The sequence below is a fragment of the Lathyrus oleraceus genome, chromosome 2, assembly GCF_024323335.1.
Source record: "Lathyrus oleraceus cultivar Zhongwan6 chromosome 2, CAAS_Psat_ZW6_1.0, whole genome shotgun sequence".
NCBI lineage: Eukaryota > Viridiplantae > Streptophyta > Magnoliopsida > Fabales > Fabaceae > Lathyrus > Lathyrus oleraceus.
This window is the reverse complement of record NC_066580.1, coordinates 420,817,723-420,889,811: the sequence shown is the minus strand read 5'-3', so window position 1 is coordinate 420,889,811 and position 72,089 is coordinate 420,817,723. Positions and strand designations below refer to the sequence as shown.

Below are 72,089 nucleotides of genomic sequence, written 5' to 3'. Positions count from 1 at the left end.
GAAACACCTTACCTTTAACAACCGAAACCTATTTAGATAATCATCTATTGGCTCACTAAAGTTACACTTACTAGCCAATTCCTTCAAACTGATCTTAGATTGTCCCATATAAAACTGTTCACAAAATAATCTTTCTAAACGAGTCTAATCATGGATGGAGTTCGCTGTGAGTGTGGTGAACCAAGTGAAAGCATTTTTCATGAGGTAACTAGGGAAATATCTCATCCTTAAGTTCTCGTTGTTAGCAATGTCCCCAGCCTCATTTAAATACATGGTTATATGCTCGATAGTAGATTCGCTGGTATCACTAGAGAATTTTGTGAATTTTGGGACTTTCCATCCCCTGGGAAGTTCAGTTTGCAACACATATCCAGACAAAGGAGATGTATAGTTTGGCCTGCGCAGGCCTATGTTTACCCCATTTTGTGCCATAATTCTTTCGACCATGGCTGCCAAACTGTTATCCTCTACAACTTCGTCCTGTCGAACCTGATGAATGATTTCGTCATCGTTTTGGTTTCGATTGACCATCACTACTCTTGGTGCTTCTCTCTCCTTAGGTATTTGTTGTTCGACCCTACGGGGTTCGCCCTATTGGTCCTGGTCGACTTTAACACCATTGGGTACAAACTGTTGGGCCTGAATTATTGTTGGGTATTCTTCTAAGATCAACCCCTGGCTCTCTACCATCCATTCTCGACTAGGTTGTCGAACTAGCGCCTGAGGGGCGCCAAAGAAATCTGCAATTCGCGTCATCTGTGTTGCCAATTGCTTATTAGCCTAAGCATTTTGTTTATTAGTTTGGGTATTATTTTGGATTAGAGGATTGAATATCATCCACATATGTTGGGCAAGCATATGAACCATATCATGGTTGCTTTCGTCCATTTGTTGCCTTAATACTGCCTGTAACGGTAAATTCATGACCATCAAGCTATGGATAAGCTTAACGTCAATAAAACTAGAGTCGCCACCACGCTTTTATTATTTCCAAAGGAAAAAGGAAAAGTACGAACAAAACCCAAAGATAAGAAGTTTTCAAATCAAAACTAATAAAATGCCAGAGATTATAGGTAAGGGGGTTGGTTACATAGAGGGAAGGTGTTAACACCCAAAGTGTCATAGGTACTCATAGGGAACCCTTTTTTATGTGCGTATGTGTTTTTGGTATAAAATATGTTTGATAAAAATGGAGTGTGGGGATGGGAAAAGAATTCATTGATTATATTTTTGTGTTTGACAAGATCTTCGGTCTTGTGCCTACGTATCAACATAAAAACGAGGGATCAAAACCTCGTAATTCGTGGTAAAAATTTCAAATGAGTTGGTTAATTGCTTTTAACAAAAGTTTAACAAGAAAAGGCACAAAAGGGCCAAAATTTGAATGGGGTTTGTCATACCCTAAATTTTACCCTGACTTTTTTATCTGCATCAGCATAGCATAAATCAATCCATTTTGTCATGTATTTCATTAGTTAAAAGCATTCATCAGGATTTAGATGAAAAGGCAGAAGTTCTGGCATTTTATCTGATCTTGAAGACATTCATTCAGTCATTTGTTGATTAAAAAGTCAAAAGATTTGATTTCTCAATCTCATTGCATCATTCATTCTGTTGCATCTCATTTTAGAGTTTCAGAGGGTGATTGTCAAGAGTATTATCATCATCTGAATCTTTGTAGAATTTTAATTGTGATTGAGAATTAGAAGTAAATGGTCCAAGAGTGATTCATTTACATATGATTGTCTACTCACAATTATTCAGTCAGTAATTCAGTGCATTCACAAGACGTTTGCATTTTTATATTTGTCACAACATGCATTTTGTTCTGCATAATGTTTAAAATATCAATCAAATATTTTTTTACGGATCTACAGACATACCGGTTTTAATCATTTCCCAAATATAAGTCAAATTAGCGGGTGAAAAATTTCAAAGTTGAGTTCGCAGACGTCAATTTTGATAATCTACGTTCTGCGTAGTTTAACATAGTGTGCTCATTTTAATTTTTCGACTACTTTTTCAGTCGCATGTTTTCCTACCTGATACCGGTCATTTTTTATTTTAAAATTTGTATATTTTCGAGAAGTTTATTTCGCGCTAATAATTTTGGTACAGTCAATTTTTTTTTGAGCATTTTTGCGCCCGATTTTATTTATTTATTATCCGATTAATTTTGTTTTTTTTTACCAAAATGATCTTTGGAATAAATTAAATTTTCTGTGATTTTATTTTGTGTTGTTGTTTTTGTTTTTAATTATCAAATTTTTAGTTTTTAAGTTCGTTTGAAATTAAGAGAGAAAGTCTAGAAAAATGTATATCTTTTCCTTCATTCATAAAAAGCCACGTGCCAAAACCTTGGGCTGAAGAAAAATGTTTTCTTTCTACAAACCATTAGATCCAAACACAGTCTTTTAGAATTAATATCTTCTCCTTCCCCACAAATCGATTGCCACGTGGTGCATATTGAAAGGAGAGTAGAGGGTCACGTTAACTTTTCTTCTTTTTTCTTTTTTAAACTTCCTCTCTTACTTTTGATCAAATCGCTATAAGCTTTTATGAGAAAAAAAAGCAAAGAAAATACATCACCAAAAACTCTACTTTCCCTCTTCACCTTAACTAACACCTTTATTCCTTCACATAAACAACCGTGACACACTCCATCTTCCTCTTCTCTTTTGCTCCGCCACGCCGCCATCATCATCATCATATCCTTTTCCGCCTTCTCAACCACCCACATGTAACCTCTCCATTCTTTAACCCACAGTTCCACCCACCTTCTTCTCATTTCCGTCGCGATTTCTTCCATTAACACCATCTTTACCTCATAACAACTTCATTAACCTCCCTCTCCAACCACTGTGATGCTGCAAACGGAAATAAAGGCACGGACCGCACCACCACCGTGATTTCCTTCACTCATCTTTAAGAACCACCATCCTTAATCACTTAAACTCACCTCAAAAATACCTCACAACATCGATGTCACCACCGTAAGTTCCCATATAACTCTTAGTTCACATTTCGATTTCTCAATAACTTCCTTGAGATATTTCACCATCTCATTAAGCATGGTGGTGATGTCGGTGCTAAAGACGACATGAAACAAATAGCTTTATGGTGGAAAGTTCCGGGTTCAGTTACGGCTGCTGATGTGCTCTTAAAGAATGATGCTCGTTTCAAAGCTTTACTAGGAAGTTCATGCTATTGATAACCGCAAAAAATCCTTCCTTTCTTGTTCACATGTTGAGTGATTAGTATTGTGTTTCAAACTTGATTTGTTAAAAAAATAGGCGAATTTGGTACTATTGCTCAAAATACTTTCAGTTTGTTAAATAGGTTTGGCCGCATAGGTATCCCATTCAGTTCATCTCCCGCGCACACAATAGCAATAATGCAGCAATGACATCAAGCAACAGTAACATCGGCATCGACAATGTTAACATTGAGGTTTCGATCTCGTAGCATAGCTTAAGTTATCTGTTGTTGTTGTGATTTAATTGCAGGGGCTTTGTGGATAAAATTTCAGTGCATAACTTTGTTTGGATTTGGATTAGAGGCCGTTCGGATTTGGTCTTGCATTTTGAGAATGTTGTGGGTACGCTAATTGGATGAATGTTCTAACATTGTGTTGCTACTAGGATTTGATCATATTTGAGTCGTAGTTTCGGTTACGGTACTGTTTATTTTTTACGTTTTATAATTCTTAATGTTGTGCATTCTGTGATGGTTTAGATTTTGTGATTAAATTTCAAAAATCTAAATTTGGTGAGAATGAATATCTTGTTGTTGAAAAGATAGAAACATTTTTGTTTTAATTTCATTGTATGCATTTTATCTAAAGAAGGAAGTTTTTTATTGTTGCTGCAACAGGATGTTCACGAGGAAGGTGAACAAAGTTTATTTTTCTTTTACTACTTCATGCTTGACACATGTCACATGATAATTGGTTGGATGTTCCATTTTTTTAATATAAAAATACGAAATTATTTTTTATCCCAAAAAAAATCGTTTTTTTTTTAAATACAAAAAACCGATTTTTTCCAAATATATATAAATCATTTTTTTGAAAAATACCAAAATTCGATTTTATTTTTGAAAAAGTTACTTTTTACGAATATAAAAAAAAAATTTAAATAAAAAAAAATGATTTTTAAATGATTTTTTATCAAAATACAAAAATATGTATTTTTTCTCGAAATAAAACTGAATTTTTTTCATTAAAATACAAAAAAGTAAATGTTTTCTGAAAAAAATAAGTGATTTTTTCCAAAAGTAAAAAAATCAAAATTTTCAAAAACAAAAAAATGAATATTAAAAAAAATTATTTTTCATAAAAAAAGAAATTCTTTTTTTCTAAGAAAAAAAGATGGATGGATGGATATCCATCCACTAAAAATATGAGAATGGATGGATTTGATGAATTTTATTCTTAATGGATGGATTGGATTGAATATTTTTTAGAAACTTTTAGTGGATTGTTAATGGATTATTCGATTGTTTTGTTCCATCCATTAACGATTCAATCCATATCCATCCAATCCATCCATTTTGCCACCCTTAAGCTTCATTCTGATAGCACTCATTTTAATTCTAATATAATTCCTTCTGAAAGGATCTTACCAATCCTGCCTCCATCTTAACCACTAGTTTATGAACTTATCCCACTTCCACCACCTCAATAAACCTTTATCAATCCTATCACAAAAACTCCTTTAGTTTCTAAAATTTTGACAGAACAACAACAACAAATAGCACCACCATAATCTCCTCCACAGTTACAAAATTCATCCATTTCACCACCAAATATTACTGCTCCCCAACCAACAAATCCAAATATAACAACTCCTAGAACATCTCCCTCAAGAGTTTTTGACGGACACGTTTCTGATGGAACTCCTAAAGGTATGTTCAATTTTGAACCAGAACCCACTTCCCCTGAATCACCTCCTATTATTTTACCATCACATCCTTTTGTATATGGTCCTGACTTTGATGAGTCCAGAATCAACCTTACAGTCAGATACCCAAAACAACTAATAAAATCCTCCCCTAACTTTGGTAAGGTTCTGAGGAAATTTGAATCGGAATCTAAAAGTCGTTTCCATGAAGCAATGATTGTCAGTCGTTCTTCAGGGAATCCTGCTGTGAGTGATTCAACATGGGAAGCTTACAAAAGATGGATGAACTCCAAGATTTCTAAGTTGAAGTATCCTGGGTATGCTCTTGCTGAAAGTAAATTCCGTTATGGGTTCGTTCCCTTAATGGAACTCTGGAAGCTAAGAAATTCGCACCTTTGCCTTCCTGCTCCTAAAATCAGCGAAATAACTCCTGAGGCCATGGAAGAAGAAGTTGCTCTAGAAACAAAGATTGTTCAGCATATTGAGTCTGCTCCAGAAGATGTTGTTGCTTATGAACATCAAGATTGATCTATGGAAGAAGTTTCTACTCAGATTGTTGTCTCAGAAGCTTCTGCCTCTCAGCCTATCCCCGTTTCACTTCTGAAGACAATCGAGGAAATCAAGACTGACAATGCAAAGGTCAATGCGCGTCTGGAGAAGCAAGATCTCATGTTTCAGTTGATATTTTCAAGGCTTCCTCCTCCTCTTCCACCTCCTCCTCAGAACCCTTAGTTTTTCTTTTCAGTTTCTTGAAAATTTATTTTGCTTCTTATTAGTTGTACTTTGCACTGCTTTTTGGCAAGTTTCAATGAAAAATGTTTTGTTTCTCTTAATTTATTTTTGTCTTATGTCTTTTTGATTGATGACAAAGGGGGAGAAAACATAATTTTCTTGTTGGTTCTAAGTGTTGGTAGCAATTTTGGTAAAACAAAGAGTGGTCACAAGATGTTGTTTGTGATGTCTTAACATAAGATATCTATGTACCTGCTGGAGTTTAAAAGCATAATTATGCAGGATTGTTTCAGAATGACATACACCATGTTATGGCATCTGATATTATGTACCTGCTGGAGTTTAAAAACATAATTATGCATGATTGTTTCAGGATGTCATACATAATGTCATGGCATCTGATATGTTTGTACCTGCTGGAAATTATAAATGGAATTATGGAATTATGCAGGATTGTTCCAGGATGTCAGACTCGATGTCATGACATCCTGTACACAGAACATTCAGGGAGAATGTTGTGTGTTTTGTGATTGCGCATTTAATGGCAATCTATGTATGATTGAAGATCTTATTTGCAGGCGCATTCAATCATTGATTACAACCTGATTTACTTATTTTCCAAGGAGATCTAACCAGCTGTCATGAGAAGATTTAATTGGAAAAGAGTTTAGGGTTTTCAAGATGTCCAAGCCCAGCTGAAAGCTTCTATAAAAAGGGACTTGGAAAACCTGATTCAACACACAACCAATACTGAGCGAAATATTGAGAGAATATAAGGGTTTGTGTCTTGTTTAGTCGTGAGACTTGTAAGCCATTCAATTCATCCATAGATGATTGAATTGGTCTGATTTGTGGGTTGTAATTTGTCACTCTAAGATTTTAAGCAAGAGTGTGTGTCAACTTGATCAAAGTTGTTAAGCAAGATCAAGTGTATGTCTACTTGATCAAAGCTGTTAAGCAAGATCAAGTGTGTGTCTACTTGATTGAAGATCAAGTGTGTGTAATTGAAAAGTGTTTTCTTTTCACAAGGGATTGTTGTTTAAAATCACAGGTGTGATTGAAGGGAGGTGAGTGGGTTCTCATATCTAAGAGTGCTTAGGTAGAAATTGCACGGGTAGAGATTATGTGAGAAAGACTGTAACTTGTTGAAGTGTACGGAGAGTCTTTGAACTGATTCTATTTTAGTGAATTTCCTTCCTAGCTTGGTAGCCCCCAGATGTAGGTGAGTTTGACCGAACTAGGTTAACAATTGCTTGTGTCTCTTGCATTACTATTCTTTATCTTTATCCTGTTTGCATTACACATATATTAGTGTCGTGACATTACCTTCGACATCTCATATCTGATACCAAAATTTCAATTGGTATCAGAGCAGGCATCCTACTCTGGTTCTGGGTGAGATCTAGGGACAACACTTTCTGGTACTATGGAGAGAGATGGAGGATCTGTTCACAGGCCACCAATTTTGGATGGATCTAACTATGACTATTGGAAACCTCGAATGGTAGCTTTCCTAAAATCTCTTGATAATAAGGCTTGGAAGGTTGTGTTAACAGGCTGGGAACATCCAGTAGTTACTAAGGAAGGAGAAGCCACTACTGATAAGAAGCCTAAAGAACAATGGTCCAAGGAGGAGGATGACCTAGCCCTTGGAAATTCTAAAGCATTGAATGCCATCTTCAATGGAGTAGACAAGAACATCTTCAGATTGGTAAACAACTGTGAAGTGGCTAAAAAGGCTTGGGACATTCTCAAAACCACTCATGAAGGAACCTCTAGAGTGAAAATGTCTAGACTACAGCTGCTCACCACCAAGTTTGAAAACTTAAGGATGAAAGAAGATGAAAATATTCATGAATTTCACATGAGTATCCTTGAAATTAGCAATGCCTCTGGAGCTTTGGGAGAGAAGATGTCAGATGAAAAGTTAGTAAGAAAAATACTCAGGTCACTCCCTAAGAGATTTGATATGAAAGTGACAGGCATAGAAGAATATCAAGACATCTCAAAATGAGAGTTGATGAGCTAATTGGATCCCTCCAAACATTTGAGATGGGAATATGTGATGGATCTGAAAAGAAAGCCAAAAGCATAGCCTTCATGTCAAACACTGAAGGGGAAGATGAGGAAGGTGATCAAGATATTGATGAAGATCTGACAAATGAGGTAGCAATGCTGGGAAGACATTTCAACAAACTTATGAAAAAGATAGATGTAAGATCTAAGGCCAATGTCAAGAACATCGCATCCGACATCAGTAAATCCAACAGTTTTGGAAGAAGAACAAGGGCTGAAGAAAAGCCCAAAGAAGGAAAAGAAGTTCAGTGCTATGAATGTGATGGGTATGGTCATATTAAAACTGAATGTGGGACCTACCTCAAGAAACAAAAGAGGAGTCTTGCTGCCTCTTGGTCTGGTGGAAGTGGAGCAGAAGAAACTGTAAATCATGTAACTGCATTGACAGGAAGATGGGGTTCTGATGAAGAGTCAAGTGATGATGAAGTAACCTTTGAAGAGCTGGCCACTATCTACAAAGAGTTGTGTCACAAAAGTGTAGAAGTGTGCAGACAAGTTAAAAACCAGAAGAAAGTGATAGCTCAGCTGGAAAATGAAAAGGGAGAATATGTGGAAACCATCTCCAAGTTGAAGACTGAAGTTGTTCTCTTGAATTCCAAACTAGATGAGATGACCAAGTATGTAAGAATGCTTAACAATGGATCTGACATCTTAGACAAGATTCTCCAGACTGGTCAAATAACAGGAGACAAATTTGGCATTGGGTTCAATGAATCTAAGGTTGAGTGCAGTTACACTGGTTGCAAACCAAAATCCAAACCTAAGTGCAGCCATATTAAAAGCAAACCTAAGATGTCACATCATATGTCACAACATCAAAAGGGAAGACAACAGAAAGGGAAACATCAAAGATGGAGATGCCATTACTGTGGAAAATTTGGCCACCTGAAGCCCTTCTGCTATAAGCTATATGGTTATCCTTGCCCTGTTCATCATCAGACTCAATACCAATCAAGACCCAAACATCACAGGCCTGTCAACAAGAAGCAATGGGTTCCTAAGATAAATGTTACAAGTCTAATAGCTCACACTTCCTTCAGAGTTTCAGCCAAAGAAGATTGGTATTTTGACAGTGATTGTTCCAGACACATGACTGGAAACAAAAACCTACTAACTGACCTTCATCCCCATGCCACAAGTTATGTTACCTTTGGTGATGGAGTAAAGGGTGAAATCAAGAGAATTGGTAAGTTGGATTGCCCTGGAGTTCCTGACCTTGAAAATGTCCTACTTGTTAAGGGATTAACTGTTAATCTAATAAGCATCAGTCAACTGTGTGATCAAGGTCTGAATGTAAACTTCACTAGAACTGAATGTCTGATTACTAACAAGGAAAATGAAGTGATCATGAAAGGAGTTAGGTCTAAAGACAACTGCTACATGTGGAGTTCTCAAGAAAGTGGTTACTCTTTAATGTGTACCTTGGCCAAAGAGGAAGAAGTGAAGATATGGCATCAAAGATTGGGCCATCTGCATCTTAAAGGAATGAAGAGGATCATATCTATTGAAGCTGTTAGAGGAATTCCCAACTTAAAGATTGATGAAGGAAAAATCTGTGGAGAATGTCAGATTGGAAAACAGACAAGGATGTCACACCAGAAGCTCAGACATGACACCACTACCAAAGTTTTGGAACTCCTCCATATGGACTTGATGGGACCCATGCAAGTAGAAAGCCTTGGCGGGAAGAAGTATGCATATGTGGTGGTGGATGATTTCTCCAGATACACCTGGATTAATTTCATAAGAGAAAAATCTGATGTTTTTGAAGTCTTCAAGGAGCTTTGTCTAAAACTACAAAGAGAAAAGGAAAGTCCTGTTATCAAAATAAGAAGTGATCATGAGAAGGAATTTGAGAACAACAAATTTGCTGAGTTTTGTTCTTCAGAAGGAATTCATCATGAGTTCTCATCTCCCATTACTCCCCAGCAAAATGGTGTGGTGGAAAGAAAAAACAGAACTCTTCAAGAATCAGCTAGAGCCATGATTCATGCTAAGAAATTGCCATACCATTTTTGGGCTGAAGCCATGAACACAACCTGCTATGTTTACAACAAAGTGACATTGAAGAAAGGGACTCCTACAACCCTATATGAAGTCTGGAAGGGAAGAAGACCTACAGTCAAATACTTCCATGTATTTGGTAGTAAATGATATATCTTAGCTGATCGTGAACAAAGAAGGAAGATGGATCCCAAAAGTGATGAGGGAATATTTCTGGGTTATTCAACAAACAGCAGAGCTTACAGAGTGTTTAATTCCAGAACTAATGTATTTATGGAATCTATTAATGTTGTGGTGGATGATCAACAGACTGATGTCACAGACGATGTCGAGACATCTCTGAATGATTCCCCAGCTGACTTCTCAGACAAAAATAAGGAAAGTGAACCTCTCCAAGCTGAACCTGAAGATGACAAAATCAACAAGGGACCCTCTATCAGAATTCAGAAGGATCATCCCAAAGATCTCATTATAGGAGATCCAAATAAAGGGGTCACTACTAGAGCAAGGGAAGTTATCTCACATGGCTGCTTTAGGTCAAAGATTGAACCCAGGAATGTCAAGGAAGCCTTGATTGATGAGTTCTGGATCAATGCCATGCAGGAGGAGTTAGGTCAATTCAAGAGGAATGAAGTATGGGAACTTGTCCCTAGACCTGAAGGAGTAAATGTCATAGGCACAAAATGGGTATATAAGAATAAATCTGATGAACAAGGGGTTGTTACTAAAAATAAAGCAAGATTAGTAGCACAAGGATATACTCAAGTTAAAGGAGTGGACTTTGATGAAACATTTGCTCTTGTAGCTCACCTTGAGTCCATTAGATTATTGCTTGGAGTGGCATGTATTCTGAAATTCAAACTGTTTCAAATGGATGTAAAAAGTGCCTTCTTGAATGGCTACTTAAATGAGGAAGTATATGTTGAACAATGTTGATTCTTAGTGTTGGCAGCAATTTTGGTCAAACAAAGAGTGTTCACAAGATGTCATGTGTGATGTCTTAACATGAGATATCTTATGTACCTGCTGGAGTTCAAGAACATGTGCATGCAGGATTGTTTCAGAATGCCACATACAAAGCCATGGCTTCTGATATTGGATGTACCTGCTGGAGCTTAAATGAAAGACATGTTCATGCAGGATTGTTTCAGATGACATACACAAGGTCATGACATTTGATATGGTTGTACCTGCTGAAAGTTATAAAAGGAATTATTGGATTATGCAGGATTTTTCCAGGATGTCAGACCCGATGTCATGACATCCTGTACAAAGAACATTCAGTGTGAATGTCTGGTGTTTTAAGATTGCACAATTAATGGCAATCTTTGTATGATTGAAGATCTGATTAGCTGGCGCATTCAATCATGGATTACAACCTGATTTACTTATTTTCCAAGGAGATCTAACCAATTGTTATAAAAAGATTTGATTGGAAAATAGATTTAGGGTTTTCAAGATGTCCAAGCCCAGCTGAATGTTTCTATAAAAAGGGACTTAGAAAACCTGTTTGAACACACAACCAATACTGAGCGAAATATAGAGAGAGAGCTAGGGTTTGTGTATGTTTAGTCGTAAGACTTGTAGGTCATTCAAGTCATCCATTGATGATTGAATTGGACTGATTTGTGGTTGTAATTTGTCACTCTAAAGCTATTAAGCAAGAGTGTGTGTCTTCTTGATCAAAGCTGTGAAGCAAGATCAAGAGTGTGTCTTCTTGATTGAAACTGTGAAGTAAAATCAAGAGTGTGTAATTGAAAAGTATTTTCTTTTCTCAAGGGATTGTTGTTTAAAATCACTGGTGTGTGATTGTAGGGAAGTGAGTGGATTCTCATATCTAAGAGTGCTTAGGTAGAAATTACACGGGTAGAGATTAGGTGATAAAGGTTGTAACTTGTTAAAGTGTACGGAGAGTCTTTGAACTAATTCTACTTTAGTGAATTTCCTTCCTGGCTTGGTAGCCCCCAGACGTAGGTGAGTTGCACCGAACTGGGTTAACAATTGCTTGTGTCATTTGCTTTACCATTATGTATCTTTATCCTTTGTGTGTTAACCGATATTAGTGTCGTGACATTACCTTCGACATCTTATATCCGATAGCAGAATTTTAATTGGTATCAGAGCAGACATCCTGCTCTAGTTCTGGGTGAGATCTAGGGATAATACTTTCTGGTATGATGGAGAAAGATGGAGGATTTGTTCATAGGCCACCAATTTTGGATGGTTCTAACTACGACTACTGGAAACCTCGAATGGTAGCTTTTCTAAAATCTCTTGATAACAAGGCTTGGAAGGTTGTATTGACAGGCTGGGTGCACACTGTAGTTTCTAAAGAAGGAGAAGCCACTGCTGAGAAAAAGCCTGAAGAACAATGGTCCAAGGAGGAGGATGACCTAGCCCTTGGAAATTATAAAGCATTGAATGCCATCTTCGATGGAGTGGACAAGAACATCTTCAGATTGGTAAACAATTGTGAAGTAGCTAAAGATGCTTGGGACATTCTCAAAACCACTTATGAAGGCACCTCTAGAGTGAAAATGTTTAGACTACAGCTGCTCACCACCAAGTTTGAAAACTTAAGGATGAAAGAAGATGAAAATATTCATGAATTTTACATGAGCATCCTTGAAATTGCAAATGCCTCTGGATCTTTGGGTCAGAAGATGTCAGATGAAAAGTTAGTAAGAAAAATACTCAGATCACTCCCCAAGAGATTTGCTATGAAAGTAACAGCCATAGAAGAATCTCAAGACATCTCAAATATGAGAGTTTATGAGCTAATTGGATCCCTCCAAACATTTGAGATGGGAATATGTGATGGAGCTGAAAAGAAGGCCAAGAGCATAGCATTTATGTCAAACACTGAAGAGGAAGATGAGGAAGGTGGTCAAGATATTGATGAAGATCTGGCAAATGAGATAGCTATGCTGGGAAGACATTTCAATAGACCGATGAAAAAGGTAGATGTGAGAGCAAAGGGCAATGTCAAGAACATCACATCTGACATCAGTAAATCCAACAGCTTTGGTAAGAAAACAAAGTCTGAAGAAAAGTCCAAAGAAGTTCAGTGCTATGAGTGTAATGGATATGGTCACATTAAAACTGAATGTGGGACCTACCTCAAGAAACAAAAGAGGAGTCATGTGGCCTCTTGGTCTGATGGAAGTGAAACTGAAGAAGCTACAAACCATGTGACTGCATTGACAGGAAGATGGGGGTCTGAGGAAGAGTCAATTGATGATGAAAGAACCTTTGAAGAGCTGACCACTACCTACAAAGAGTTGTGCCACAGAAGTGCAGGAGTGTGCAGACAAGTTGAAAGCCAGAAGAAAGTGATAGCTCAGCTGAAGAATGAAAAGGAAGAGTATGTGGAAACCATTTCAAAATTGGAGACAGAAGCTATATTCTTGAATTCCAAACTAGATGAGATGACTAAGTATGTAAGAATGCTTAACAATGGATTTGCCATCCTAGACAAGATTCTCCAGACTGGCCAAATAATAGGAAATAAATCTGGCATTGGATTCAAGGCTGAGTGCAGTTACACTAGTTACAAACCAAAATCCAAACCTAAGTGCAGCCATGCTAAAAGAAAACCTGCGATGTCACATCAGATGTCACAACAGCAGAAAGGAAAACATCAAAGATGGAAATGCCAATACTGTGGAAAATTTGGCCACCTGAAGCCCTTCTGCTATAAGCTATATGGTTATCCTGGTCCTGTTCAGCCTCAACACCAATCAAGGTCCAAACATCACAAGACTGTCAACAAAAAGCAATGGGTTCCTAAGACAAAGGTCACAAGTCTAATAGCTCACACTTCCCTCAGAGTTTCAGCCAAAGAAGATTGGTATTTTGACAGTGGTGGCTCCAGACATATGATTGGGAACAAAAATCTGCTAACTGAACTTCACCCCCATGCCATGAGTTATGTCACCTTTGGTGATGGTGCAAAGGGTGAAATCAAGGGAATGGGTAGGCTAGATTGCCATGGAGTTCCTGACCTTGATGATGTTCTACTTGTTAAGGGATTAACTGCTAATCTTATAAGCATCAGTCAACTGTGTGATCAAGGTCTGAATGTAAACTTCACCAGAATTGAATGTCTCATTACTAATAAAGAAAATGAAGTAATCATGAAGGGAGTCAGGTCCAAAGACAACTGCTACATATGGAGCTCTCAAGAAACTGGATACTCTTCAATGTGTACCTTAGCCAAAGAAGAAGAAGTGAAGATATGGCATCAAAGATTGCGCCACTTGCACCTTAAAGGAATGAAGAGGATCATATCAGTTGAAGCTGTTAGAGGAATTCCCAACTTAAAGATTGATGAGGGAAAAATCTGTGGAGAATGTCAGATTGGAAAACAAACAAGGATGTCACACCAGAGGCTCAAACATGACACAACTACCAAAGTCTTGGAACTCCTTCATATGGACTTGATGGGACCCATGCAAGTTGAAAGCCTTGGTGGGAAGAAGTATGCATACGTGGTGGTGGATGATTTCTCCAGATACACCTGGATCAAGTTTATAAGAGAAAAATCTGATGTATTTGAAGTCTTTAAGGAGCTTTGTCTGAAACTTCAAAGGGAAAAAGAAAGTCCTGTTATCAAAATTAGAAGTGATCATGGGAAGGAGTTTGAGAACAACAAATTTGCTGAATTCTGCTCTTCAGAAGGAATACATCATGAGTTCTCATCTCCCATCACTCCCCAGCAAAATAATGTGGTGGAAAGAAAAAATAGGACTCTACAAGAATCAGCCAGAGCTATGATTCATGCTAAGAAATTGCCCTACCATTTCTGGGCTGAAGCCATGAACACATCCTGCTATGTTCACAACAGAGTGACATTAAAGAAAGGGACTCCCACAACCCTTTATGAAGTCTGGAAAGGAAGAAAACCTACAGTCAAATACTTTCATGTATTTGGTAGCAAATGCTATATCTTGGCTGATCGTGAGCAAAGAAGGAAGGTGGATCCCAAAAGGGATGAAGGAATATTTTTGGGCTATTCAACAAATAGCAGAGCCAGCAGGGTCTTCAATTCCAGAACTAATATGCTGATGGAATCCATTAATGTTGTGGTTGATAATCAACAGACTGATGTCACAAATGATGTCGAGACATCTCTGAATGATTCTCCAGCTGACTTCTCATACAAGAATAAGGAAGAAGAACCTTCTCAAGCTGAACCTGAAGATGACAAAATCAACAAGGGACCCTCTATTAGAATTCAGAAGGATCATCCCAAAGATCTTATCATAGGAGATCCAGATAAAGGAGTCACTACTAGATCAAGGGAAGTAATCTCACATGGTTGCTTTGTGTCAAAGATTGAACCCTGAAATATCAAGGAAGCCTTGACTGATGAGTTATGGATCAATGCCATGCAAGAAGAGTTAGGCCAATTCAAGAGGAATGAAGTATGGGAATTGGTTCCTAGACTTGATGGAGTAAATGCCATAGGTACAAAGTGGGTATATAAGAATAAATCTGATGAACAAGGGGTTGTTACTAAAAACAAAGCTAGATTAGTAGCTCAAGGATATACTCAAGTTGAAGGAGTTGACTTTGATGAAACTTTTGCTCTTGTAGCTCGCCTTGAGTCCATTAGATTACTGCTTGGAGTGGCATGTATTCTGAAATTCAAACTGTTTCAAATGGATGTAAAAAGTGCCTTTCTAAATGGCTACCTAAATGAAGAAGTATATGTTGAACAGGCTAAAGGATTCACAAATCCAAATCTTCCACAACATGTGTACAGATTGAAGAAAGCCCTCTATGGGTTGAAGTAAGCTCCCAGGGCTTGGTATGAGAGACTCATAGTGTTCCTCACTGACAATGGATACATGAAAGGAGGTATTGACAAAACTCTGTTTGTGAAGAATGAAGGAGGAAAGCTCATGGTGGCACAAATATATGTAGATGACATTGTATTTGGTGGAATCTCAAAACAGATGGTTGAACATTTTGTTAGACAAATGCAATCTGAGTTTGAGATGAGCCTTGTTGGAGAACTGACCTACTTTCTTGGGCTACAAGTCAAACAGATGGAAGACTCTATCTTTTTATGTCAAAGCAAGTATGCCAAGAACATTGTGAAGAAGTTTGGCGTGGAGAATGCAAGCCACAAAAGAACACCTGCCCCTACACATGTAAAAATCTCCAAAGATGAAAATGATGTTAGTGTATATCAAAGTCTATACAGAAGCATGATAGGCAGTCTGCTATATCTCACAGCAAGCAGACCTGACATTGCATTTGTTGTTAGTGTGTGTGCTAGATATCAAGCTGAACCAAAAGTCAGACACAAAAAACCAAGTGAAGAGAATACTGAAATATGTCAATGGCACTAGTGACTATGGGATGTTATATACTCATGGATCTGGATCTATGTTGACTGGATACTGTGATGCTGACTGGGCTGGGAGTGCCGATGATAGGAAGAGCACATCAGGAGGATGTTTCTTCTTAGGGAACAATCTGATTTCATGGTTCAGCAAGAAACAGAACTGTGTATCTCTATCCACTACTGAAGCTGAATACATAACAGCTGGAAGTAGTTGTTCTCAACTGGTCTGGATGAAACAAATATTGTCTGAATACAATGTCACACAAGACGTCATGACATTGTACTGTGATAACCTGAGTGCTATAAATATCTCCAAGAATCCTATTCAGCACAGCAGGATAAAGCACATTGATATCAGGTATCACTTCATCAGAGAACTTGTTGAAGAGAAGATCATAGCACTGGAGCATGTTCCTACAGAGAGGAAATTAGCTGACATATTCACAAAAGCTTTGGATGCCAATCAATTTGAATGTTTAAGAAGAAAATTGAGGATTTGTGTGTATAAGAATCTATAACAATCAAAGGAGTCTGTGGATAGCTCTCACAAAAAGAGTATGGAGTTTTGTGAGGTATGGTGTAGTGAAGGATGTGATGGGTGTGAAGATGCTATGAGAATTGATCACCTTTGGTCAATTTTGACTAAAAAGGGGGAGAAGTATGTGGAGCTGGGAGCTGGAGTTGTGAGGACATGTATGTGGCTGGCTGTGAGGACATGTATGTGGCTGGATAGAAGGACAGCTATTGAAGGAAGTGCACAAGTGTTAACACAGAATGTTGTTCTGTTTTACAGATGTCTAATATGATGTATAGGTGCTGATGTTGTAGCAGATGTCAGAATGACATTATGGCTGGTACAAGTACTGGAGTTACAATAGCTGTTATTTGATGAGTGCACAGATTTAGGGGGAGAAGGAGTACCCTTGTGCATTTGTGTGTCTTACTAGTTGCATCCATAACTAGTAACTCTGTTTTTGTTGCACATATTTAGGGGGAGGAGAAGTACCCTTGTACATGTGTGTATTACTAGTAGCTATATCTAGTAATTGTATTTGCTTCTGTTGTTGTTTAAACTACTGTTAAGTTGTTTAACTACTGATAGTTTACCTTGTGAGCAAAAAGGACAGATATATGTTTTAGCCAAAATTTGCCAAAGGGGGAGTTTGTTGATTCTTAGTGTTGGCAGCAATTTTGGTAAAACAAAGAGTGTTCACAAGATGTCATGTGTGATGTCTTAACATGAGATATCCTATGTACCTGCTGGAGTTCAAGAACATGTGTATGCAGGATTGTTTCAGAATGCCACATACAAAGCCATGGCTTCTGATATTGGATGTACCTGCTGAAGCTTAAATGAAAGACATGTTCATGCAGGATTGTTTCAGATGACATATACAAGGTTATGACATCTGATATGGTTGTACATGCTGAAAGTTATAAAAGGAATTATTGGATTATGCAGGATTTTTCCAGGATGTCAGACCCGATGTCATGACATCCTGTACAAAGAACATTCAGTATGAATGTCTGGTGTTTTATGATTGCATAATTAATGGCAATCTTTGTATGATTGAAGATCTGATTAGCTGGCGCATTCAATCATGGATTACAACCTGATTTACTTATTTTCCAAGGAGATCTAATCAGCTGTTATAAAAAGATTTGATTGGAAAATAGATTTAGGGTTTTCAAGATGTCCAAGCCCAGCTGAATGTTTCTATAAAAAAGGACTTAGAATACCTGTTTGAACACACAACCAATGCTGAGCGAAATATAGAGAGAGAGCTAGGGTTTGTGTCTGTTTAGTCGTAAGACTTGTAGGTCATTCAAGTCATCCATTGATGATTGAATTGGACTGATTTGTGGTTGTAATTTGTCACTCTAAAGCTGTTAAGCAAGAGTGTGTGTCTTCTTGATCAAAGTTGTGAAGCAAGATCAAGAGTGTTTCTTCTTGATTGAAATTGTGAAGTAAAATCAAGAGTGTGTAATTGAAAAGTATTTTCTTTTCTCAAGGGATTGTTGTTTAAAATCACTGGTGTGTGATTGTAGGGAAGTGAGTGGGTTCTCATATCTAAGAGTGCTTAGGTAGAAATTGCACGGGTAGAGATTAGGTGAGAAAGACTGTAACTTGTTGAAGTGTACAGAGAGTCTTTGAACTAATTCTATTTTAGTGAATTTCCTTCCTGGCTTGGTAGCCCCCAGACGTAGGTGAGTTGCACCGAACTGGGTTAACAATTGCTTGTGTCATTTGCTTTACCATTCTGTATCTTTATCCTTTGTGTGTTAACAGATATTAGTGTCGTGACATTACCTTCGACATCTTATATCTGATACCAGAATTTCAAACAGTCTAAAGGATTCACATATCCAAATCTTCTACAGCATGTATACAGATTGAAGAAAGCCCTCTATGGGTTGAAGCAAGCTCCCAGGGCTTGGTATGAGAGACTCACAGTGTTCCTCACTAATAATGGATACAGGAAAGGAGGTATTGACAAAACTCTATTTGTGAAGAATGAAGGAGGGAAGCTCATGGTGGCACAAATATATGTATATGACATTGTGTTTGGTGGGATGTCGAATCAGATGGTTGAACACTTTGTTAGACAAATGCAGTCTGAGTTTGAGATGAGCCTTGTTGGAGAACTGACCTACTTTCTTGGGCTACAAGTCAAGCAGATGGAAGACTCTATCTTTCTATCTCAAAGCAAGTATGCCAAGAACATTGTTAAGAAGTTTGGCATGGAGAATGCAAGCCATAAAAGGAAACCTGCTCCTACACATGTGAAAATCTCCAAAGATGAGAATGGTGTCAGTGTAGATCAAAGTCTATACAGAAGCATGATAGGTAGTCTGCTATATCTCACAACAAGCAGACATGACATTGCATTTGTTGTTGGTGTTTGTGCTAGATATCAAGTTGAACAAAAAGTCAGTCACATAAACCAAGTGAAGAGAATACTGAAATATGTCAATGGCACCAGTGACTATGGGATGTTATATACTCATGGATCTGGATCTATGCTGACTGGTTACTGTGATGCTGACTGGGTTGGAAGTGTTGATGATAGGAAGAGCACATCAGGAGGATGTTTCTTCTTGGGGAACAATCTGATATCATGGTTTAGCAAGAAACAGAACTGTGTATCTCTATCCACTGCTGAAGCTGAATACATAGCAGCTGGGAGTAGTTGTTCTCAACTGGTATGGATGAAACAAATGTTGTTTGAATACAATGTCACACAAGAAGTCATGACATTATACTATGACAACCTGAGTGCTATAAATATCTCCAAAAATCCTATTCAGCACAGCAGGACAAAGCACATTGATATTCGTCATCACTTCATTAGAGAACTTGTGGAAGAGAAGATCATAGCATTGGAGCATGTTACTACTGAAAAGCAATTAGCTAACATATTCACAAAAGCTTTGGATGCCAATCAATTTGAATGTTTAAGAGGGAAATTGGGGATTTGTATTCATGAGAATCTATAGCAATCAAAGGAGTTTGTGGTCAATATACCAGAGGATAGTTCTTACAAAAATAGCAAGGAGTTTTGCAATGTGGGTGTGAAAAGAAGATGTTACTTCCTCATACTGAGTAGTGAAGTTCCTCCTGAAATGAAGACAGTGTGCTATGATGAAGACTGGGTTGGGCTGACTGTTATGAAAGTTGGTCCCCCTGCTGTTTTGATGCTGAAGAATTTGTTTTTTCTGTTGAAATATATGTAATTTGTGGCAGTCCTTACTGATGCCTTTATGTAATATTTGGGCTCTTAATGAGTTCCATGGATTTCTCATTATCTCAGCTATCACAGCGGTGTATAATGACGGTGTGTATCTCCTAACATTTATGTTTTAACATTTTATATGTTATAACATCTGTTGTGACATTCTCTGCTAGGCTAATTGACATTTATTTTGTCTAATTGGTCACCTTTGGTCAATTTTGACTAAAAAAGGGGAGAAGTGTTGATGTGGAGCAGTTAGTTATGTGGAGCTAATGTGGAGATGTATGTGCTGGTGTAGTTGAACATATGAACAACTACTATTGAAGAAGATGTGTTAGTTGTAAGATAGAATGCTGCTCTGTTTACAGATGTCAAAGGAGATGTCTTATGTGGTGCTCAGGTGGGATGATGTGGTGCACAGGTGATGTTGAAGCAGATGTCAGAATGATATTCTGACTGTTACAGGTGTTGTGGTGACAGGTGCTGTTATTATTAAAGGAGATGTTTTTGTGATGCACATATTTAGGGGGAGAAGAAGTACCCTTGTGCATTTGTGTGTTTTACTAGTTGCCTTTATACTAGTAATTCTGTTTGTGTTGCACAGATTTAGGGGGAGAAGAAGTACCCTTGTACATGTGTGTATTACTAGTAGCTATAGCTAGTAATTGTGTTTGCTTCTGCTACTGCTTAAACTGCTGTTATGTTGTTTAACTGCTGATGTGTTTTTCCTTGTGAACAAAATGGACAAATATATGTTTTAGCCAAAATTTGCCAAAGGGGGAGTTTGTTGGTTCTAAGTGTTGGCAACAATTTTGGTAAAACAAAGAGTGTTCCCAAGATGTTGTTTGTGATGTCTTAACATAAGATATCTATGTACTTGCTGGAGTTTAAAAACATAATTATGCAGGATTGTTTCAGAATGACATACACCATGTCATGGCATCTGATATTATGTACCTGCTGGAGTTTAAAAACATAATTATGCAGGATTGTTTCAGGATGTCATACACAATGTCATGGCATCTGATATGTTTGTACTTGCTGGAAATTATAAATGGAATTATGGAATTATGCAGGATTGTTCCAGGATGTCAGACCCGATGTTATGATATCCTGTACACAGAACAAGGGAGAATGTTATGTGTTTTGTGATTGCGCATTTAATGGCAATCTATGTATGATTGAAGATCTGATTTGCAGGCACATTCAATCATTGATTACAACCTGATTTACTTATTTTCCAAGGAGATCTAACCAGCTGTCATGAGAAGATTTAATTGGAAAATAGTTTAGGATTTTCAAGATGTCCAAGCCCAGCTGAAAGCTTCTATAAAAAGGGACTTGGAAAACCTGATTCAACACACAACCAATACTGAGCGAAATATTGAGAGAATATAAGGGTTTGTGTCTTGTTTAGTCGTGAGACTTGTAGGCCATTCAATTCATCCATAGATGATTGAATTGGTCTGATTTGTGGGTTGTAATTTGTCACTCTAAGCTTTTAAGCAAGAGTGTGTGTCTACTTGATCAAAGTTTTTAAGCAAGATCAAATGTGTGTCTACTTGATCAAAGCTGTTAAGCAAGATCAAGTGTGTGCCTACTTGATTGAAGATCAAGTGTGTGTAATTGGAAAGTGTTTGCTTTTCACAAGGGATTGTTGTTTAAAATCACAGGTGTGATTGAAGGGAAGTGAGTGGGTTCTTATATCTAAGAGTGCTTAGGTAGAAATTGCACGGGTAGAGATTAGGTGAGAAAGACTGTAACTTGTTGAAGTGTATGTAGAGTCTTTGAACTGATTCTATTTTAGTGAATTTCCTTCCTGGCTTGGTAGCCCCCAGATGTAGGTGAGTTGGACCGAACTGGGTTAACAATTGCTTGTGTCTCTTGCATTACTATTCTTTATCTTTATCCTATTTGCATTACTCAGATATTAGTATCGTGACATTACCTTCGACATCTCATATCTGATACCAGAATTTCAGTTCTAAAGGGGAAGAATTAGAGTTTATTTTGATATCTAATTTCCTTAATTAAAAACCCAAACATTGATTAATGTTTCTGCTAACAACTACTTCAAAAAAGAGTTTGTTAAGTGTTTTGTAAGGTTATTTCTCAAGAATCAGAATGATTCTAAATATGTTCTTTATGAAAATCATGGATTTGGAATCCAGATAAGAGAGATTTTCTTTTATAGTCAAGGTTCCAATAAAAAACCCTGCTCCTTTAAAGAAGATAATAAATTCTAAAGTGAACTCACAAAGCTTTTGAAGTGAAGCCTATCAGAATGATGATGCTATCAACCAGTGCTCTAGACAAAATCAACTAACTTCTGAAGATAAACCAGATTCTAACAGAATATTCACTCTGGTATTTAAAAAAGGTTAATTAGGAAAGTGTTCTTTCATTATGATTTAATCTTTATAGGATTATACATCTCAGTGAGAGCTTTGTGATTCTGAAAGATGTATTCTTCTGTGATGACCCTGTACAAAACTATTCATCAAAACTAACATCAAGCCAGACGATTGATGTTATCAAGGTTCTGACTGAGGATTCTAAAGACTCTAAATCTTCTGAAGATACTGAAGATCTCAAGCCAAACTACTAACATTGTCAAGGTTCTAACCAAAGGTTATGAAGTTTCTGAATCCAGCTGTCTATTTCTTCATTTCATGCTTCATCAACTTTCATCAGAAGCCAATGAATTTGAAGATGAAATCAAAATAGGAACATGATCAAATAGTACATGGTACAAAACGAACAACCTTTCCACTACTTGATTTCGTGGGCAAGGACAATACTATACATAACAACTGTCACTGGTTTTATGGGAAAGGACAATATGTAATATCATTCCTTTCCCATCCAACATTGGACAACCGCTCAAATGAGCTTTCCCCATTTTTCCCTCCAGAGTTCCTATGCTTATTCTATATAAGTAGGACTTGGAGACTTGAAGAAAAACATCGGTTACACAAATATTTTGACAAGTTATTTTCTTTGTGAAAACCTATCATTCTTTTGTATACATTTTTTATTTAAGTGTTTGATATTCATTTGTATAAAATCTGTTTGTGTAGAAGCATCTTGCAACATATAAAATATTATTCAAACTATTTGTTTGATTCCTTAAGGAGGTTATCCTTGAGAAGACAAAGAAAGGTTATTCTTTGTGAGTCCTTAAGGAGACTAAGGTTTAGTTGGATCCTTGAGAAGACAAAGAAGGTTATTCTTTGTGTTTGTTGTAATCTATTGACTATAGTGGATTAAGTCCTTGTGTATAAGGCAAAATCACCTTGACGGGTGGACTAGATTAGCTTTGAGTTTCAAGCGATCCAGGATAAAAACACTTGTGTTTTTATCTCTTTGTTATTAACTTGTTAGTGGTGTTCTTGTTTTGGAAAAAAGCTTTTGCTTGTAAAACCCAATTCAAACCCCTTTTCTTTTGTTTTTCACACCTTCAAAGTTCTCCAACATTAGTTCTACATTTGACTTTCTATGTGCTTAGGGTGCAACGGGGGCTCCTTTTTGATAACCCGAAGGAACTACAGGTGCTGGGTTTGGAGCAAATAAAGCATTGTTGCTCTTGTAGAAAAAATTAGGATGGTTTCTCCAGCCATGATTATAGGTGTTTGAGTATGGGTTCCCTTTGGCATAGTTTACTTGGTCGACTGGAATACTAGCCAATAAATGACATTCAACGGTGTTATGCCTAGGTGTTCCACATAATTCGTAGTTGGGTGTCACAGCAGCTATGGTAGTTGATGGAGTTATGGTCAAACTTTCCATCTTTTGGGTAAGTGAATCCACTTTAGAATTGACACGACCTATGTCATTAACTTCATACATTCATCTCTTTAGTGGTGGTTTCTTTGTAGGTGTTTGCTCACCTCCCCATTGGAAGTAATTTTGTGCCATGTTTTCAGTGAGTTAATAGGCTTTTTCATAAGGTTTATCCATTAGAGCACCGCCAGCGGCATCGTCTAAATTCAGCTTAATGTTATGCAAGAGACCATTGTAGAAAGTATGGATAATCAGCCACTGCTAAAGTCCATGATGGGAACAAAGCCTAATCATATCCTTGTATCTCTTCCATGCTTAGAAAAGAGATTCATTGTCTTTCTACCTAAATCTGTTGATTTGGGCTCTTAGCATAGCAATTTTGCTAGGTGGGAAATATCGTGCTAAGAAGACTTTCTTCAACTCGTCCCACGTAATGATAAAGTTGGATGGTGGAGACTGGAGCCAAGCTCTCGCTCTATCTCTTAAATAAAAAGGAAAGAGACGTAGTCTTATGGCTTCGAGATTAACACCATTTTCTTTCACCGTGTCTGCATATTGTACAAACACTGATAAATGAAGGTTTGGATCGTCCATAGAGCTACCAGAAAATTGGTTTTGTTGTACGACTTATAACAACAGAGGTTTCAACTCGAAATTGTTTTGGTCGATGGCAGGGGCAGCAATGATGTTGTGTGGCTCTTCTTGCAATGGAGAAGCATAGTCCCGAAGATGACGGTTTGAATTTTCAGCCATAACCGGTTATGGAATTTTCGGGTCAGGGATGTTGTATTTCAACAAAAACTCTTTGATTCAGCGGCTTAGTATTTTAAAATGTTATACTTCGTCAATCGGTTGTTCCAACTCTTTGCCTTATGAGTAAGTGTTTGGCATACAACCGACGGATAAATGGTTACCTTAGTCTATACGGTGCAATGGCATAATCATACTATTGACTAAATTAGTCCCCGACAACAACGTCAAAAACTTGATCATGACTTATGAGTCTATCGAATTATCTAACTGCAAGTATACAATCTATCACATAGTTTTAAAAGATATCGAACCCACAAAGATTAATAATCAATCTAGTGTTATCAATTGATGAAATGTAAAACTAAAGTTATTTATTACTTAATTTAGACGTAATTAAAAACTAGAACTGGAATAGGATTTAGGAAAATATCAAGAAAGGGAGGTCGAAATATGGATTTCGTGCACCTCAGGGACTCTGTAATTCATTGGTGTTTGTTTTATGTTAAGCTACTTTCAGTAGGAAATACTCGTTTAAAAACTCTATCTCACACTCTCACATAATTGATTAAAGTTACACCCCTAACCATGATATTTTGCTCTCACTCGCCCATTTCAATTAATAAGCATTTTTTGAAAACTAAATAAGTTCTAATTGATGCCTAAAGTGCTCTCGCTGTATTTATGATCAATGCCCAATTTCCATTATCCGGTTCAACTCTCACACTCTCGCGCTATCGACTCGAACCTTAATTATTTTTCACTCTCGTGCAAAAACGTTTGAATTAGACTTGAAAGCTAAAGCCAGAAAAATAGTTTAAGAAAAGTTTACGCCAAATTCATTACTGAGTCCCGTAGGAACGACGATTCTCACATACCGGACTCAAAGACGTTTAGCTAGACATGGAATTAAACTTAAACAAACTAAACACGTTAATTGAAATTAAAGACAACATGGTAATCTAATTAAAGTGCGATAAACGGAAATATAAAGCAATAACATAAAAACCTGAAAAATTGAATTAAATTGCAAGAAACTTCAAATAACACAAATGGAAATAAATGACTTCAATTATGCTGGCAGGCTTGTGATCCAAGAGTACAAAAAAATTCAACTAAAGCTGCGATAATCGCTCGATGTGAGCAGTTATCACTTTGAATGTAATATCTGCCTAAAACTAAAAACAACAAAGCTTTCGGGCAATACTTTGATCCCCAAAACTCTTGAAAACAATGTCTTATATAGAGTCCTAATGCTGCAGAACCCTTTTAAAACGTGTAGAATTTCGTTGAGAGAATGTAGGAAGGTGGGAAAGAATGAGCCAAGTTGGTTTTTCCACTTTCTATTACTGTGCATGTATGGCGACCACCATTAGGCTCATGGAAAACGCCATGAACTTAAGTTGGAGGATAACGTGGCTGAGTGCATGGCGAACGCCATAAGGTGATGGCGAACGCCATGCACCAGAAACTTATTTTTTCTGCATTTTTCTCCCTTTTCTTGCTCCTTTTTTGGTTTCTACGCGTGGACACTCTATAACTGACAAGTACCTGAAATGCAAACAAAACACGACATAAAAGTAATAAAAAATGATAAACGACACTAAATAGCATGTGAATCGGGTCGAAATATACAAGATATTTTCGCGTTATCAGTTGGCTTTTTTAAAAGTTTGATATTAGACATAAACTTGATAATTTCATTTATAACAAAGTTCCTTATTCTAAGAGTAGTAATGATCTCATAAGGAAGAACATTTATTTCACACATTCCCAATATCAATTGTTCCATGTAGAAACCAAGTGCATCTGGAATCATTGTATGACTTGCATTTTCATTCCCCACCTTTTGCATTATGGTCACACCATATTTTCTTTGTGAGACATTAACACACCAGGTTAGACTTTACTTGTAGAACACAATGATGTAACATTTTGCTTAACATTTTAACATACACATCTTCAATTCTTGAGACTAACCCCTCATAAACTCACTTCCATATTGTTTATCCAGGATTCAACACTCAAATATTCCTTATCGTTTTTTGGATCAATGAAGCATGAATTAAAAATCATATTTATAAATCTTGTGGTGACTCTATCATTTAGATTTCCTATGATATTTTCAACAAGGTAATCTATCTGAGTTTTGGATGAAGTTCCCCCATTGGTTGAATAATTTTCAGCATTATTGTTGCCATAAGTAATATCAGACTCCCAGGTAGGACATTAGATACTTGATGATCTTATTCTTCAACTACTCTCTCTTCTTCATGTATGAAGATCTGTATAGGGATACAGTTAGTGTTCAGGTGCCACAGTTTGGTCTCACTAACCTTGGATGACAAGCAAGTTGAGGAAATATTTCTGGTTTGAGGTATCCATATGTAGTTGTTGTCCATAGATCTTGATCCTTTCATTAATACTTCTCGGTTCTTGCAAGTGACAACACATTCAACCTTGCCGAATTTCACATTTATACATTGGTCACATAGTTGACTGATGCTAATCAAGTTCACAGTCATACCTTATACCAAAAGAACATCCTTAAGACAAGGAAGACCAGGACTAATCATTTTGTGTATGCCCTTTGTTCTTCCCTTTGCCTCATCACCAAAAGTGACATAACTATTTGATTATGCTTTCAACTCCTTAAGATATGTATTTTCTCCAGTCATGTGTCTGGAACACCCACTATTAAAGTACCATTCTTATCTTCAGTAAAACTCTAATAGATGCGTGTGCTATGAAGCAATTGAAAGCTACTTTTGGTTTTCATTCCTTCTTTGCTTGAACCTTCTTGACATCCCTTCTCTTCAGTCTTAGTTGACTATAGGTCTGGGGATAACCATATAATCTATAGCAAAAAGCTCTTATGTGACCAATTTTTCCATAATGGTGACATCTCTTAGATGATCTCTTGTTGCACGTTATGAGAGTATACATGTTGAGAATGATGTTGAGACATGTGGTCCCTCCTCAACTATTCAGTCTTCTTTTTAGGAGGAACAAACTTCTTTGAGGGAGTTTTGATATTTTTGTTCACACCACTATAATAAACCCCAATAATCTTCTTCTCCCTAATTTCTAAGATCTCCTCTAACATATTAGTTCCATTGTTCAACATGCGTACATACTTTGTAATATTGTCCAGTTTGGATTTAACAATATGACATCCTCTTCCAGACTTGTGATGGTTGGGACAAGACTTTTTTCTTTTCTTTTTGAAGAACACCTATGGTTTCTTTCTGTTTTCCATTGTTGAACAAGCTTCCTCCCACTTGGTGTATAAGAGCCTAAGTCTTGCATCCAGTTCCTTTTCTCTCATGTCTTCATCACCAGAGTCCTATTTAGACTCATACTTTCTAGTGAATGCCATAACCATGTTGGCAGTTTCTCCTTCACTCTCATCATTAGACTCAGACCAAGTGATGGTCAATCCTTTTTTCTGTTTCTTTAGAAAATAGGGCATTCAGATTTAATATGACCAAAGCCTTCATATTCAAGACATTTCGGTCCTTTTTCTTGAGAATAGTCTTCCTTTTTGTTCTTGTGCTGGGGACAGATATCTGACCCTTTGCCTTGCACATTTATTCTCCAATATTTATACATTCTTATCAAGGAACTGTTGAACTTTATTCCAATATAAGCTATATCATCTGATAAGCTTTCTTCAGTATCATTATCACATTGATCTTTCTTTTCTTGGGTCTTGGCTACAAAAGCTACAACTTTATTCTTCTTTTTGATATTCCATTTATAGAAACTTCAAAGGTTTGAAGAGAGCCAATGAGTTCATCAACCTTCAAGGTGCTTAAGTCTTGAGCTTCTTTAATGGAAGTTACCTTCATGTCAAACTTCTGAGGCAGAGATCTGAAGATCTTTTTGACCAACTTTTCTTTTGACATCTTTTCTCCCAAAGCAAACGAATTGTTGGCTATATCATGCAGTCTAATGTTGAAGTTAGATGTGGATTCCTCTTCCATCATTCTCAACTTTTCAAACTCAGTTGTGAGGAGCTCCAACCTTGACATCCTAACCTTGGATGTGCCTTCATGAGTAGTCTTGAGAGTCTGCCAAGCTTCTTTAGCTTCAATACAAGTCCTAATTAGTCTGAACATGTTCTTGCCACAAAATTAAATATAGTATTCAAGGCTTTTTTCGTTTCCAAGAGCCCATTCATCTTTAGTTTTGGACCAATCAACTTCAGGCTTCAAGTTTGTTGAAAGTGATCACATGATGTTTTCAACCTTTAACAACAACCTTCAAGTTTTTCTATCAATGGATTTTAAAAAAAACAACCATCTTAGCTTTCCAATAATCATAATTTGTGCCATCCAAATAAGGTGATCTATTGACAGACCCTCCATCCTTAGTGTTGTCCATTTGAACAAAAAATATCTTCCCTGGAGCTCACCCAAATAGAATAGGGTGTCTGCTCTGATGCCAATTGAACTTCTATTCCCCATGGGATAGATGTTGGACCAGATGTTGAGACAATTTGTCCAGCTTTTAAAACCAGTTTAAGAACAGTTTGACAACAATAATAAACAATGCAGAAAGCTGTAAAACAACACAAGAGATTGGTAACTCAGTTTCGTGAAACCACACCTACGTCTGGGGTGCACTCTAACTAAGAAAGGAAATTCTCTGCTTTGAATTAGAATAATTAGTCTTATAAGAACCCTAAACCCTATGAAGTGATACGCCTCTCTCTAATCCTAGTGGCTTTCTATTTAGGCCCCCATAAATATGAGAACTCCTCTCACTTTCTCTCAATCACTAACCCCTAGTGATAAACTTCAATAACAACTCTATTAATTGTTGAATTTACAACTCAATTAAGACAAACCAACAACTATGCCAAGTTACTGAAACATAGAGTGGCGTACAACAGCAGGTTGTAACACCTCAAAATTTGCCCTCCTCTTTTGGGACTAGCATAACATATTACATATCATTTTTAGGTCATTAGGCATTGCATATTGCATATCATGTGGTTACATTGTGCAAGTCATCCTCACAAGTCTTGAGCAGAAGATGAAGAGGTTATGTGCAAGCTAGGGTTTTATTGACTGATCATTAGCCATCTGAGGATTGGGCTATAAATTAGGGTTTTTGATTTCTCAAGGGGATTGGTCTTGATCTTGGTTGAAGTGATACATCATCATCATCATGGTCTTGATATCATCCAGAAGATTCAAGAAGATTGATCATATACCTTGAGATTAGGGTTTTGACCACTGGTCAACCCTAATCAGTTGCATTGGGCCAATCAGGGTTTGTGCAGGAGATGGGGTCTTTGATGGATATAGGGATCATTTCATGTTTGTATTGAGCTTATGGAGGCTAGGGTTTCACCATTGAGCCATTTCATCAGAGAATTGGGGCTCAGATTGATCAGTGCATTGCCAAAGTCATCTATCAGTTGAAAAGTCAACTGTGGTCAACTGTGCTTGATTTTATGGATTTGGAGGTGGAAGAGAGTTGGATACACTTCATTCATGTTGAAACAAGTTTCATTTGACATTTTCAAGCTCAAGAATGAAGAAAATAAAGTCAGGACAAAAATTGCCAAAAATAGAAAGTGACTTGTAATGGAAGTTTCCAAAAATGGAAAGTTTTTCACCACAAAATTACATGTCCAAAAAAGCTTCAAAGAAGATTTGTTCAACATGAAAGTTGTAGATCTTGGTCTCACCTTTCCAAAAAGTCCAAGAACTTGAAATTCCCATGTATGGTTGACAAGTTATGGTCCATTCATTTTCCAAAAATGCCTATAATCAAAGTGGCATAACTTTCACATGGAATGTTCAAAATGGATGATCTTTTTATGAGCAAACTCCATTTCACATGTACTTTCATGGTGCATAATCAAAATTCATCAAAAATGGTCAATGCAAAAGGTCAATTTTCAAGTGCAACAATTAAAATCCAAGGGCAAAATGGTCCAATTGGAGAAATACATGGAATTTTGAAATGAGGATTTTTGCAACACTCTCCAAATGACATTTAGAAGTTGTTTGAGCTGTCATGAGCTGTCATGGTGTAATATTTGGCAAGGGCATTTTTGGACTTGCACTTAAAAATCACATTATGCTAATTACTTCCAAATTGCTAATTGAGATTAAGAAAGTGATTAAGGCATTGGTATAAATGATTATTCATAACAGAATGTTAAACACAATTGCACATTCCAAGAAATCTAACAAACTTTCCCTCCATTTTCTCCCACATTCTCTCAAGAACTTCATCAACATTTTTGATCCAAACTTCATCAATTCTCAACCAAATTGGATAATTCCTTTTGATTCGTGCTCCATGAACCAAGATCCACAACTGTTTTGATAAGCCATTTCCATACACATCAAGATTCGTGACTGTCCAAAGCTTATGCAACAATGGAGTTTCGAGATTTCTTCCAATTGAAGCAACATTGAGCTTGGTTGATCACTCCATTCACCTTCCTATACCTTGGCACGCGTCTGTTTTGGATAATTGGAGCAAAACACACACAAATCCATGGCTGCCATCTTCTACAAGGTGAAATTCGAATCTCACCATCGCTTGAGTTATTATGTGCTTTTTGTAGATCTTGGAACGTAGATTAACATGATATGTGTAGTTTTTGAATTGGTTAACTATGGAGAGAGTTATCGTGTTTGGAAGTTTTGTGACCATTTCTTTTTTTGATCGATCCGTGCTGTATGTTTAGAGTTAGGGAAAATAGATTGCATATTCGTAATGTGTGTGGAGAGACGGTGAGAACGGTGTTCCATTTGCCAATTTTTGTTGAGATTCGTTGTTCTTCAAATCTGGAAATTCTGGTGTTGTAGTTGCTCAAGAACGCTTCAAAAACGAGTGTAGATCTTCAATTCCATTGGACTGGTTTGAATAAGTGTTTACCGCCAAGCTTAGCCAATAGAAACGCGCCATTGCTTTAAAACAAAACTACATCGTTTTGGATTAGTTGTTTAATATTACAACATTGCCATTTTCGTATTTAATTAATTATTATCTTAATTTGCTTTTTCATTTTTATTTTCATTTGATGCCATGATCTTAGAAAATTCATAGAGGCTTCATTTTTCATCCAAATTTTGTGAGATTTTTTGCATTGTTTTCATGATGATGTGTAGAATTTGATTATGATTTTTGTGAAATTTTTGCATGTGTAGAAAATTAATTGGCTTAGGGATTGATTTAATGTGTTCATTTTGTACATGTTTTGCCAAATCTCTCATGAAATGATGATGCCTTCAAATAAATGAATGAATTTTTTTGTGCTTGTTCTGGATATCTTGATGGTGATTTTCATGTAGAGTTTGTGATTTTTGGATACTTGGTTGATTAGATATGAATTTTTGAATTAAGGTGTGACAATTTGTGTCACACCAAGCTAGGTCAACTTCATGATTTTATTTAAAATGCTTAGGGATGTTGATTTGAGCTGAAATTTTGTGTGGATGATCATTGATATGTCAAGATTACATGAGAATTTTTCTGGAATTGTTGATGGCATTTTCTAATTGATTGATAATTTTCTTCTCTGTTGGCTCATTTTGTGAGTTTGTGTGACACATGTTGGCATTTTGCTTGTGAAATTCTCATATTGTATTGGATGAAGATGAAATTTGGTATGAGCATTGTAGACACATTATAGGACATCATGGTTTTGATCCCATTCATTTCTTAATTGTTGTCACTGTTTTATGATTTTGGAAGTTAATGCTTGTTTGGATGCCTTGTTTTGGCTTGTATAAATGTGTCTGGACTTCTTGATTTTCATTGACCTACTTCATTTTGTCCAATTGAGCTGAAAATTGACATGCTATCCATTGAATATGTCCTGTTAATGTGTGAATTTTTGTGGAATTAATTGAATTGTTTTGATATGCTTTTGATTGAGATAGTTCTGTTTGGTCATTTGAAGTTGCAAATTGCATGATTGATGTTAAATTGTGCATGAAATGATAATGGTGATTGATATGAGCATGGGACCAATTGCATTTGCTTCTAATTTGTTTGAATGTGATTTTGGATAATTTTCACTTGCTGTTTAGGATTTTTTATCTCCTTGGGACCCTAGGCTTGGCCTAGTGGTCTTGTTTCTCACATTTGGTTTGGATTTTCAGGTTGAAATGCAAAAGGCTTAAGGGAAAAAGTGCAAGTTGTAAATTGAGATTGTTTGATGTTGTAAACTAACATTGGCTTTGTGTTGTAGGTTTGATGCTTGAGCTTGAGCTCATGGCTTGCACTTATGTGCATTAACTTGTGTTGTCTGTATAGATTGACTTTTGCTGTTTATTGTTGGTTTGTCTGAGTACTGATGATGCTTAATTGATTTCAGGTACATTTAGTCGCTTACAGTTCTTTAAGAACTTGCTTGCTGCTGCTTGGTTTTTTAACCAGTTGAGGTAGAATCTCTATACTTCATGTAGTCTGGAAGACCTGGCCTGTTACCTGGCCAGGCAACTGTCTGAAGTCCTCCTTAAGAGGCGATGTTTGTGATTGTTTACTTTTGTGCCAAGCAGGTAAAGACCTCTATGAGGCAATTGGCGGAATCCAAGGGATATGCAATCTATCCCCCGCTATTCTGTTGAGTCGTCCCTCTGCTCACACCACTGTGTTGATGCATTGGGACACAAACCCAAGATCTTGTACTTTGTACAGTTGTGTCAGAGTCTTGAGCGTAGAAGGGTCCCTCCATTCTGGACCCACGCTCCTTTGTCTAAAGCTCTCCCCGGACAGGGATAAGAGCTGTGAAGTCTGATCTTCACTCACCTCTCATCAGCTTCACCTTAGCCTCTCAATGGCAAGGTTAAGAGCTAACTCTACCCTTGTACAGATGACTTGCCTCGGCAGTCCACCCTTGTTTGAGCCTCACTTGCCTGGATATAGTGTGTGCTTTGTGAATATTTGTTTGCTCTGTTTGCTTGTATGCTTGTATGCTTGCTTTCTTCCTGGATAGGATTAGCTTGCTGTTGTGCAAGTAGGTAGAAACCACAACATAGGGCAATGATGCATGATAACACTAGGCTCGAGTACAGCTCCCTGGTAGTGTGTCTCCCCTTGGTTTCTGGCTAGAATTTCGTTCCCTTTCAGGGGAACTACATCGCCCTGATCCTCGTTCCAGACGAGGTATGTAGGCAGGAGACCGTGCGAGGTCTCTCCGGGCACTTTTTTTTCTTTTTGTGTGTGTGCTTGACAGTTATAGGCTCGAGTTCCCGACTCCCTATTAACTTGTTGGTTGTTGTGTGCTTGGAAGCTGATGTAAGTCCATCGAGTGGCATTCGGGTTCCAGTGTGCGTGTGTTTGGTTCGGATGCTGATGTAAGTCCAGTGATTGGCATTCAGGCTCCATGTTTGCCTGTGTTTGTGTTTGCTTGTTTGGCGTGCGTAAGCCGAACTACGGCATCTCTGATTCTCATTCTAGACGAGATACGTAGGCATAGGATGCGATGTCCTATCGAGCTCCCTTCCTCTTAACCCCATCTGTGTTGTCTTCGGTGCGTGTGTGTGTGTGTGTGGTGTTTTAGCAACCTTTTCTTTTCTTAGAGCGTGGATCCCGTCGAGTACGACAGACGTGAGGGGTGCTAATACCTTCCCCTTGCGTAACCGACTCCCTTACCCTTTCTCTTTGGTCGCGAGACCATGCTTTTTCCAGGTTTCTCTGAGCGTTTCCTTTCCCTATCTTGGGATAAATAACGCGCAGTGGCGGCTCTGTGTGTTTTTTTGTTTTAGCCCGCCGGTTGTTTTTCGCGGATGCGACACAGGTTCAACACTAATCCTTATTAGGGCATTAACGTCAAATACAATAAGCAAAAGATTCACAAACCCTAGGCACTAAGAACTCAGTCTTGTGCAAAAAACTCACACCTAAGCATGAGAATTGAGTCTCCTTCGATAGCAATGTCTTATGGACTTTTTTTTCCCTTGGATAATGATCTGATTTCGTCCATAATTAGTGAAGATATTGTTGCTCCAAATTAGCTCCACAAATTAATATTTGATTTGATTTGAATTTAAATTTAAACCTCCTTGATTTAAATTTAAACTAATTAAATAATCAAATAAATCTAACTGCTAAAAGATAGTAACAATATTTGTTGCACACATCATCAAAAATGCATTCTATGTAACTGAGAAACACGTGCACATAGCAACAATTTTTTTTATGCAGACAAGGAACAAATATTGCACACATGCTAGGACATCGATTCCCATATGTGTCCTTCTGCTCCAAAATAGCCTGGATCTTCCATTGTTGTTTTGCAAAATTCAGTTAATCCAAAAGGAACAATACATTGTTTTATATATATATATATATATATATATATATATATATATATATATATATATATATATATATATATATATATATATATATATATATATATATATATATATATATATATATATATATATATATATATATATATATATATATATATATATATATATATATATATATATATATATATATATATAAGGTTAAATCAATTTAAACAAAAAATAAATTATCATGCATGACTTGTTCTAACATTCAGACAACGTTTATGTAAGTGTCTGAATTAACGACATATACCACATAATCTACTATTTTGTAAACCATATCCATTTTTGTTCTAATATGCGTGCTTTTGAAGCAACACTTTTTCCTCTTTCACATATTTTCGTTGTGCCAAATTATGTCCCCTTGTTATATAGGTCAATATTCCTCCATTACTACTATTGGGAGGCTATTATTGTACACACTGAATACATTAATGACTTTGTATTAGTACGGATTGGTCACAATTGGCCTTTTCTCCGAAGATAGGTATTTATACGATTCACACCAAACCACTTACACACAAGAAGCTTCAACGTCTAACCCCTAACAAAATTACAAGACAACTTACATACAACCCCCTATCCAACAAAGTTATCGACCCACAAATACTCAAACCCACAATCAATACATGTCAGACACCAAACCTCAAAACTAAGAGCATATACCATACCACCACCACCAACATGGCCAAAACACACCATTTAACACCCAACAAGCATATGCTATCAACATATCATCCTACTATAATCAAAACACCTAAGAAACATTTAACACCAACACTCCCTCCTACCATAGCCAAAACACACAAACATATGCTTACCAAACACCACAACAAGCATTTCTTCCTTTCTTGAACGAATCATTCACACCAATATCACCATTCAATCGATCAGGCTGCTCACCAATAACCTCATAAACCCAACCCAACCCAACTATTTCATCATGGATCATAAACTCTGTACAACAATGCGTCAATACATACACAAGACTACTTAGAAATGCAAGAATTTATTAGAGAATCTGGTAATGGTGATGTTCCTGCGACAACAACAAGCGAAACGAGTAATGGTAGTTAAGGAGTGTGGAATCGGTGGCATGTATGATCAACCCGGTCATCTTTTTATATAATTTATTATTTTAACTAAAAAAATTATTACACTGAGACGTGAGATGAGTTGTCACTAGCTATTAACCTTTAAACATATGTGTAAATTGGATTTACTAAACCTATAGGTGATGCTAATTCAATTAATGCCAATTTTAAGGGAGTCGCAAGATAAATTTCAATTTTTTTTTTCGAAGTGGGTTACTTTGAGAATTAGTTGAAAAAATCAATTACTTAAGAAATTATTTTAAAAATATTAATTATTTATTTGAAAAATTAAAATATCTACCTGCATACATTATGAATATTATTTTTATATTGATAGTAGAATAAAAAACTATACTCTTTCCATTTTTTTATTGTATGTCATTTAAAAAAAATACTAAATTATAAATATGTTTACCATATCAATGAATTAATGACATTATTTTTTATTATACTTTTTTAGTATTTGTTTTTTTATTAATTTATTTTTCCTACTACTAATAAAAGATAATTTTATAAATTAACTAATAGCTTATCTGTCTCATATAAATTTAATTCCATTTGTTAATTTACATTAAAGTAGAAAAACAATATATACTAAAAAATAATTATAAATTACTCTTTCTGTTCCATTAATTTTGAGAGAGAAATTGTTCATTAGAAATATTTTAAGAATAGAAATATTTTGAAACATTACCAATGCAATCTTGAATCACTCAAAGATTTAGATTCAAAATAAGCAATTTGAAATGTCTCATAAAGTAGTCAATGGTTAGTCAAATATATATATTTTTTTTAACTATAAAAATTTAAGTGAGTTAGATTCATAAACTAGTTCAAAATATCAATTTGTAAATATTTTAAGAAATTTCTCATATAGACCAAAATAATAATCGGAGATTCTGTGGGGTAGTTTTAGATATTTTTTTTATTATTATAAAAAAGGAAAAAGAAAATCTAAAGCAACAAAATATATTAGAGGCCACGTAGTAACTCTCTCACACACCAACCAACCACTTTTCTCTCCTCTTAGATTGGAAGAGATAGAAAGAGAGAATTGATGGCAGGACAGTCACGGAAATGGATGATACTCATAGCAACAATCTGGATTCAAGCATTCACTGGAACCAATTTCGATTTCTCCTCCTACTCTTCCACCATGAAATCTGTACTCAATATCTCACAAGTTCAACTCAACTACCTCGCAACCGCAAGTGATATGGGTAAGGTTTTTGGCTGGTCTTCCGGTCTCGCTCTCATGTATCTTCCACTCTCGCTTGTTATGTTCATTGCTGCTGCTATGGGTTTACTTGGTTATGGATTTCAGTTTCTTCTCATCAATAACTTCATCACTTTGCCTTACTTTCTGGTCAGTTCCTTTTCCTTCCCACTCTATTTCTCATTTTAGTTATTTTTGATAATTTTTTAATTATTATCGGTTTAGTATAAATTAATTATTAATTAGTGGCTTACTTTAAATTAACCGTGTGTGTTTTGGCAGTTAAGAAATCCTAATACCGTTTTTAAAATTTTTAATATTTATTACTAATAATAATGCGTTAATTTTAAAAAAATAATTAAATATCAATCTTTACTTGAGGAATATACTAGGAATAATGCACTTATTGGATGTGTGGCCACAAATCATCGAATAATTTGTCCTTTTTAGCTTGTTTTGAATTTTATATTTTCTGAATAATAAGAGAAACATGATTAATTTATTTATTTTTGACTTAAGTGTAATGTTATTAGGAAGTAATAGCTTGTTTCCTCAAAATTCTTATATGTCGTTTTCATTTCAACGACGTTTTGTACGTTCTGGTGGTCCCAACTCCTGCAGGCTCTGGTGTTCACATGTTATTGTTATTCATACATACAATAATAGTATGAATAATGATAATGATAGATTCTCTAAAAGAAGAATGAAAATGATAGCTAACTAACAAGTATCAATGTGTGTAATTTTATTTTTCATAAGCTTCTGAATTATAAGGAAAATTATGGTGAGTTTGACTAGCTTTTTACTTTTCATGTTTCAGGTTTTTCTTCTGTGTCTGTTAAGTGGTTGCAGCATTTGTTGGTTCAACACAGTGTGTTTTGTTCTGTGTATAAAAAATTTCCCAGTTAACAGACCCTTGGCATTATCACTCACTGTGAGTTTCAATGGTGTAAGTGCGGCACTTTATACTCTAGCAGCAAATTCGATAAACCCTTCCTCGGATCAACTTTATCTTCTCCTAAATGCCCTTGTTCCTCTTCTCACTTCGTTCGCAGCATTACTTCCGATTCTTCGCCAGCCGCCTTTATCAGACACTCATTCTCCGCACGCCGCTCGTCAGAACTCGGTTATATTTCTAACGTTGAACATTTTAGCGGTTTTTACAGGGATTTATCTCCTTCTCTTTGCGTCATCGGCTTCTGATGAGGGAATGTCAAGGCTTTACTTTGGTGGAGCTCTTGTACTTTTAATATCGCCGCTGTGTATTCCTGGTGTTATATATGCTAGAGATTGGTTTCGTCATGCTGTTCATTCGAGCCTTCGGGTTGAAAGCTCTAGCTTCATTCTTGTTCATGTTAATGATCTTGAGCTTCATAAAGAACTTCTTACGCGTCAGAACAGTGCTCGGAGTGTCAGCAACAGAGATGGTCAACGCTTGCTTGGTGAAAATGGACATGCATTTCAGAAGGGGAAAAACAGTGATGTGAATTGTGAGAAGTTTTTTGGGCAGGATCAATTGGAAATGCTTGGAGAAGAGCATTCAGCCGCGGTTCTTGTCAAAAGGTTGGATTTTTGGCTGTATTATGTTGCATACTTTTGTGGAGGTACTATTGGTCTTGTCTACAGCAATAATCTTGGACAGATAGCTCAATCTTTAGGCCACAGTACAAGAACATCAACCCTTGTCACGCTGTATTCATCGTTCTCCTTCTTTGGCCGCTTGCTTTCAGCTACGCCAGACTATATTCGAAAGTAAGTATTCTTTGGACTTATCTTCTAACATAAATGATCTGTACATAAATGATGAGACTGACAGTAAAATTTTCTGCAATGCAGCAAGTTCTACTTTGCAAGAACAGGATGGCTAACCATTGCACTTCTACCAACACCAATTGCATTTATCTTGCTTGCTTCATCAGATAGTGCCATGGCACTTGATATAGGCACCGCACTAATTGGTTTGAGCTCAGGTTTCATATTTGCGGCTGCAGTGGCAGTTACATCTGAGCTATTTGGACCTGACAGTTTGAGTGTCAATCACAACATCCTCATAACAAATATTCCAATTGGATCCCTTCTCTATGGTTTTATGGCTGCAACAGTTTACGATGCTAATGCTATCTCGGCACCTGGAAATGAAAACATAATAATGTCTGATTCACTCGTGTGCATGGGAAGACAGTGCTATTTCTTGACATTTATATGGTGGGCATGCATATCTGTCATAGGATTAGTTTCTAGTATGCTGCTATTCTTAAGAACCAAACACGCTTATGATTGTTTCGAGAGACACCGTATTTCAGCACAACCGACTTTGTCTTAACTTTTGACACTGCAAGGATGTGAACATCATTTACGTAATTGTTGATAACAGAAAAGCTCGACATGTATAGAACATGATTTTGGAGGCAGAAAGAGTGAGGATTTTGGTTCTATTCTCCACAACGCAAGAAGCAATTAAAAATTGAAGAAAATATGAATTTTTTGAGTCTGTGACTTTGGGGCAAAGTGGACAGATACATACTCTACTTTGTAAGTTTTATATGTTTTCTGAAGTGACAGACTATGAATTAATTAATAATTTAACTTTGTTATGTATTAATCCCTTTATTCCTTTTTAGTTGTCGCTTTTGTAGAAAATTATGCTTTCTATTTATTTATCATTTTCAAAGTTCAAATATTCAATGCAACATTAATTATTATTTCGGCAATAGTACTCTTAACTTTCTGTTGGAGAAAGATAATAAGATAATAAATAGTTAAGGCTAGTATAGAAAAATGACAAATAATTCCATAAAAAATGAAAAAGTTTATTGATTTTCTTAGTATGTATAGGATAACCTTAAAACGACAACCTAAAAGGAGCGGAGAGAGTAACAAACTAACAATATGTATATGTGACAGAATCACCACAACCCCAACCTTTTTATTATTTATGAGAAGAGTATATCAAAATGAAAAACTTTTAAAAAAAGTCATAATTTATTCATGTCATATATTGAATTAAAGAAACAAAAAAAAGGAAATTACAGAAAGAAAAAGAACAGTACCTATAGCCTAAATTAACCTCAAGGATAGGTACAAAATGTATCCCTCTTTATGCATAAGAATAATCTCTCATATGCTAGTGCCATCTTTCTTGCTGTAAACATAGAATTTGCATATTCGCGGCAAGCATTACCTCTCCTCGCTAGCCTCTCTTTACCATCCTTTACCACTTCTTCAAGTGCTTCCAAAAGTGAGTCAACATTTGGAGAAAACATATAACCGAATTCATCATCAACAACAATACTACCTTTGATACTTGGAAACCTTGATGCCAAAAGAGGCTTTCCAATCATCATAGCCTCCATCAGTGTAAGATCAAGCCCTTGTGGTCTTAATGTAGGATTAACAAAAATATCAATAGCATTATAGAATGCTCTTAACATAGAAGGATTCATAGATCCAAGAGTAAAAACTTGGTTCCCTATATCTTTGTACCTATTCTCCCATGGTCCAGAACCAGCTACAATCAAATACACATTAGTGTGTTTTGTTATAAGCCTTGAAAATGCTTCATGAAGTAGTGGATGACCTTTATCCTTCACTAATCTTCCAGCTACTCCAAATACTAAACTAGCATTACTTGGAATCCCAATTTTGGTTCTAAACTCTTTTCCTAATTCGGCATCTTCTTTAAAATCTTCTTCATCAACACCATTGAGAATCACATGAACTCTTCTACTTGGAATTTGGTAAACATCTCTTAACATCTCACCACAGCTATCACTAATAGCAACATGATGAGAATATTTGTTGAAGAATCTTATCTCGTTGAGAACCTTAGGAACAACCCCTTGTAACCCTTTTTCGAAGTCTTGTGATCTAGGTTCGTCCGGCAGACGAGCCAAATCCTGAAAAATGCTCGATTGCAAGCTTTCCAATGCTATGCCATGCCATGATACAACAAGATTTGGAAGTTCCTTTGCAAGCCAATGAGGAATTGCTACACTTTCTGAATGAACAACATCAAAAGGTTGATCTCTTTGGTTTTCTTCAAGAAAAAGTTCCCATGCTTTGTTGTAACGCCACTTACCCGGCTCGCCTTCATGAAAATGAATGTAAGGCGAAGAAGGTGCACCTTTTGATGAGATTGAAGTTGTTGTTGCTTCATCTTCTTCCGAGGGTGAAGTAAAGACATGAACTTGATGTCCGCGGCGAGCTAAAGCGGTGTGAAGGGTGTGAGCATGGCGTTCCATGCCACCGGGAACGGTTCCAATAGGCCATTTTCTAGAGAAGACTGCAACTTTGAGAACTATAGGTGAAGGGTTATTGCGTTGTGAAAACAAAAGGCTGTTCCATGCAAACTCAGCTGAAAGAAGATCACCTGAAAACTTTTTGGTGAGGTTGGTGCATTTGGAGTTTGTAGTGGTGTTGTTGAGAAGGAAAAAAGTTGGTATAGTGAAGAGGGAAATGAAGAAAAGGGTGATGCAGAGATTGAATTGAGAATTAGGTGAACTATACTTCTTGGATTTGTTGTTGAAAGCCATTAATTCTTTAAAGTGATTCTGAAATTTAGGTCATATATATGTATAATTTTGATTTATGAGATATATCTATAGGAACTTTTCTTTAAGTGCATTTTTCACACCCCTTTGAGAGAAAAAAGTGGATCCATGTGATAAAGGTCTCGTAAGTTTGAGATTCATTATTAAATATCCTGAATTTCTGGTTAAGTTTTTTCAATTGATCATTCTTTAGAGGGCTATCTTTTTGTTGTGTGAAATACAAGCACGTTTGAACACCAAAACATAGACTTATCACTATTTTTTAAGAAAATTGTTGTATGAGAAAGTAAAAGGTTAAACTAATAGTATCACTCACTCAATCAACTCCATTAAGAAACCTATTTTTAATAAAAGTCAATGAGGATTGTTCAGCACGTTTAGGTGATTGCAAATTGCTTACATGATTTGAAATCTTTACAATTCAATCTCCTCACCATTTTTGGAATGCATAGTTATAGTCAAACTATGTGACGTTGGTAGGGTTTGTTAAGTCCTTAAGCAGTTGGAAAGACAAACACAGAAAGAATACTTCAGATATGTCAAAAGGAAGATTTTATTATACGATATACAGTTTACACGGCATGCATGCATATATATATTTTATAGATTTATACATATATATATAAAGGGTGGCTTAAGAATCACTCTAGCCATACCACATGTCATACTTTACACTTGATTAAAAAGCACTCATTCTAATATAGTTCGTAGTAATCAAGTTTTTTTGCTCCTAACCGGAGCCAATTGCTTCTGGTTTACACCATTTGCTCTAGTTTTCACATTAGGGGCTCCATTTTTAGTTGATTTTGATGATATTGGCCAGTGTCCACTAGTAACAGCCATATCCTTGAACTGTTGAAGGCTTTCAAGTGTTTCAACAATCATTGCCATTCTTGGTCTGTCTTTAGGATGCAAACTTATGCATTGTAATGCCAAATGGGCTATCTCTTTTGCACCTTTCACAGAATATTGGCCTGCAAGCCTTGGATCCATAATGTACCTCAATCTTCTACTGCTACTCAAGTATGGCTTTGTCCAATCCACGATGTTTTGTTCTGTCTTTGGTCTTGTTTTGTCTGTTGCTCTTCTTCCTGTTAGAAGTTCTAGCAGGACTACTCCGAAGCTATAGACATCGCTTTTTGTAGTCAAGTGTCCTGTAATGGTAAACATTCATATGTTGCATTAGAGACAAGAAACCTATTAGAGTTCTCAATTTCGGCTGGTCGGATGAAAATATCTCATGATTTTGGCCTGGCGTAGTTGATACGCTAGGACAGGTTATATGCATTTTTTTAGAAAATTTTAAAAAGTTTACTTGTTAAAAGGTCTGGCCCGGCCTGGTTGGCTAGGCCACGAAATCCATGGCCTAATGATACTAGGGACTGTCTTGGCCCGACCCATTATTTCAAATTAGTCTGCTTGGAGGTAAGGCCGGACGGGCCGAACGACTCGATTGGTGCACATCCCATATTTATAACCATACCTGTTGAGATGTATTCTGGGGCTGCATATCCATAGGTGCCCATAACTCTAGTTGTCACATGTGACTTTGATCCTTCTGGCCCCATTTTCGCAAGTCCAAAATCCGACAATTTTGCTGTGAAGTCCTATTTCAAAGCGGTAACAGACGAATAAAAACTCTTCAAAATAATTACTTTAAAAATAACCGTAGTAATAAGCAGACACTAAATTACTACTGACTGAATCAAGTAAGACATTGGAAGTCTTGAAATCTCTGTAAATGACTGGTTTTTCAGCTCCATGCAAGAAAGAAAGTCCTTTAGCAGCACCAATTGCAATTTTTATTCTTGTTGCCCATGGTAGTGATGTTAGTCCTGCAATAATAACATGTAGTGGTTTCATGATATATGCAACATGCCTCATTAATTCATGTATCATCAAAATAAACATTAATGATTATGAAACATACTTCTGAACATGTGATTCTCCAAGCTTCCTCTTGGCATGAATTCATAGACAAGTAGTCTTTCTTCATCCTCACAACAATATCCAATCAATTTGACCAAATTGGGATGCCTTAGCTGCCCAAGAAAAATCACTTCTGCCTGCAAAGTAAGCAACCTAACATTACTTCTAATTCGTACTATCTCTCCCGAATGACTTATGAAAATAATTTATAGCTTATATGAAAACAATTTGATTTGATTTTGACCTTCACTATAAAAGTAGTTTATTCTCTATGCTACAAAATAAGTTGTTTAACCAGATAGCGGCTCGATATATACTTACAAGCCATTCGCGGTGTCCTTGTAAACCTTCAATATCCAAAAGCTTAACCGCAACAGGTTGAGCCTTCAAACTTTGTCTGAAATTATCATCTAAATAACCCTTATGAACTGTTCCAAACCCACCTTCACCAAGCAAGAAATTACTCGAAAAATTCTGAGTAATAGCGCGAAGTTCACTAAGCTGAAAATCAAACAAATCAGAACCAAAAGACAGTGCAAGATCTTCATTGATTCTTGTCGAAGACGAACGGCTAAGATCAGAAAAAGAAAGTCTCCTAAAAGACGGTAATGGAGCAATGTTCTTAGAATAATCTGAACGTGAAGGTTTGCATTTACTGAAGTTACTAAAAATTGTTTGGTTTTCTGTTGTGCAACAATTTGATGTGAATGGTCTCCATGGTTTTGATGGTTCCTTCATTGCAAAAAGAAAGTGAAGAGAATTGTGTAGAATGGTTGTGTTGTGGTGTCAAATAAATATACCAAAAGATTATATAATATACTTTGAATCTTTTTCTTTTGGTTAGTGAAAGAGACAGAAGAATTGGGCAGAGAAGAAAGATATATTCTTTTTTATTTTGTTTCTTCAACTACTCTCTAACCACTCTTGTATACTACATTTGAGGGAAATTATGATGTCATGTTTTATTTTGTTATTTGTTATGTTATCTTGTTTTTGTTTAATTTGATACCTAGTGTTATAGTGTTGTAGTGTATTCATGCAAAAATATACCAAAATCCTTTTGACTTTTGGAGTTTTGACTACTCCACTTCTATTTTAGGTGGTCACAAGTTTGATGCTTATTGAGTCCGAACTGTTTGATTGTCATCTTAAAATATGCTTTGTCACCTTAGACATGTGAGAACCAAAAATCTATAAGAATTGAGGACCGCGAGAAGCAGTCCGTTTAACTCGTGGTTTGTAGGGTAATTTTTTTTCCACTTTTATGATGTGATTTGTATTTCTGAAAATTTAAAAATATTCTCAATTTTTTTGAAAATGCATATTCGAACGCATTAAAAATTTATTTTTATCGAAATTTAATCTGAAGATGCATGTGTAAAGATCTCTGGGGTGAATTCACATATGTATCATCGAAAAGACTCTGAAGTCATTTAAACATAACTTTTATTAAGATGATTTATCATTTAATCATTCAGTAATATTTTCGGAGAAACAACCTGAGAATGAATGCATATCTCCCATTGCATTTGTGTATTTCAATGGCGTGAAATCCTCACTTCAATTTCGGATCTGCGACGACATACTTCTCGTCAATTTGAAAACCACTCTCCTGTGATATCCAAAAAATCGGAGAGTTGTCAAGCTTAAGTATAATTCACCATTGTTTGACAGTGATGGGAAGATACAATTCACCAACTTTGAATTGAAGACGGATGAAAATTTACAGATCATGTGGAGTATATTTTACCGTTACGTATCAAAGGGTTCGATTTAAGTGGATGCGAAAATTGAAAGCCTCGTCGACGGTATTAGCAATATGTTCCAACGTCCTGAACTACCTTTTTATAACGATATGCAATGTTAAATTTATGTTAACAAGTATCTATGTAATCTTGAGTGTTTTAATTTAATGTAAGTTGATTTTGTTTCTAAATCTTGCTCATACAGTCTCTGATTTTGGTTTGAATCTGAGTTACTTTCGGATATGCATCTTCGAAATATATCAAGAAAACATTCAGTGATACAATTCCGAATAAAAATCATGTAAATTTGGGGGTGTCTCACTCATTGGACTTCAATTTTGTGATAAATGGATGCTCCGAAGATACATCTCTGAAATTAAAGATATTTTTGATATTTCTTCAAAGATGTGGAAGAACCTATAAGGGTGGAAAAAAATTGTCAGTTCGCAGGGGTTTTAGACCATCTTTTTTAGCCGATTAAAATTGTATCTCGTGTAGGTTTGACCATTTAGACAATGAATTATGCGGGTTTAATAATTAGATTCACGAGTTCATGTTCATTCGTAACCCGTCAAAAAATTGTTTTAAAAATCAATTATACTTTTATTCTTTATAATCTTTTTCATATAAATTTTATTAATATAAAAATGTAATTCATAAATATTATAAATAATTGATTTGTAAAATATATTAAAATTATTTTGAAATATTCTTTTGAGTTAATATGCTTATAAATTTTAATAAAATAATTTTAAAAAATTTAAAATTAAATTTTTATATTACTATTTTAATTTTTTTTTATAATAAAAATACTTATTTATTTGTTTTGTTAAATTTCGTGAAACACTTATGAACTAAAGCGACTCTATGTATCAGAATTATATATATATATATATATATATATATATATATATATATATATATATATATATATATATATATATATATATATATATATATATATATATATATATATATATATATATATATATATATATATATATATATATATATATATATATATATATATATATATATATATATATATATATATATATATATATATATATATATATATATATATATATATATATATATATATATATATATATAAATATAATAGTATTAAATTGTTAAATTTGTGATTGGTTAGAACCTTATCTGATCCATTAGTGTGGATTGTTCTGATAATATTGATCATGTTATCCAAACTTCAATTCATAATAATTAAAGTAAATGGATCATGTATTAAGAAAGCTTAATTTGATTTAGAATAAGTATAATATGTTTGCTAATGATTTGGTAACCTAAGTAACGTATAAAGAAAAAGAGTGACGAAGGGAATGATAGCATGGATTTGTGTCTTCATTCAGAAATTAACACAACTGCTAACAAATTGTATTAAACGAAGAGGAGCAGTTAGAAGTTGAAGCGCTGGATAACATATTGAACAGTATAGTCCAAAAAAACTACAATATAATTATTATAATTAAGAAAAGAAAAACAAAGCATGAATGAGGTAGTCACACTTGTCCTCTGGCTCCAAATTTTAGTTACCAAATAGAAAAATGGATGGAACAGTTTAATGTTAATTATAATCAAAGTTTGAAAATTTGATCATTCATTTTCAAACTAAACTAGAGTGATTTTCATACTACTTAGTTTGATTGATTCTCAACTAAACCATGTAAGTTGGGTTAATTAATGTTCACCCAATTCAAAGCTCCTAAAGTCATTTGATCAAAATTCAGATGGGTGAAGTTGAATATGAAACTTGATCCACTGGTTTTCCTCCTTAATTCCAAATTAATCAATTGATAACGCCACAAACCTTAATAGTATTTTATTCGTAACGAAACATTTTTCAAATACCTTTCAAAATCTAAGACATTTTTTTTTGAAAAATGGTTCCCATCTTTTCACTGCACCAACCGCAACAGAAATAACAACACCAATGGTTGCGGTGGTTGTAACGGTTTTGGTCATAATTGTGGTTGTTGTGACCGTACATGAGGTAGAGATTGAGACGAACGATTTAGTTATCATCAACAAGGAGCATGATATCAATCACAAACACCTGAGCAACATTTGACTTATCCTCCTTGAACTCTGCAATGACAATTGTGGGCCACTCCACCGTATATCCTATGATTGGAAATTGGAAAAATTCAGTTGCTTTTAATCGTTACCATGACATTATTGGACCAAAATCACATTAAGTGGACGTTGATGCAACACAATTGTCCTATGCACCAACGAATATTCAAGCATATGCACACACTACCTATTGCTCCTCCTAACGAACACTCTTACATAGACGTTGTAGCCACATCTCACACAAACAAGAAAATATTACATTTATTTCAATATAAGCATGCTCCTCCTAACGAACACTCTTACATAGACGTTGTAGCCACATCTCACATGACGACAAACAAGAAAATATTACATTTATTTCAATATAAGCAATAATATAACGGTTGAAAAAGGTCATAATATTATCGTTATTGGTTGTGGTAATGCATTGTTAGCTAATCCTTAATATCCCTTTACCTTAAACAATGTCTTGCATGCACTTAAATTGATCAAAAATCTCATTTCTATGAGAAAATTTACCACCCACAATATAAGTTTATGTTAAATTTGATCTATTTGAAATTTCCGTGAATGATTTTCAAACTGAAATGCATTTAACAAGATGTAACAACGTAGGTAAAAATTGACTTATCTCTTTATGTGTGTGCGCACACGCACATGCGTGTGTGCATTTGTGGCAAATGCCTAAATCTATATTAACTTATGGAGAAAATGATACTTTACTGTAATATGATTGTCGAAGTAAACAACACACAATCATGAAAGCAACGCCTCCTTGTGAACTATAAAGGCTATCTTAAGGTGATTGTTGAGAATTTTTTAAACAATGTGCCTTTGGAGAAAATAAGGAAGAACAATCGTTAGGCTTGAGGTAATAGGAAATGAGTTAATGGAAAGGGTATTTCTCAGTACACGTTATATATTTTTCAAAACTCAATGAAACTCCAAAATTGTCTTTTCATCATGATCGGAAAATATAACAGGGTGCATTTGGAAGTTAACTTTTAGAGTTCAAGATTTTCTGCGAATTTTACTCCAGAATTTCTACAGATTGTTATTTCACAATAAATTTTGTTGAAATAACATAAGCTTACCATTTCTTGCGCATAAACCTGTGATTTTTTCTGGAGGTTATAGTATTAGGAATTTAACTTCTGAACAAACACCTTTTACTCATTGTTTGAGGGAAATCATATGAACAATATGGTACAAGATGCGTCCAGAAGTTAACTTTCAAACAAGAGTATTTTTGAAATTTTATAAGATTTGTAAGAACTAGGTTGTAAGAATGAGGTTTTAAGAATAGCTCTAGGAGGCTCTTAGTATCATAGAAAGTTTGGAGGAAAAAGCCTTGCCACTCTAGGATGAGGTTGTGGCTACCTCCGCCTAACATTTTGAAAGGGTGAAAAGACAAACTGTCTTTTCTTATCCCGACCTAGACTAAAGCCATATAGATCCATTTCAAGTGGTTTGAGATGGTTGGCTAGTGGATGATGAGAAGTCCCTCGAACTTTGACCCTTTTGTGATATCCTCTTTTTGTAATACTAAGTGACTCTCTGTTATATGTTTGTTAATATTATTAGTATAACCCCAATTTTCATGCTTGTACTTTATTCATTGTCGACGTTAGGTCGAAATGATTTATTCCAAGGGGAGCCAGGCTACCGGTAGAGAAAGGAGGTTCATCCTGATTCCACATCATGATTACCCGTATCATTTGGTGATTTAAATCACCTTCATGTTAGCGGGGCTCTTCCACGAAGATCCATCGTTTTGATGGCTCTCAAAGGTGAAAAAGATCCCTTCTGGGAGTGTAGCATCTTGATTCCTCTTGGGACGACAAAGATTCATCTTAGGGTTCCATTGTTTTGATCGCATTTAAGGGAGACAAGGATATCTCTTAAGGATCCAACATTTTAATCACCACTAAGGATAGTAAGGATCTCTCTCAAGGATCCTACATTTTGATCACCTATAAGGGAAAAAAATCTCTTAAGGATCAAACACTTTGATTGCCTCTAAGGGAGAAAAGGATTCCTCTCAAGGATCCATCATTTTGATGGCCTATAAGGGAGCCAAGAATTCTTATTAAATATATCGTCTTGATTTCCTCTAAGGAGGCATGATCCTTTTTAAGGATCTAACATTTTGATCATCTCTAAGGGTAACAATGATCCCTTTCAAGGATCGATCACTTCGATCGCCTCCAAGGGTGGTCTAAAAATTTTAGGTTTCTTGTAAATAAGGGGATATATAACAAATGTAGATTCTTCGAGATTCTAAAACCCCCACCTAATATAAGATACAGAGGGGAAAGAGTGCACCCCATAAAATAATATGTCCATACAAATGACAGAGATGTGATACTCGCCAAACCAATACTAGCAGTAAAGCAATTAAAGTAAAATAAGGAAAACAACGAATGTGAGTAGAGAAAGTGATGCCATGTGGCATTCCTCACAGAATTTTAATCCTTGATATCCTCTTTAACCTAAGGAGGAGCATATTCGCCTTTGCAAGCTTCTCCCGGTGGCTTAATTCCTGAGACTACTTTCTTGGCGTTTGCGCCCATAGTGCGGAGCCTTTTCAGGTTAAGGCTATTTAGGTAACACTTTTTGGAAATTTCTTGATCTCCTTCAATAACTCCTACCCTCCCATCACAGAGTGGGTACTTCATGCATTAATACAAAGCAGACAAAATTGCGTAGAGCTGATTAAAAGCAGTCCTCCATATAATCATATTATAAGAAGAGGGGGAATCAATAACCAAATATTTGACCTTAATTTCTTTGGTTTGTTCCTGTTTTCCAAAGGTGTTCTTCAGCGTGATATAGCCATTGACTTGCACCTGCTCTTCATAGAATCTAACTAGAGATCCCTTGAAGGGCTTTAGGTCATCTAGTTCGAGGAAGAGCCTTTTAAAAGCATCCCAGTATAGGATATCTTCATAACTTCCTTGGTCTACAAGGACCCTTTTGATATCCCATTCATTGCACCTAAAAGTAATGACCATGGGGTCATCATTGTAAAGGTGGATGCCATCTGCGTCCTTCTTAGACAAGAGATTTCGGCTTTTGGCGTCCTCTTCTCACATTTGATTTCCTTACTGGTGAGGTCTTGTATATTCAGAACTTGGCGAGTGTACCTTCTGCAGGCAAAGCTAGTCTCCCCACCACCGGTGAACCGTCCTGCAATAGTATTGAGCGTATGGCGTATGACTTTGTTATCCTCACATGTGGATGCCTTTTTTGCTTTGTTGGTCTTGAGACTCCCCACGCCATCTCGCCCACGGGAGCTAGATTTGTCTGATCCGCGGGAAGAATCACCTTTAACATACTTTTTGAGACGTCCCTCTTGGATCAACCTCTCGATCTATTTCTTAAGTTGGTAACAATATTTAGTGTGGTGCCCTTTAGCTCTATGGAAATTGCACCATCTACCAGGTTCAGGCCCATATTTTGGGAGTTAGAGGCGTAAGGGTGTTGCATAGGTGAATGACTTCACGCCAGAAGCTCTCAGCTCTTTTTCCTACTCTCTTAAATGTCATTTTATCTTGGATGGGGGAGGCATAATTACTCTTCCTATTGTGGTGTGAGGCTTCGGTGTTAGAAACACGCTCTTTGACGTCTCACGCCTTCTTCTCAGGGTTGATCCCCCACCTTTTATGTAACACTCTTCCCTCGTGACCACTTATGAAAATGAAAGTGCTGAGTTTTAAGCGAGAAACTCGTTGAAGTGTCCCGCCTTGACACCACTCTGGAGCACCCTGATGAACATTTCTTTGTTTGGGGGGGGGGGGGGGGGGGGCGACCATTATGGTAGCTTTATTGAACCGTGTGAGATAGTCCGTTAACGACTCTAAAGGACCTTGTCGTATGTTGAATATGATGGTGGTAGACATCTTTCTATGAGAATTGACGGCGAACTTATGTACGATTTTCTTCACCAGTTCTTGATAGCTACTGATGGAAGTTTGAGGTTGACATATCATCACAAGGGGGGCTCTCTGAAGGTACCAAACATCAATTTTCACCTCAGAGAGTCAAGCTTCGATGATGATCATATGTGTGTTGATGAAGGCTACGTGATCGTAAGGGTCACTATGCCCATCAAACTTGGCCAAAAAGCGAGGCTTGAATCCTTCAAGATAGGAGATTCCCATATTTCTTATGAGACTGGTTCATGATTTAACACTTTCATCTCCTCTAGAGGATTGGTCCATTGCTGGTGCTGTAGAATATTGAGGATGTTATCCTCTAGGGTTTGATTCTGACGAAGTAGTTTATCCATTGAGGCACGCATCTTGCTGGGGCATTGGCGTCACAACTTCCCCTGGTATCTTCCAGCATATGAGAAAGTGCTCTTCTATTAACCATGACTGAGAATGTTTGGGTATAATAGTGGGAGTGATAATGGATATGGCAGTTGTAGAAGGAGGTGTGGTCCGAGTCAGTTTTACCAGGGGCCCATGAAAGGCATTATTATACTTGTCAAAAAGTATAAGTGTGCGAGGTATCCCTACAAGGGTAAGGGGTACTCAGAGGCCTCAATAATTTTATAACACTTAGGATCATCCCCCAACGGTGAGAAGTCATGTATGGTGGTGATATGGTATTTTTGGTGGTAAGAGAGGCCAACTCACATGAGGTGAGAGACTCTATGATATATGTAATGCTAGTTAAGTTGTAATATGTCTCCTTCCCTCAAATGATCAAATATTTATAGAGGTTCTTGGGCTAAGATTTAGTAAATCCTAAGAAATCGTAACCGCTCTTCCTTGACTATGGAAGACCGCTAACCACTTATTTTTAAAGAAGTTGTGGTATGACTAGTGATGAGATAACAATATTATACATGTCATCTGCCATAAATGTGAGACCCCATACTCCATACAGCTAGCGCCCAAGTGATGCCTTATTAGGCGAGGACACTTGGGTCATCCCTATTTGGGACTCTCGCAAATATAATACTACATGATGCTTCCTTCTTATGATGTTCTCTCCATTCTAGAGATGTTGGTGGTAGAGGACACCTGATTTCAAGTAAACCAATACGAAAACCAACTTAGTTACAAGTCATCCAATACATGCAATTCAACCATCTTGCTTATTTCGAGAGAAAATTTACAAATGGAAAAAAGTTTTCAAAAACCATATCTTATTAACTAAATTAGAATTCGATCATATGCATTTGCTATAAGATGACCCATTTAAAAAAAAATGTCATCGGAAGTCAATTTTATTAGGAATAAGAGCATTGTAGATACCTTGAATTCATGCATTAGTCTTATAGAACAATGTGTAATTAACAGACAAAAGTCCAATTTTCCTCACCATTTCTAATTAATGTTGAAATAGCGTTAATGTTGAAATATCACAAATCCACTTTTTCCTAGCGTCGAAAGTTCCTTCGTTGTGGATATATCGTTGAGCCTGTGGTAACAAATCATTTAGATTGTGTGGCGGTTTAAGGACGATCTCTTCATCTTGATGTTGATGTCTTTGACCAGGACATATTATTTGTTGAAGATCTCAACATAGTTTTAACTGTGACAATAAACACATTTCATTTTATTAATAATAATTATTACTAGCATCATATACAGAAAAACATGAAAATTTCAAAGCGAATATTGTTTATACACTTGAAAAACATTTCTTGTAATCACAACCTATATCTAATTAACATCTTCCTCTTTCTTCTTGTTGTCACTAAGAATTGAGTCGATGGTAGAAACATCAATTCTTGACGATTCCTGTTTCACCCATTGAACAACCCTTTCTGCTTCAAATTTCACCTTCTTTTCCTCTTCCAAAGCTTTCTTCAACCTCCTCTCTTGTTCTTTGACAGAAAAAGTGCTCATATCAGACAATATTTCATCATTCTTTTTCCATTCAACTTGGCCTAAACTTGAAACTCCTTTGCTTTTGTTATTGCTTGCAACACCTTTCTTGGTGGAGAAACAAAAGCAACATGAGGCTGATCCTTCTGGGTACTCTGGTTCCATCGTATAGAGTACGTGAATTATTTTGGTTCATATAAGTAAAACTAATAACGCTTTTTTGAAAACTTATTTGTTGAAATGTTGAACACTTTATTGATGTTATTTGATCTCCATATGTGATTATTGGGACCCATTTTCGATAATGAATTTCTTGAAATTTTGAAAGTTGTTTGAGTTGTTGAAGAGTTTGTGTCAAAGCTGACATTTGCATATGTAATATTCATTTTGGGCGGCTGCAAGTTGAGGTATTTTTCCATCCTTTATTTCATAATAATTAGCGGCAAAAATACTTTGCATTAACACAAATCAATTATACGTAGTCTACTTTTAATATATAAAAGATAATTATCACCATAATTATTTAATTATCATAATTACAATCCATAATACAGCTAATTTTATGTTCCTATAAGTAATTTCGTACTAAACTCTATTTAATACTCTAACTAACTCTACCATTTTATAATTTAATAAATTTGCCTCGACAACATAAAAGTAGACGTGTACACAAAAAAAATAAAATTATATATAAAAGTTAATTACCATCATAATTACTTAATTACCCTAATTACAATCCATAATACAGCTAATTTCATGTTCCTATAAGTAATTTCTGAGATGTCAAACCGAGAATATGAAAAGAGGGAGAAGTAATATGAAACGGTTTGATGAAAATTAGGGTTTTATTTAATTGAATAAATTGATATTATTATTATTATTAATATTGTTATTTATTAATATTTATTATCATCATTATTAATCCTATTTACCCACTTAATAACTCAAAATATTCCAAAACCACTATTCCAAAACCACCGACAATATTATATCATTTTAAATGTAATGGATACAGATATGCAACTTTCAATACACGTGTTTCAACCCTAAAAAATCAGTATATCCACACCTTTCACTTCAATATTTTTTGTTTATATTTGAAGCAAACTTTCCCAAAAGTAACCATCATTAATGCTCTACTTTAACATCACATCAAACCTATATCTATCATACTTTTCAATAAAGATAGAGACCAAATTTGAATAATATAATATTAATTTTTTTGAAATCTAACAAATTTATTTCATTCCCCTATAAGATTACTAAAATACAATTTTAAATTAATTCCAGGTACAATATTCTGTTTGGATTCATATATATTTTTTTAAAAAAAATCATTATGTAATTGCAATTTTTATAAATTCATTCTGTACATTGACAATATTTTTTCTTAATACTGTTTTTTTCTTACATTGACAATATTTTTTCTTACCTATTTATACTACTAAAAAATATTACCGTTATTTTATTGTTGTTGCAATCTTATCATTCCAAAACGAAATCAATATCCTGAAATCAAATTAATTATTATTGTAGTTTTTTTGCCAAATATTATCGTTGCTTGATTTTCTTTAAATGACAAAATGAATTTTTTTAATAATAAATATTACCGTTATTTTATTGTTGTTGCAATCTTATCATTCCAAAATGAAATCAATATCCTTAAATCAAATTAATTATTATTGTATTTTTTTTGCCAAATATTATCGTTGTTTGATTTTCTTTAAATGACAAATTGAATTTTTTTAATAATAAATATGAACCACTTAAATTGTAGGAGCGTGTGTTTCTTTATGGACATTGCAAATGAGAGAACGTTGGAAAATCTCAAATATCCAAATGCTTCTGACACAACAACATCGGTAAATGTGTAGGAACTTGGGAAAACTATAGATAAACATGCTCTAATGAAATCCCTTTAGGTTTTACGACTATATTAATACATAGGCTGATAAAAAACTTTTCATTTCCCTATATTACACATATCCACATGTTACGTAATTGCCAATTATTTTGGAGGGAACAGACGAATTTTCGTACCAAATATATATATATATATATATATATATATATATATATATATATATATATATATATATATATATATAATATATATATATATATATATATATATTATATATATATATATATATATATATATATATATATATATATATATATATATATATATATATATATATATATATATATATAATGGAAATGATCCATTCTTAACATGTACCTTATATATTATATATTAACATTTCAAGTATTGTTCCAAATTCAAGAAATGAACTTATCATGTTGAATGAGCAAAAGCCGTAAGAAAACTTTATTCAAATAAAGTCATGGCAATGTAAGTTATGTTTTTTATCAGGTGAACATTTGATATTTTTATTCACTATAAAATTATATATCTTTTGTTTTATTTATAATGATGAAGATATATAATATCTGTTATATATGTGTAATTTTTTCAGATGTATGATCAAGTATGATCATTTTGAATTATAGAGCCTGAGTGAGTACTATAATAGAAAATATTCAAAATGGTAGATGAAGAATTACATTTTAAAACTATTTTGAGGAGGAAGAATGCTGCAAAAGCCAGAATTTATAGAAAGAGTGTTATTGATGACAAGAAATCTAAGAGGTTGAAAACTGCTCTAAAAGAAAACGGTACATTTGATAAAAGACGCGGCAATGACTCAACAACTTTGAGGATACCACTATCAGAACTTTCGCCAAACATACTAAATGACGGTCGTGGTATAGCCAACGTTGAAGTAAGTCGTCAACTTCATTCGTCCTTAAAAACTAAGCCAAGTACCAATAATAATATCAGATCAAAAAGGATATCAAGCAGAAACATTACCAAATTAGGAGTTAACTTATCTAAGAGGTTTGACAATACATTTGCTGCAACAACATCAAACCAAGATCCAATACCAGAATTGCAACTCAATGAGCTTTTTGCATCTGATAGTGGAGACGATAATATGAATGATGAATCTGACGGTATATTCTTAATTATTTTTCATTTGAGTTAATTTGTTTATGATATGTCATAGAATATTACAATATTCTTAACACAATAAATGTTATGTCAAAAGGTTACAGTTCAGCAACAAATTCAAGTTTTGATGAAGATGAAATGTCTAATAGAACAGATGCTATGGAAACTTTTGAAATTACATCAGGTATTTTAAAATGATTTACTATAAATAATATTTTATTATTATGAAATACAACTCATTTAACATATGAATTAAATACTATTGATGATCAGGAGGGTATTATGATATAGGGGATCCTGTCATTGAATGTCAATATTGTGGTGCAAATATGTGGTATTCGGAAAGGAAAAACAAATGTCGTCATGCGTCCAATCCTAAATTTTCCATGTGTTGTGGATCAGGAAAAGTTCAGTTACCTTTGTTAAAACCCGCTCCTAAAGTTCTACAACATCTGTTGTTTGACAACGAATCATGTGAATAAAAAAATTTCCAACAACAAATTCGAACGTACAATGTTATGTTTGCTATGGGTTTTATCAACGATGATAGAGAATTCATTGCAGCTATTAAAGAGGCAAATCATTGGGGTTCAGGTCAATATTTGAGATTACTATTTGTTCACATGTTATTATCAGACAGCATTAACAGGCCAAGACATGTATGGAGTAAAACATGTCATCTCTTAGCTGATGGAATACTATATGCTCAACAGCGAATTGCAAACAATAGAGGTATTATTTTTCCTATATTGTGAATTTTTATTATATTTATTTGTTTGATTCTTAAAAGTAAATTTGTTTTATAGTTTACACTTATAATTACTATTGTATAAAGGTTTGAGGTTGTCGGATGAAGAGATAATGAATTTAACATTAATTGAGATTGAACGAAATCTTCAAAGGAAGAGCCGAAGTCTAAAGGAATTTGCTGGAATGCCTTATCTAAGTGGATATGTGGTTGAGCAGTTGGGAAATAAGCTCATATACGAAGAGCGGAGTTACAATCCAGCCGAACAATTGCAAGAATACAATAATTTGTTCTTAAATCTTACAGGTAAATATGTTAAATGTTTGTAAGTTTTGTCATAATTTTATAAAGTTAACTTTTAAAGTATGATTTTATCTTACAATTTTTTTTAATGTATAATTAATTTATTCACTGCATGTTTGCTATGTATTTTTTTAAAATTAGATGAGCAAAGAGGTGTATTCAAGCGAATAATGGAAGCAGTAAACAATCAACAAGGAGGCGTATTTTTTTTGTATGGATACGGTGGCACAGGGAAAACCTACATGTGGAGAACTCTAGCTTCCTACATAAGATCAAAGAAACAAATTTCTTTAACTGTTGCTTCATCGGGCATAGCTTCACTACTACTTCCAGGAGGTCGAACGGCTCATTCAATGTTCAAGATTCCAATACCTACAATGGAGTCTTCTACATGTAATATCGACAAAGGTAGTGATCGTGCAGAGCTACTAAAAATGGCAAAGTTGATAATTTGGGATGAAGCTCCAATGGCACACATATTTTGTTTTGAAGCGTTTGATAAAACCCTTAAAGACATAATGGGGCATTCCAATTGTTCTGACAAATTATTCGGAGGGAAAGTAATTGTATTTGGTGGAGATTTTCGGCAAATATTACCAGTTGTACCAAGGGGCAGCCGTTCAGATATAATACATTCTATAATAAATTCATCATACATCTGGGATCATTGTGTTGTGCTGAAGCTTACAAAGAACATGCGACTCCAACAAGCCGGCAATACTTCAAGTACATCTAAATTAGAATTGTTTTCTAATTGGATATTAAAAGTTGGCGATGGGAAATTGGAAGAACCTAACGATGGTTACACGGATATTCCTATTCCAAATGATTTCTTAATTTCTAACTATGATGATCCACTAGAAGCCATTGTTAGTGAAACATATCCGAATTTTCTTAACAATTACAAGAATCCAGAATTTTTGCAATCAAGAGCTATATTGGCAGGAACAATTGAAACGGTTGACATCATAAATCAATACGTTTTGGGATTCATACCAGGTATGCGTTATCCATTGTAAACATATTTATAGATACATTCATATATTTATATGTACTAACATAGATTTATAATAATAAAATTTCAAAATTTTTCCCAAAGGTGAAGAAAAGGAATATTTAAGTTCAGATTCTGTAGACACTTTTGACGGTGAAGGAAATGAAGCTTTTGATGTTTTGACCCCGGAATTTTTGAATACACTTACAACTTCCGGTCTACCTAACCACAAGATTAAATTGAAGATTGGGACCTCTATTATGTTGCTTCGAAACATTGATCAACCTGAAGGTCTCTGCAATGGAACAAGGCTTATAGTTACAAGATTGGCAAACCACGTTATCGAGGCAAAGATTATATCTGGAAAGAATATTGGAGGGGTTATCTATATTCCAAAAATGGATATGACTCCAACACAATCTCCGTGGCCATTCAAAATGACTAGAAGGCAATTTCCCATAACTATATGTTATGCTATGACAATTAACAAATCTCAAGGTCAGTCATTGGATTATGTTGGATTGTATTTGCCTAGAAGTGTATTTAGTTGATCGCTCGACTTCGTGAGTCGAGAATGGGGTACAAACTGCAAGTGCACAGTTCTATCGCGTAGTTTTAAAAGATATCGATCCCACAGGGACTTATGAATCGATATACCGTTATCTAAGGTTACTTCGTAAAGCTAAGGTGAATAATGTTTCTATGTTGGGGGAAAAAAACTAAAAACTGAACTAAGATCTAGATTAAATATTAATAAAGCGGATATCGGTATGTAGTTCGTCGTAATTAGGGAATCAATTCTTTGTCGGTTTCTTGGTTTTAAAATAAATCTTTTCAGTTGACTTTATTGATTAAAAGTTTTATCTCAAACTCTCGCTCTGTTGAATAAACCATGATTTTATGTTAATGTAGCTGTCACTTATAATTAAGTCAAAAACCATTTTTTGAAAGCAATAAAGTCCGTAGAAACTCTTTTTAAGAAAACACTGACCGTTTAAACACCCTTATCTCAAACTCTCGCTCTGTTGACTTAGGTTATATAATTAAATTCAAATGCTTAACTCTCGTCCTCACATTCAATCTTTAAAAATACTTTTTGGAAAAGATCAGAATTTAATTAACTCTAAAACTTGCTCTCGCCCTGATCTAGAATTAATGTCTAATTTACACTGTCCAGTTAAAACCTCAAACTCTCGCTCTATTGATTTTAACTTCTTTATGTCTTTTACTTTCGTAAAAACCTTTATTATTAACCCTGTAAATTGAGACCGTAAAAAGAGTGATTTTAATTTTAAATTTAATTAAACCGACTTAGTTTTGATTCCTTATTCCGCTTACTTTACATACCGATATCTAAGCGAATTAGCCAGACATGCTAAACAAACTTAAATACTTATCATGCATAAACAGACTCATCCCAGGCAAATAATATAAATAAATAATAAAACAAAGCATTAAATAATAATTAAAGAACCTGAATAAGTTAAACAGTAGTCTTGAACACTCCACCACAAGCCGGTAGGATTTGTTCTTGGATTCTTCAATTAAACAACAAATTAAAACGAAGGAAATAAAAACTAGATTCTAACGTAAGGTTAGATCCGGTAAAAAGGTACACAATAGTTTCCGGTGTAGAAACTATTGTGCGAAAAGAATTTACTAAATGCTAAAAAAAAGGAAAATAGAAATTGCAAGGGAAATAGTGTAGAACTCGTAAAAATAATAAAGAAACAATGCCTAAGCTGCTGGAAAAGAAAATGGAAAAAAGCGTCGAACCCTTTTAGGTTTGGAAAGTGGCTATTTATATTGGTGCCTTGAGTAACTGCCTCCGCTTCAAAGGTCTTCAACGTGCATAAAAGTTGGGCGTGGATATAGGGCTCAACTCTCCCTCAACGTCTCTGAAGCGTTCCTTGCGCCAAAAATGTAGGGGAATGGTGTGACGTTCGTCACACCATGTGTGACGTCCGTCACAGGAGTGTGCAAGGCGTGACGCTCGTCACGGCCTCTGTGACGTCCGTCACAGGCACAACACCTGTGTTTTGTGCTTTGGGCTGGGCTTTGATATTTGGTTCATTTTCTCTCCTTTTTGCACCTCCTTTTCTTCCATTTTTACTTGTGCTTCAAATAAACCACCTGAGACAAATAGGAAGAAAATACCGCGTAATATCTAATAAAATGAAGTGAACTGAAATAAATAATAATATAATTTAATTGAATTAAGTCCTAAAATATGATATAATTTCATGTTATCAAACTCCCCCATACTTAGATCTTTGCTTGTCCTCAAGCAAAATACAGTATAGAACTTGTTAAGATTTTTAGCCAGATGAAATTTCAAAACACACGTCAATTCGTATTAGGCTGCATGTAAACTTTGTTTAGAGGTAACTTGAGTTAAATCTTGACATCAACAACCACCGTCACAACCTAGATAACCCCACCTTATGCAAATCAGTTCAAGTACACTATGATAGCTATCCTAGTTCCTTCACTCTTATTTCACCCGTTTTCATTCTATCGAAATCACATTAAGCCCTTTATCTTTTCGCGCACATAGTGGAGTAACCGGTTAGCGATTCTGATTCCCTTTTTAGCTTGAAGTTCTGGTACATAAGTCGGATAACTTCGTTATTCAGTCCATTGTAAATTGCGGGGGATCGGACCATAGTCCGCCCTACCAAGTTCAGTACCAGAAACCTGCTGAACCAACTCATAATGGATCTTTCATCTTATGCTTTTGTATGATTGCAACCTTTAGATTAAATGATCTGGTAAGGATCACCCAACTTAATTAGTGCATTTTCTGATATATATATTTTTTATGTTACTTTGGGAATCATTCACTTATATTCATCGGCTCTCCACGTAGTTTGCTATTAAGATGGTGCTGACTTCTTGTATAAACTACTCGGGGTTACTATAAAACTAAAAGTTCAAGGGATTGGTATAATAGGTACTTATCCTGATCTAACGTGTTGAGGTTCGTTTAGAGTGTTTGGCGGCAGTAGTCTTTGTCTTAATTCGTCTCAAGTTCGATAAAATGAGCAACCTTTATACTTATTGGGTGTTGAATTTTTGTTGTGGCTCATGAAAATTTGAGGGAATAGATAATAGAAATTTGTTCACACTCGGGACTTAACTAAAAATTTTAATGTTTTTTTTTTAAAACAAAGGGAAATAACAATGAAAGGGAAAAATAACATACTTGAAAAGGGAAGGTTGAAAGAACAAGGTTTTCCCCCCCATACTTAAATTAAACATAGTCCTCAATGTTTGAAGGGAAGGAAATACAATAGGGAAAGGAAAAAGAAACTACAACTAATTATGCCTTCCGCCTCGTGTTCTTGGGCCAGGTGATCGTTGACGTATGTCTAAGTTGTCAAATCTGCTGAACAACTCAGTAAACCGCTGGTCGGTTATGGCATTCCTAGCATCCTGTTGTTGTTGCATTTGACGCATCATTTGCATCATCTCGATATTCTGTGCTTGCACACCATCAATAGCATCCATGATGTCGTCGTTGGTTGCAGGCCTTCTTCGTCGACGACGTGAGGATGGGCCAGTTGCATTATCGGAAGGGTTGAGCGGGACTGATTGTTGTGCAGGAGGTTGGTCACCTTGCTCCATTTCTTCAAACTCGTCTGTGGGCGGGTTTGCTTGTGAAGGCTCGGTGGCTTCGGGAGCATTTAGATCATAGAGGAGGCGGTTGCGGTTTGTGACATCGGTCAGGGCCATGTTGGGTAGGACAACGCTTGGGATGGCCTGGTTGTTCACCATAAGATAATATCCTCCTCCTACTCTATTCTTAATCATGCGGCTGGATCGACAGTAGTTGATGTCCATAAATAGGGGAGGTAGAGATTCTAAGGTTTGGAGTCGGTCCCCTAAGTTTAAGCCAAATGCAATGGTGGTGATTAATCCACCAATTACAAAGGGTTGGCGGCCTCTAGCACATAAGGTGCGGATATGATGAAATAGAAAAGAGGCAGCGTTTACCTTAGCAGTCGGTTCGAAGACGCATTCGAGGAAGAATAGTTCTTTTGCGTTGACCTTACTGTTGTTTGGTCTTCCAAAAACTGTGTTTTGTAGGATCCGGAGAAAATATCGGATGGTTGGGTTATGTATGTGGGAAAGAAGGAGTTCTTCCCAGTTGTAGGCATCTAGACCGGATATTTTCTTAAAAAGGGTAGAAACGGCAACTGTGCTCCAGTTTATTTCGGGAGGGATTCTGGGGTAGACCTGACCTTCTGTGGGAAATTGTAGCATGGTACTCAATTGGTTTTGGGTTAAGGAGTACTCGGTGTTGAACATTCGGAAGGTTGCGGTGCCGGTTAAAAATTCTTCTACACCGGCGGAAGTGGTGTATGCGTATGAACTTAAGAATTCTAAGGTTAGGGAGGGGTATGTGGGTTGGTTATGGGTGCATAGAAAGGTTAAGTCGGCTTGACGGAGCATCCATTCGATACCTTGGAGTAATCCTAATTGGTGTAAACAAGTAAAATCAGGGTACCTGGTGGAGACGACGCCTCGCTGTTGGAAACGCTCGAATTGCTCCCTTTGATAATTTTCATCATTGGATCGGAAGATGATATTTCCAAAATTCTGATTTCCCGCCATAGTGATGAATGAATTTGAAGGAGTAATTTGGAAATAAAAGAAATGTATTTGATAGGAGAGAATGGTTTGTGGTGAATGAAGGGAGGTTTTGATGGGTATTTATAGGAAAAGAATTTGGAAGTTGGAAAAAAAAAAGAGTGGTTGAAAAGTAAATAGATGTGGGTAAATGTGAATAAATGGGGAAGATAAAAAATTGAAGGGTGTAACGTTCGTCTCCAACGGCTATGTAACGTTCACCTAGTCAGAAAGGTGTTACGCTCGTCACAGGGGTGTGACGATCGTAACAGGCACTTGGCGTGCCGTCCGTCATAGATTGTGTGACGCTCGTCACACTTTCTGTTTGCAAGGCTTCAATAGCGTTCTACAGAATTACTTTGGTAATGTATTTATTTTTATTATTTTGTTTTGCTTTTAGATTATTTTATTTTGCTTTTAATTTATCTTGCATGCTATTCTACTTTGCATAATAGTGCATTAGTAATTCAATAAGTTATAGGTAGCAACAGTAGAGAATATAATAGCTATTGCATAATAAAATTAAATAAATAGCTTCAATAAAATGATCATAATGTAATATTGGAAAGAAAAAAAAATGCGAAAGGGAAACAAATGCAAACATGAATTCAAATAACATTAGTGAATAATCTAACTTAAAACTAAATAACTAAGAAAATAATTTCTATCCATCTGCACGATCTCTGGCCGGAGGAGCAAAAGAGTTAACACGGTGTAGCAACTCGTGAAACTGATTTGTCATACTGCTCATGTATCCTAGAACTTCGTGTCTCATTTCAGTAAACTCTTCTCTGAGGGCGTCTTGTTCTGACATCAAGCCGTCAATGGCGGTGCTATAATCAGTTCCGGGCATATGATGTCGGAAGTCGGGTATTGCTGATTCTTCGGTCTGAACAGGCTGAGGAGGAGGGTCAATATCATAATAGCCGGATGGTGTCCGAGGGTCGGATTCGGCATAAGGGATCTGGTCATCACAAATCTCATAGTCCTGGATGGATTCAGTGGATCTAGCAGGAGTGGGGGTTTCGTTCAGATTGTAGAGCCAATTGTTGCGGTTATGAACACTAGTCCTAGGATCGGGTAAGGTAAATAGGCAAAGAACCTGGTTATTAATAATAAGCTCAAACTCATCAGATCCTAGGTTTGCTATAAACAAGGTGTTGAAGAGGAAGGGTATACTCATAGTGGTAATGCCACAAAAAGGGCTTAGGTCGAGAATCGACTGACGTAACCCGATAGCGTTACCAATCATGGTTATCAGACCGCCTATTCTAATAGGTGCTCGCTCATCTTGGATAAGGTGGTCTAAATTTGTTAGCATAAAGGTGGCACCGTTTACTGGACGGTTCTGAGAAGCACAGAATATGATGAAAAGTTCATCACGTGAAACTGAAGTGTTATTTGGCTTCTCTCCAAATAAGGTGTGGGTCAGGATCCTATGGAAGTAACGAAAAGCTGGGTTATGAATGTTTCCAGAGAGGAACTCATGGTCCTCGGGCTCATCATTCCCAGTCAAACTACCCCAAAAGTGTTCAAGTTCTCTATACTCAAAAAGTTCTTCCTGGCTTACTGTGAATGTGTCAAAGGAGGTAGGGAAACCCAAAAGGTTGGTGAAGTCTCTGATATTAAATTGGTACTCCATGTTGAACATTCTGAACTGGATAAAACCTCTGCTAATTCCTTTTCCATCGTTGGGTAGATAGATTAATGAGCTAAGGAATTCTAGTGTTAGTCTCCGGTAGGTGGCGAAATGTCTTAGGATAGGGGATGTCTCCCATCCTATCTGATTCAGCAAATACAGGACACTTTCTCTTAGTCCAAGGGCAGTCATAGCCCAATCATCAGCATATAAACTAGGTAGCATCTCTCTAGTGGCTAGTTCGTCAAACTTTTGTTTCTGAGCCATCCCTCTGAATTTGATACCCATACGATCAATATGTCCCATCTGGTTAGTATTAGCTAGAGAAAAGAAAAACATGAGTTTTAGTTAGGATTTGGCCAAATGCCGAAAGAAGAGAAAAGTTTTTAATAAATTAAAATAAATTAAGAATGAATACTAAACAGAAATTAAAAGAATAATTAAGGAAGAAATAGAAAAATAATAATAATAATGTAAGGAAATAATAAAATAATTGTGGGTTGTCTCCCACTAAGCGCTTTGTTTAAATGTCGCAAGCTCGACAAAGAAACTGTTAAATACGATCTATTAATCCTGGAGGCATTTCGTCTAAGTGTAGGATTTGCGAATCTTCGTTGGTTTCCGCATAGTGATAGTGTTTTAGACGTTGCCCGTTTACGGTGAACGGTTCTGTGGATTTGCCTTTAATTTCTATCGCTCCACTGGGAAAAATGTTAGTGATATGAAAAGGACCTGACCATCTGGATCGTAGTTTTCCCGGGAATAACTTTAGTCTAGAGTTAAATAAAAGGACTGCATCGCCTTGCTTGAAGATTTTCCTTGATATACGCTTGTCATGCCATTGTTTTGTTCTTTCTTTGTAGATTCTGGCATTTTCATAGGCGTCTCTTCTGAGTTCCTCTAATTCGTTTATGTCAAGGATTCTCTTTTCGCCGGCGGCCTTATAGTTTAAATTCAGATTTCTAATAGCCCAATAGGCTTTATGTTCTAATTCTACCGGGAGGTGACAGGATTTTCCATAAATGAGCTTAAATGGGGTTGTCCCTATGGGAGTTTTATAAGCAGTTCGGTATGCCCACAAAGCTTCTAGTAATTTCAATGACCAATCTTTCCTTGAAGTGGCGACTGTTTTTTCTAGTATTTGCTTGATTTCTCTGTTAGATACTTCCACTTGTCCACTGGTCTGAGGGTGGTAAGGTGTCGCTATCCTATGTCTCACGCCATATTTAAACAATAGTTTTTCGAGTATCTTGGATATAAAGTGCGATCCACCATCACTGACTACTATTCTTGGGATGCCAAATCTCGGAAATATTACATTCTTAAAGAGTCTAGTTACTACTCGGGTGTCATTTGTTGGAGAAGCTATAGCTTCGATCCATTTTGATACGTAGTCAACTTCCACGAGTATGTATTTGTTACCGAAAGAGGATGGAAAAGGTCCCATGAAGTCTATTCCCCACACGTCGAAAATCTCTACTTCCAAAATACCCTTTTGTGGCATCTCGTCACGTCTAGATATGTTTCCTGTGCGTTGACATCTGTCACATTCCTTAATAGCCGCATGTACGTCCTTCCATATAGTTGGCCAATAAAAGCCGGCTTGTAGGATTTTAGAGCAGGTCTTGGATGTACTTGTGTGTCCACCATAAGGAGCGGAGTGGCAGTGTTGGATTATATTTCTACCTCTTCTTCGGGTATACATCGACGGAAAATACCATCGGGGCCTCTTTTGAAAAGTAAGGGATCATCCCAGTAATAGTGTTTTATGTCGTAGAAGAATCGTTTCTTCTGCTGGTAAGATAAAGTAGGTGGAACTATTCCGGCAGCTAAATAATTGACGAGATCAGCGTACCATGGTGTGACAGATATAGCTAAGGTGGTTTCTACTTGTTTGTCAGAGTTATTCTCTTCCAAAGTAGCTATAAGTTTATCGTACGAGAAATCATCATTAATTGATGTTCTTTCCGGTTCAAGGTTCTCAAGTCTAGAGAGGTGGTCTGCTACTACGTTTTCAGTTCCTTTCTTGTCTTTGATTTCTAAATTGAACTCTTGTAGCAACAAGATCCATCTTAGGAGTCTAGGTTTAGCATCCTTTTTTGTTAAGAGGTACTTGATAGCAGCGTGATCAGTGTAAACTATTATTTTGGCTCCGACCAAGTAAGAACGAAATTTATCTAGCGCAAATACAACTGCTAGGAGTTCTTTCTCGGTAGTGGCGTAATTCATCTGCGCTTCATCTAGGGTTCTACTTGCGTAATATATAACGTGAAGCTTTTTATCCTTTCGTTGTCCTAAAACAGCACCTACAGCATAATCGCTGGCATCACACATTATTTCGAATGGTTCATTCCAGTCGGGTGTCTGCATTATGGGTGCGGAGATCAATGCTTGCTTAAGCGTTTGAAATGCTTCTAAACAGTTATCGTCGAATATGAATTCAGCATCTTTCATCAATAGTCCGGTTAAAGGTTTAGTTATTTTAGAGAAGTCTTTGATGAGTCGTCGATAAAAACCGGTGTGTCCTAAGAAGCTTCGTACTTCTCTCACGGTTCTTGGGGGTTGAAGGTTTTCGATTACCTCTATTTTGGCTTTGTCTACTTCAATTCCTCTGTTCGAGATGATGTGTCCTAAAACAATTCCTTCTTGTACCATAAAGTGGCATTTCTCCCAGTTAAGTACTAAGTTTACTTTTACACATCGCTCTAGAACTTTTTCTAGGTTTTCAAGGCATTCTTCAAAACTTTGTCCGCATACGGAAAAGTCATCCATAAATACTTCCATGATGTTTTCGAGAAAGTCGGCGAAAATTGCCATCATGCATCTTTGAAAAGTTGCAGGAGCATTACACAGGCCAAACGACATTCGTCTATAAGCGAAGGTACCAAAAGGGCACGTGAACGTTGTCTTTTCTTGGTCATCAGGGTGAATTGGTATTTGAAAGAAGCCTGAATAACCGTCTAGATAACAGAAATGTGAATGTTTTGCTAATCGTTCTAACATCTGGTCAATGAACGGTAAAGGGAAATGATCTTTTCGGGTTGCTTTGTTTAGTTTCCTATAGTCAATGCACATTCTCCATCCCGATTCGATTCGTTTAGTTATAGTTTCCCCTTTTTCGTTTTCGATAACGGTTATGCCTCCTTTCTTTGGTACTACGTGTACAGGACTAACCCATTTGCTATCAGATATAGGATATGTAATACCTGCTTCTAATAACTTGGTTATTTCCTTCTTCACTACCTCACTCAGGATCGGATTTAGTCTCCTCTGGTGTTCCCTAGAGGTTTTACAGTCTTCTTCTAGCATGATGCGGTGCATACAAATAGAAGGACTTATTCCTTTAAGATCGGTGATGTTGTAACCTAGTGCGGTTGGATACTTTCTTAAAATATGTAGGAGTTTTTCCGTTTCGAGTCTTCCTAGGTCTGCATTAACTATCACAGGTCGTTCAAGTTCTAAGTCTAGGAATTCATATCTCAGATTTTTGGGAAGTGTTTTCAGGTCAAGGGTTGGTTTGTTAAGACACTGCGTAGGGTCCGGTGTTATTGCTAAACATTGGTTAAATTTGTCTTCTACAAGATAGTCGGATGATTTGTCTTCTACAAGATAGTCAGATGATTTGTCTTCTACAAGATAGTCGGATGATTTGTCTTCTCCTAACTCTGCTTCTTTTATGCATTCATCGATGATATCCATGAAGTAACATGTATCTTCTATTGCAGGTGCTTTCAAGAATTGGGAAAGAATAAACTCAATTTTCTCTTCACCTACTTCGAAGGTGAGTCGTCCTCGTTTTACGTCTATGATTGCACCGGCAGTTGCTAAGAACGGTCTTCCCAGTATAATGGGTGTAATATCATCTTCTCTAATGTCCATAATTGTAAAATCAGTTGGAATGTAGAATTGACCTATGCGTACGAGAACGTTTTCAAGAATTCCTACAGGATATTTGATGGAACGATCTGCTAGTTGCACAGACATTTTGGTTGGTCTTAATTCTCCCATTTCCAGTTTCTTACATATGGATAAAGGCATAACACTAATTCCGGCTCCTAAATCGCATAAGGCTTTGTCGATGACAAATTTTCCTATGTGACAGGGTATAGAGAAACTACCTGGGTCTTTAAGTTTAGGAGGCATGTTTTGGATTATAGCGCTACATTCGGCAGGGAGTGTAACGGTTTCGCTATCTTCAAGTTTCCTTTTATTAGAAAGAATTTCTTTTAAGAATTTGGCATATGAGGGCATCTGCGTAATCGCTTCGGTGAATGGTATTGTAATGTTTAATTGTTTAAGGAGATCAACAAATTTTTTAAAGTGGCCCGCATCTTTGGTCTTAATAAGCCTTTGAGGGTAAGGGATCGGTGGTTTGTAAGGTGGTGGAGGTACATAAGGTTCCTTCTTTTCTATGGTTTCCTTATTACTCTCTTCCTTCTCCTTAGGTCTATTTTCTTCCTCAGCTGACTTTTGAGAATTTTGGTTTTCCATCCTTGGATCAGACGGTCCTTCCACTTCCGTTCCACTTCTTAATATGATTGCATGAGCGTGGCTTCTCGGGTTAGGTTGGGGTTGTCCAGGAAATGTACCAGTTGGGGCAGCAGTAGGCGCTTGTTGTTGAGCTACTTGTGATATTTGTGTTTCCAGCATTTTGTTATGGGTAGCCAGGGCATCTACTTTACTTGCTAGTTGTTTAATTTGTTCTCCAGTGTGTACATTCTGGTTTAAGAAATCTTTATTGGTTTGTTGTTGGAAAGCTATAAAGTTCTCCATCACGATTTCCAAGTTGGATTTCCTATGGGCGTTATTGTTAGGCATGGATGGGTTCGGTTTCTGATATCCCGGAGGTATAACTGGGGCTTGATTTGGAGATTGTCCGGGTGCGTATAAAGCGTTATTACTCTTATATGAAAAGTTTGGATGGTTCTTCCAATTTGAGTTATAGGTATGCGAGTAGGGGCTTCCTTGAGCGTAGTTTACTTGCTCTGCTTGGATTCCTGTTAAGAGTTGACAATCCGTAGGAGTGTGACCTTGGATTCCACAGACCTCACAATTCTGAGTTATAGCAACCACGGCGGCTGGAGGTGATACATTTAAACTTTCAATTTTCTGGACCAGAGCATCCACTTTTGCATTAACATGATCAAGGTTACTTATCTCGTACATGCCAGTTTTCGTTTGAGGTTTTTCCACCATTGTTCGTTCGGTTCCCCACTGATAGTGGTTTTGGGCCATGCTCTCGATAAGCTGGTAAGCATCAGCATAAGGTTTGTTCATTAGTGCACCACCTGCAGCGGCGTCTATTGTTAACCTTGTGTTGTACAAGAGACCATTATAAAATGTGTGAATTACTAACCAGTCTTCCAAACCATGGTGTGGGCAAAGTCTCATCATGTCTTTGTATCTTTCCCATGCTTCGAAAAGAGACTCGTTGTCTTTCTGTTTAAATCCGTTTATCTGGGCTCTTAACATAGCTGTTTTGCTTGGCGGAAAGTATCGGTCAAGAAAAACTTTCTTCAACTCGTTCCATGTGGTGACAGAGTTGGAAGGAAGAGACTGAAGCCATCTTCTAGCGCTATCTCTTAATGAGAAAGGAAAAAGACGAAGTCGAATTGCCTCTGAAGTGACACCATTAGCTTTAACAGTATCAGCGTATTGGACAAATACGGATAAATGAAGGTTTGGATCCTCGGTAGGATTTCCAGAGAATTGGTTCTGTTGCACTGCCTGGAACAACGAAGGTTTAAGTTCGAAATTGTTTGCTTCGATTGCGGGTGGAGCAATACTTGAATGCGGCTCATCTTGTGATGGAGCGGCGTAATCTCTAAGAGCACGAGCTGGTTCTGCCATCTCGGGTATCGAAGGGAAAATGTTTTTGAAATCAGGAAGTTCTACAGGAGGGAGATTGTTTGCAGCACGATATTCCCGAATTCGTCGTAAGACTCGGAGATATAGTTCGATATCGTTGATTCGTAAGTAGAATGGCTCGCCTTGTGAACGAGTATGTGGCATACAAATCGACGATAGAAAGAATAGAAAGAAAAGAAAAAAAAAACCTTAGTCTCTACAGCGTAACAGAAGAGTTACGATATCGATTAAATAAAAGTCCCCGGCAACGGCGCCAAAAACTTGATCGCTCGACTTCGTGAGTCGAGAATGGGGTACAAACTGCAAATGCACAGTTCTATCGCGTAGTTTTAAAAGATATCGATCCCACAGGGACTTATGAATCGATATACCGTTATCTAAGGTTACTTCGTAAAGCTAAGGTGAATAATGTTTCTATGTTGGGGGAAAAAAACTAAAAACTGAACTAAGATCTAGATTAAATATTAATAAAGCGGATATCGGTATGTAGTTCGTCGTAATTAGGGAATCAATTCTTTGTCGGTTTCTTGGTTTTAAAATAAATCTTTTCAGTTGACTTTATTGATTAAAAGTTTTATCTCAAACTCTCGCTCTGTTGAATAAACCATGATTTTATGTTAATGTAGCTGTCACTTATAATTAAGTCAAAAACCATTTTTTGAAAGCAATAAAGTCCGTAGAAACTCTTTTTAAGAAAACACTGACCGTTTAAACACCCTTATCTCAACCTCTCGCTCTGTTGACTTAGGTTATATAATTAAATTCAAATGCTTAACTCTCGTCCTCACATTCAATCTTTAAAAATACTTTTTGGAAAAGATCAGAATTTAATTAACTCTAAAACTTGCTCTCGCCCTGATCTAGAATTAATGTCTAATTTACACTGTCCAGTTAAAACCTCAAACTCTCGCTCTATTGATTTTAACTTCTTTATGTCTTTTACTTTCGTAAAAACCTTTGTTATTAACCCTGTAAATTGAGACCGTAAAAAGAGTGATTTTAATTTTAAATTTAATTAAACCGACTTAGTTTTGATTCCTTATTCCGCTTACTTTACATACCGATATCTAAGCGAATTAGTCAGACATGCTAAACAAACTTAAATACTTATCATGCATAAACAGACTCATCCCAGGCAAATAATATAAATAAATAATAAAACAAAGCATTAAATAATAATTAAAGAACCTGAATAAGTTAAACAGTAGTCTTGAACACTCCACCACAAGCCGATAGGATTTGTTCTTGGATTCTTCAATTAAACAACAAATTAAAACGAAGGAAATAAAAACTAGATTCTAACGTAAGGTTAGATCCGGTAAAAAGGTACACAATAGTTTCCGGTGTAGAAACGATTGTGCGAAAAGAATTTACTAAATGCTAAAAAAAAGGAAAATAGAAATTGCAAGGGAAATAGTGTAGAACTCGTAAAAATAATAAAGAAACAATGCCTAAGCTGCTGGAAAAGAAAATGGAAAAAAGCGTCGAACCCTTTTAGGTTTGGAAAGTGGCTATTTATATTGGTGCCTTGAGTAACTGCCTCCGCTTCAAAGGTCTTCAACGTGCATAAAAGTTGGGCGTGGATATAGGGCTCAACTCTCCCTCAACGTCTCTGAAGCGTTCCTTGCGCCAAAAATGTAGGGGAATGGTGTGACGTTCGTCACACCATGTGTGATGTCCGTCACAGGAGTGTGCAAGGCGTGATGCTCGTCACGGCCTCTGTGACGTCCGTCACAGGCACAGCAC

The 72,089-nt window shown here is 36.1% G+C and overlaps 5 protein-coding genes, 1 non-coding gene and 1 pseudogene across 6 annotated transcripts; 4 read left to right on the top strand and 3 right to left on the bottom strand.

Moving 5' to 3' along the window:
* Nucleotides 1-23,850: 23,850 nt before the first annotated feature.
* On the top strand, nt 23,851-23,957 carry LOC127124663 (small nucleolar RNA R71). The gene has a single exon (XR_007804127.1). It is a non-coding gene; the product is annotated as a small nucleolar RNA R71 (small nucleolar RNA).
* A 12,783-nt stretch (nt 23,958-36,740) lies between these two features.
* On the top strand, nt 36,741-39,599 carry LOC127119882 (protein NUCLEAR FUSION DEFECTIVE 4). Its single transcript, XM_051050242.1, has 3 exons — nt 36,741-37,129; nt 37,800-38,731; nt 38,816-39,599. The coding sequence occupies exons 1-3, from the start codon at nt 36,821-36,823 to the stop codon at nt 39,300-39,302; spliced, it is 1,728 nt and encodes a 575-aa protein (XP_050906199.1). The 5' UTR covers nt 36,741-36,820; the 3' UTR covers nt 39,303-39,599.
* A 249-nt stretch (nt 39,600-39,848) lies between these two features.
* LOC127119883 (uncharacterized) lies at nt 39,849-41,734 on the bottom strand. The gene has a single exon (XM_051050243.1). The coding sequence runs from the start codon at nt 41,509-41,511 to the stop codon at nt 40,048-40,050; it is 1,464 nt and encodes a 487-aa protein (XP_050906200.1). The 5' UTR covers nt 41,512-41,734; the 3' UTR covers nt 39,849-40,047.
* Nucleotides 41,735-42,070: 336 nt separating this feature from the next.
* Nucleotides 42,071-44,279, bottom strand: LOC127119884 (probable serine/threonine-protein kinase PBL15). The gene is made up of 5 exons (XM_051050244.1): nt 43,780-44,279; nt 43,460-43,595; nt 43,231-43,364; nt 43,013-43,136; nt 42,071-42,683 (listed from the first exon to the last, which is right to left on the bottom strand). Exons 1-5 carry the CDS (start codon nt 44,194-44,196, stop codon nt 42,244-42,246), a joined length of 1,251 nt encoding a protein of 416 aa, XP_050906201.1. The 5' UTR covers nt 44,197-44,279; the 3' UTR covers nt 42,071-42,243.
* An 8,326-nt stretch (nt 44,280-52,605) lies between these two features.
* Nucleotides 52,606-53,430, bottom strand: LOC127121491 (uncharacterized). The gene is made up of 2 exons (XM_051051983.1): nt 52,973-53,430; nt 52,606-52,847 (listed from the first exon to the last, which is right to left on the bottom strand). Exon 1 carries the CDS (start codon nt 53,306-53,308, stop codon nt 52,979-52,981), a length of 330 nt encoding a protein of 109 aa, XP_050907940.1. The 5' UTR covers nt 53,309-53,430; the 3' UTR covers nt 52,606-52,847; nt 52,973-52,978.
* Nucleotides 53,431-56,686: 3,256 nt separating this feature from the next.
* On the top strand, nt 56,687-58,755 carry LOC127123519 (uncharacterized). The gene is made up of 5 exons (XM_051053730.1): nt 56,687-56,753; nt 56,796-56,891; nt 56,995-57,213; nt 57,352-58,209; nt 58,310-58,755. Exons 1-5 carry the CDS (start codon nt 56,687-56,689, stop codon nt 58,753-58,755), a joined length of 1,686 nt encoding a protein of 561 aa, XP_050909687.1.
* Nucleotides 58,756-69,840: 11,085 nt separating this feature from the next.
* On the top strand, nt 69,841-69,940 carry LOC127124367 (uncharacterized; annotated as a pseudogene).
* Nucleotides 69,941-72,089: the final 2,149 nt, after the last annotated feature.

Excerpts from the sequence above, each read along its gene's own strand:
- LOC127119883 (XM_051050243.1), bottom strand. The coding sequence starts at position 41,511 with ATGGCTTTCAACAACAAATCCAAGAAGTATAGTTCACCTAATTCTCAA.
- LOC127121491 (XM_051051983.1), bottom strand. The coding sequence starts at position 53,308 with ATGGAACCAGAGTACCCAGAAGGATCAGCCTCATGTTGCTTTTGTTTC.
- LOC127119884 (XM_051050244.1), bottom strand. The coding sequence starts at position 44,196 with ATGAAGGAACCATCAAAACCATGGAGACCATTCACATCAAATTGTTGC. Across the intron at positions 43,365-43,459 it reads GGAGAATCACATGTTCAGAA|GACTAACATCACTACCATGG; the intron begins GTATGTTTCATA and ends TTATTATTGCAG. Across the intron at positions 42,684-43,012 it reads CCCAGAATACATCTCAACAG|GACACTTGACTACAAAAAGC; the intron begins GTATGGTTATAA and ends TTACCATTACAG.
- LOC127119882 (XM_051050242.1), top strand. The coding sequence starts at position 36,821 with ATGGCAGGACAGTCACGGAAATGGATGATACTCATAGCAACAATCTGG. Across the intron at positions 37,130-37,799 it reads TCACTTTGCCTTACTTTCTG|GTTTTTCTTCTGTGTCTGTT; the intron begins GTCAGTTCCTTT and ends TTCATGTTTCAG. Across the intron at positions 38,732-38,815 it reads ACGCCAGACTATATTCGAAA|CAAGTTCTACTTTGCAAGAA; the intron begins GTAAGTATTCTT and ends TCTGCAATGCAG.
- LOC127123519 (XM_051053730.1), top strand. The coding sequence starts at position 56,687 with ATGGGTTTTATCAACGATGATAGAGAATTCATTGCAGCTATTAAAGAG. Across the intron at positions 57,214-57,351 it reads TTTGTTCTTAAATCTTACAG|ATGAGCAAAGAGGTGTATTC; the intron begins GTAAATATGTTA and ends TTTTAAAATTAG. Across the intron at positions 58,210-58,309 it reads CGTTTTGGGATTCATACCAG|GTGAAGAAAAGGAATATTTA; the intron begins GTATGCGTTATC and ends TTTTTCCCAAAG.